The sequence below is a fragment of the Urtica dioica genome, chromosome 2 (assembly GCF_054948205.1).
Source record: "Urtica dioica subsp. dioica isolate 48M chromosome 2, U.dioica_male_clone48M_v1_H2, whole genome shotgun sequence".
Taxonomy (NCBI): Eukaryota; Viridiplantae; Streptophyta; class Magnoliopsida; order Rosales; family Urticaceae; genus Urtica; species Urtica dioica.
In genome coordinates this window covers 38151834-38223922 of record NC_142757.1, presented here as the reverse complement: position 1 = coordinate 38223922, position 72089 = coordinate 38151834, and the positions used below count along the sequence as shown (strand labels likewise).

At 37.8% G+C, this 72089-nt stretch overlaps 4 protein-coding genes and 1 long non-coding RNA gene across 5 annotated transcripts; 3 read left to right on the top strand and 2 right to left on the bottom strand.

Annotated features, from left to right (window-relative positions):
• Positions 1-29680: 29680 nt before the first annotated feature.
• On the bottom strand, positions 29681-32679 carry LOC149404630 (uncharacterized). The gene is made up of 4 exons (XR_016295492.1): positions 32417-32679; positions 31684-32239; positions 31183-31299; positions 29681-30248 (listed from the first exon to the last, which is right to left on the bottom strand). It is a non-coding gene; the product is annotated as an uncharacterized LOC149404630 (long non-coding RNA).
• Positions 32680-43867: 11188 nt separating this feature from the next.
• LOC149404629 (uncharacterized) lies at positions 43868-44596 on the top strand. Its single transcript, XM_089607615.1, has one exon. The coding sequence runs from the start codon at positions 43868-43870 to the stop codon at positions 44594-44596; it is 729 nt and encodes a 242-aa protein (XP_089463741.1).
• Positions 44597-52777: 8181 nt separating this feature from the next.
• On the top strand, positions 52778-56191 carry LOC149404628 (increased DNA methylation 1-like). The gene is made up of 9 exons (XM_089607613.1): positions 52778-53072; positions 53514-54034; positions 54644-54752; positions 54842-54885; positions 54986-55230; positions 55319-55405; positions 55492-55591; positions 55694-55892; positions 55982-56191. The coding sequence occupies exons 1-9, from the start codon at positions 52778-52780 to the stop codon at positions 56095-56097; spliced, it is 1716 nt and encodes a 571-aa protein (XP_089463739.1). The 3' UTR covers positions 56098-56191.
• A 2416-nt stretch (positions 56192-58607) lies between these two features.
• Positions 58608-60542, bottom strand: LOC149404627 (uncharacterized). Its single transcript, XM_089607611.1, has 3 exons — positions 59481-60542; positions 59257-59342; positions 58608-58941 (listed from the first exon to the last, which is right to left on the bottom strand). The coding sequence occupies exons 1-3, from the start codon at positions 60540-60542 to the stop codon at positions 58608-58610; spliced, it is 1482 nt and encodes a 493-aa protein (XP_089463737.1).
• A 4152-nt stretch (positions 60543-64694) lies between these two features.
• LOC149404626 (monooxygenase 2-like) lies at positions 64695-67814 on the top strand. Its single transcript, XM_089604493.1, has 6 exons — positions 64695-65012; positions 65095-65241; positions 65747-65812; positions 65881-66046; positions 66131-66359; positions 66920-67814. Exons 1-6 carry the CDS (start codon positions 64798-64800, stop codon positions 67411-67413), a joined length of 1317 nt encoding a protein of 438 aa, XP_089460619.1. The 5' UTR covers positions 64695-64797; the 3' UTR covers positions 67414-67814.
• The last annotated feature ends 4275 nt before the right edge of the window (positions 67815-72089 follow it).

The following is a 72089-nucleotide window of genomic DNA, read 5'->3' as shown; positions in this document are numbered from 1 at the left end:
TATTATAATGAGAGCGGATATGGATATCAGTTATGACAATGAAAAGAGCCTTTCCCACCCGTTTGTCCCAAAAGTTTAAATGCCTCGAATTATTTTATGGTTTCTTGTAAATTTACTAGAACAAATCGTTTTTCTAATCGTATTTTTTGAGGTCTAAAACGGTTTTCATATTTTAACAGGATACTTTGAATTCATGTCAACTCCATGATATGGAAAATATATTAGTGAGATGAGACCCGCCCATGTGTTGTATACAATTAATGAGAAGCAGACAGGGAGGCCAGTCAATTATTTACTTTTTCCTCGAGAAATAAACAAATTGACTTATTTCGTTGTCCCTCGACGAATATTTAATCTTTTCGGATGTGGTTTGATTTATTGGGATGAATCAAGGTTTTGAAATGTCTGGTGACCGTTTTGGTGACGATGGTCTCAAAAATCAGAAATTGCAGTGATCGATAAAAATTACGATAAAAATAATGTGAAAACTTGAAAAAATTGTGTCGACAAAAATTACAGTAACCGACGAAAATTACACTAAAACACGAAAATTGTGACGGATAATGTGCTGCAAAATAATTTCAAACACAAAATATATTTTATACGCATGTAAAAAGTTTTGAAGTTACACAATGAATTTCAATTTCAAACTCACATAATACACAATTATTATATTTATAATTATAATAACGAAAAACATAATTTTTTACATGATTTCTAATCGTTAATTTAAACTAAAGAAACTAAAAATAAATTGAAGACTGATAAACAGCAACGCTTCGCGGACCGCTGATGAGAGAGAGCAATAGGACCCACCTGACATATGGGACCCACATCCTCTCTCACATCAGTGGTTCGATGACCACTGATGTTTATCATTTTTAAAATAAATTATATTGCTTTTTATATGGCTACATTTGAGATCCCTTATTTTTTCACAGTGTGCTTTAGTGGGATAGAATTTTGAATTTTAAATACATTAATAAAAAGGTGTCATGTTTAAAATAAAAATAGTATCTATCAATAAATAAGACCATTCTAGAGATTCTAGACCACTTTTTTATTTATTTATTATTATTATTATTATTGAAAATTAAAGAAATAAAAGTCCCACTGAGACCGAGAGTTGTTAATTTGGTACATGACTCTGTGACTTTTATTAATCATATATGCAAACATTTTTTGGAAAGTGGGCCCATCGACTCTCTCAATCTCCTATCTCCTCCTCCATCTTTCTTTTTCTTCTTTAACACCCTTTTTTTACATACTGTTGAAATCGAGCTCGTCAGCTCGCCCTTCCGCGTCGAGCTCGCCAGCTCGCCCTTCCGCGTCGAGCTTGCCTCGGAAGTCCTCTCCTTGGAACTCATTCCTCATGGGAAATTATCGCATTTATTTCTCATGTTATTTCCGATGTCTTGCTCTCTGTGTATATTTATTATTCTCTTTTTCCTAGAAATAGTTTTTACACATGTATTTATTACACTCTCTCTTGTACCCACCTTATGTATAAATAGGTGATACAAATTAATATTAAATACAAGAAATATTCAAAGTCTCGGAACACTCTCTCTCTTCTCCGATTCTCTCTTTCTTTATATTCTCTCTCTAAACTTCAACATGGTATCAGAGCAGGGAAAATCAACCATCATGAACACCACTCAGACCACGCCCACTCAGTCGCAATCTGAATCATTCTCCCAACATATCACGAGCCACAAACTCAATGGCCAAAACTTCCTACAGTGGTCCCAATCTGTGCTCATGTTCATATCGGGACGAGGTAAAGATGACTACCTCACAGGCGTGGCCACATCTCCTGTGATCGAAGATCCGACGTTCAAGAGTTGGAAGACCGAAAACAGCATGGTGATGTCCTGGCTCATAAACTCTATGCTCCCCGAAATTGGAGAAACCTTCCTCTTTTACCGAACGACAGCAGAAATCTGGCAAGCAGCTAGAGAAATCTTCTCCAACTCAGAAGATATGTCCGAGCTGTTTGAAACTGAGAACACTCTCCACGACCTACGTCAAGGAGAGATGTTTGTTACTCAGTTCTTCAGCTCGCTCACACATCTATGGCAGAAGATCGACCTCTACGAACAGCACCAGTGGACCAGCTCCGAAGACTCAAAAATCTACCGCAGGATAGTGGAGACCAAACATGTGTTTAAACTACTATCCGGCCTCAACCAAGACCTTGATGAGGACAGAGGTCGGATACTTAGTACAAAACCACTACCATCTCTCCGTGAAGCCTTCTCCGCGGTCAGACATGAGGAAAGCGGGAGGAAACTCATGCTGGGAGTTATCAAATCGAGCTCACTTCGGGGGCTCATCCCCAGACTCGTCCGCCCTCACCACACATGGAGACGAAGTTCTTGCAGCCCGCGTCTCAACAGAGAAACCTCGCAAACCTCGCCCCTACTGCGATCATTGCAGACGACCTGGACACCTCCGAGAAACCTGCTGGAAACTGCATGGGAAACCACCGAGCTCGAAGTCTACCCAAGATACTAAGGATCCTAACTCAGTCGGAAACTTAGTATCCACCTCGTCCGCTGCCTCGACCTCGACCTCAGACTCCTCTCCCTTCAGCAACGACCAGCTCGCTATTCTCCAGAAGCTTCTTCAACATGTCCAACTCAGTGGAGAACGCTCGGGCATTGGCCCTCTAGGTAACTCTCCTAGAGCCCTCAATGTAAGCTCAGAGAATCCCACAGCATGGATTGTCGACTCCGGTGCCACTGATCACATGACTGGTAATCGAAATCTATTCACAACTTACTCCGCTTGCAATAAAAGCATATCAGTCACCATCGCCAACGGAGCCAAAACTCAAGTCACTGGTATTGGCACCGTTGTCTTGACGAAGTCCATGAGGCTAGACTCGGTGTTCTTTGTGCCTCAACTACAATGCAATCTCTTATTTGTGCATAAGATCAACCAAGACTCTAAGTGCCGAACTATTTTTTATGGAAGTTCATGTGTGTTTCAGGAACAGGTCACGGGGAGACAGATTGGTAATGCCGAGCTGAGTACCGGACTCTATGTCATCAAGCCAGATCAGCCCGCCATGTGTCAGCTGGCCAACATTCACCCCAGTACAAAGAGATCATGCTCAATCACCTTAGACTAGGGCATCCAAATTTCATGTATCTCAAAAGAATGTTTCCTTCTTTGTTTATCAATAAAAATATCAATTCCATTCAGTGTGACATGTGTGAGTTCGCCAAACATTCTCGAAGCTCGTATCACCTCACCTCGTACAAACCATCTCGTCCTTTTGCCACAATTCACAGTGATATATGGGGGCCCTCAAAAGTTCCCAATATCACTGGAGTTCGATGGTTCATTCTCTTTGTTGACGACCACGCTAGACTCAGTTGGATATACATGATGAAACCAAAATATGAAACATCCAATCTATTCAAAACCTTTCACATAATGATCCAAACACAGTTCGACACATCCATTCAAATTATCCACACTGACAACGCTCGAGATTACTTTAATTCTGAGCTCGGCGATTTCTTCAAAACACATGGCATAATTCACTCCAGCTCGTGCGTTCATACCCCGCAACAAAATGGGGTAGCCGAGCGGAAAAATCGACACATTCTCGAGGTCGCCCGAGCCATCATGTTCTCCTCAAACGTCCCATCTCATTTTTGGGGAGAAGCTGTCCTCACAGCCACCTACCTCATAAACAGAATGCAATCTCGTGTCCTTGGCTATAAAATCCCATCTCAAGTTCTTCTAGAGACATACCCTCACTGTCGACTCATCTCAACCCTACCTGCGAAAGTGTTCGGCTGTTCAGTCTTCACCCATTCTTATGGCCAAGGTAAACTTGAACCAAAATCGCTCAAATGCATTTTCCTTGGCTATTCAGCAACCCAGAAAGGCTACAAATGCTATGAACCCCGATCACAAAAATTCATAGTCTCAATGGATGTATCTTTTCATGAGTTCAGTCCTTACTTCGCCAATTCAGCTCGTCAGGGGGAGAATGACGAAAATGACTTCCCAAATTGGCTCATCATAAACCCAGAATTCAGCTCGCCTCAAAATCCGACCTCACCTGTTCCAGAAATTCCCAGCTCGCCCAGCTCGCCTCAAAATCCGACCTCACATGTTCCAGAAATTCCTAGCTCGCCGACCTCACCTGTTCAAGAAATTCCCAGCTCGCAAGCCTCTGAACCCTCTCCATGCGAACTGAATATCACCCAGAGTCCGGTACAAGCTCGCGACCAAGATGTCTCTCCGAACCCGAACCACGACACTATTGAAAAAGGTAACATCGAATCTTCAGACTTACCCATTGCATTGAGAAAACCTCCTCGGTCGTGTGCTCAATACAGGATGGCAGATTACGTGTACTATGGGAATTTATCTACGAGCTACCAAGCCTATGTGGCGAAATTAGATGAAGGAAAAGTGCCGAACTCCATCGAGGAAGCCCTTCAAAGTTCCGAGTGGCGAGACGCAAGTCATGCTGAGATCCAAGCCCTCGAAAAGAATGATACGTGGGATATCGTCGAGCAACCACCAGGCAAGCGAACTGTTGGATGTAGATGGCTCTTCACCATAAAAAAAAATCCAGATGGGACAGTGGAGAGATACAAAGCCCGACTTGTCGCAAAAGGGTACACGCAGGCGTATGGCATTGACTATCAAGAAACATTCACTCCAGTTGCAAAGTACAATACCATCAGAATCCTCCTTTCACTAGCAGCCAACTTAGATTGGCCTCTCATCCAGCTCGATGTAAAGAATGCTTTTGTAAACGGCGAACTGGAAGAGAAAGTCTACATGCAACTCCCACCAGGATTTGACAAAGACCAAGGAGCCAATAAAGTTTGCAAACTCAAGAAGTCACTATATGGACTAAAACAGTCCCCTCGAGCATGGTTCGGAAAATTCACCAACGTGCTCAAACGTTGTGACTACGAGCAGAGTCAAGCTGATCCAACACTCTTCTCAAAAATCTCCTTACAAGGCAAGCACACCATTCTTAGTGTGTATGTGGACGATATAGTCATCACCGGAGACGACCTGGAAGAGATCATGAGGCTGAAGCAAACTTTGTCATCTGAGTTCGAAGTCAAGGACCTCGGCAGCCTACGATACTTCCTCGGCATGGAGGTAGCTCGATCAGAAAAGGGCATCTTTGTTTCCCAGCGCAAGTACACGTTGGATCTCCTCAAAGAAACTGGCATGCTTGGCTGCAAACCAGTTGACACTCCGATGGATGCCAATGTGAAACTTCTAGCTCGCACCAATGAGGCCGCCACCGACAAAGAAAGATTTCAGCAGCTCGTAGGAAAACTCATCTACCTAACTCACACGAGACCAGATATTGGATTCGCAGTGAGTATGGTAAGTCGATTCATGAGTAATCCCTCAGAAACTCACATGGACGCAGTCATGAGGATTCTCCAATACCTCACATCTGCCCCAGGGACTGGTCTCTCCTTCAAGAAAAGACGAAGTCGAGGTGTCGAAGTATTCACAGATGCGGACTGGGCCGGATATGTTCCAGACAGACGATCAACATCAGGCATGTGCACATACGTCTGGGGAAATCTTGTTACCTGGAGAAGCAAGAAGCAGTCCGTTGTCTCAAGAAGTAGTGCTGAAGCCGAGCTCAGGTCCTTAGCAAGTGGAGTATGTGAAGGCATCTGATTGAAGAGAGTTCTCGACGACCTCAAGATCATCACCGAAGGTCCAATCAAGCTCTTTTGCGATAATCAAGCTTCTCTCAGCATAGCCAAAAATCCAGTCCATCATGACAGAACAAAACATATCGAGATCGACCGATACTTCATCAGTGAAAAGATTAAAGAAAAAATAATCGATATGGAATACATTCCGTCAGGTCATCAACTCGCCGACATTCTCACCAAAGCCCTTCCGCGAGCAACCTTTTCCGAGCTATGTAGCAAGCTTGACCTCCTCAACATATACAGTCAAGCTTGAGGGGGAGTGTTGAAATCGAGCTCGTCAGCTCGCCCTTCCGCGTCGAGCTCGTCAGCTCGCCCTTCCGCGTCGAGCTCGCCTCGGAAGTCCTCTCCTTGGAACTCATTCCTCATGGGAAATTGTCGCATTTATTTCTCATGTTATTTTCGATGTCTTGCTCTCTGTGTATATTTATTATTCTCTTTTTCCTAGAAGTAGTTTTTACACATGTATTTATTACACTCTCTCTTGTACCCACCTTATGTATAAATAGGTGATACAAATTAATATTAAATACAAGAAATATTCAAAGTCTCGGAACACTCTCTCTCTTCTCCGATTCTCTCTTTCTTTATCTTCTCTCTCTAAACTTCAACACATACCTTCCCAAAAAATCTGGAGGACAAGAACACGAAAAAGAATATTAGGCTCGACCGTGAAATGGCGCCGAAATCACCGAAAAATGCTGAATCTGCACTACAGGCGTCGGCTTCTGGACATCGTGATGGAAATGGTGACGATTTCGCCCGAGCCTCTGCAACCTAGACCGAGATTTCTTGGGTTTTTATCGAAGAATAATGGGTAAAATGGCGAAGTTTCTTTTCGTTTTATACCTTAGACAAAACGACATTACTCGGCGCGACGACACAGAGTTTTCCAAGCAAAAACGTCGACATTTTTGCGACACAATACGATGAAATGTGTATATAGTCGTGCCGATCTTTTCCAATTAACGCGATTTCCCAAAATTTAAAACCTTTGGATGAACCACGTTCACTTTAAGGTGGCCAATGCCACCCCATTCTTTTTATTTTAAGACAAGTTGTTATTTAAAATGTATAAATTTGAGTATCGTATTGATAATTTTAGTAATTTAAAATTAAAATCCAATAAATTTATCTTTTAAGTTTTTGTCTTCATTTTTTGGGTTGTTTTTTTTTTTCTTTTAACTTTGTTTCTACTTTCTCCTACGTGCTTCACGTGTCTTTTATCCTGAAATATCATCACTTCAACTTGTAATTAAGCTCATTTTACACACTTACGGGCTTCATTAGGTAAATAGCCACATTTACAGTTTGACATTGCTAAATAGCCAACGTTTCGTAAATCTTAGGTAAATAGTCACTTTCAAATATTTACAAACGTAAATCTTAGGTAAATAGTCGCTTCCATTTATTAGGTCATGCCTTCTCTTATAGCTATATACATAAGATTTACGAAACGTTGGTCATATAGCAATTCCAAATATTTTAGTTGGCTATTTACCTAATATTTTGGTTTTACTAATCATAGGTGATTACAGTACGATCATGATGTATTTCTGCAGGTATTATATATGTTAAGAAACATAATGGCACATTTATTTACATTTATGCTCGATATGATATTTTTTTTGGGAAATTTTAGAATTCGTTTCGATTTGATTGATAAATTAATTTAGTGTTATGAGATTAATTTATATATCTATTTATGAACTTGTTTAGGAGTTAATCTATACGATATGAATTACTTTAGAGATTAACCTAATAATTTAAAGTTTGATTGTGTTTTGAAAACATTGTATAGATTATCAATCAGTTCCCCAGCACCTGAAAATGAATAACGGTTCATCGAAAAATCTCTAAGGCCAGCTTAAAGGGTCTACTTGGCACGAAAGTAGGACTATATAAAATCAAACCAAAAATCGGATAAAACCAATAACCGAATCGATCCAGAACCGAAAATCGGTGTCACATCATATAACCGAAATTCAAATTTGGATAACCGATCCAGTTTCAAAAATTGCAACGGATATCTGTTTCACTCGAATTTTCCCTCTAAACACTATAACCCTCTATATTTTAATCTAAATCCTTTTAATGTTGAGCGTCGGAGATGTTGCCTCTGCTTTCTTTGATAGTTATTCGTTTCTTTTCACTTTCAGGTTACCTTGAAGAACGCGAAGTACACGTTATAATTGAAAATGAACTCAGAATAACGAGTTCAAGGCACCTAAGCTCGAACACAGCCACTTAGTTCGGCCTTGGATCGGACTGTTCGTGTCTCTATATTGTTGTCCGAATATCTATATTGTTGTCCGAATACGAGCAACAACAGTATAAGTATTTCTTTTACTTATTTTTTTTTCTTCTAATACATGAAAATTTCAGGAATTGACTCATTTAAATATATATATATATATATATATATATATATATATATATATATATATATATATACATACGCATTAGAACTTTATCTATCAGTAGTGCCTCTATGAAACTCTAATTTTTTTTTTATCTTGGATTCAATTATGAATAATGTATGTGATATAGAATCAGAAAGCTCTTTATTTAAGTGACATAAATTTTATTATTATTATTATTATTATTGAAAGGCCTTAATATGCAGTGGTAATAGATAGATAATGATTAGCACTAACTAATGAACCAAAATACAAAATACTTACTAAAATTATGTTTAGTCAGAGACAAGATATCGCACACAATGTAGAGTCAATGTATGTGACAATCTGTTACGTGCAATAGATGGATAAATAAAAGAGAGTGTAAAAGTATATGACACAAAGAATGGTAGCCCAGTTTTATGCAACATCACCTGCTCTAGAGGATAGTGTGCCTAGTGGAAAGGAAATTCACTATACGAAAAGTAGTCAACAATACAATAATGGACTTATATAAACCATCCCCCAAATATACGTATACGTCATGCTAATATATTTTCAATTTTATCCTTAGTTTTTCGAGCAAAGAAAATGAACTTTTTATAAGACGTCATTTATCGACACTGAAAATTAACCACCTAACGACAAACATAACACGTGGCAAGAGCCCTGATACAAGGCGGAGGTCGAGACATGTCGACACGATCAAATCTCTTCATCATAGCACGAGGATGACAAAAAGTAAGTTCTACGGTCAACGCACAATCAAATCTCTAGGTCATGGCACGAGGATTATGCGGAGAAAGTTCCACAATCACCACATGGTAAAGAGAGATCATTGCACGGGGATGACACAGAGAAAGTTCCAAGATCTCCACATGGTCACCCGGTCATGGAATTGGGATGGCATTGAGAAAATTCAACGGTCACAACACGGTCAAATCTCTGGGATGGCACAGGGAAAGTTCCATGTTTACCACCAAGTCAAATCTCTCGATCGTGATATGGAGGTGACACAGAGAAAAGCTCCATGAGCCCATGAGCTCACGAAGAAGCTCCTCCAAACCAATGAGCTTACAAAAAATTCTTCTCTTAGCTTGTGAGCTCACGAAGACGCTTCCATGAGCCCATGAGCTCACAAAGACGTTTCTTTGAGCCCAGAGCTTACAAAAGAGCTTATCTGAGCCCAGAGTCTAATGACCATGTCTCCGAGCCCTAGGGCTCGTCTCGACCATTATCCTATCACACGAGCCCAATTAATCGTGTCTTCTAGCTCGGTGATTCATCTTGGCCGTCCTTCTAGCTTATCTCCTTGGAACATCGTGTCTCCGAGCTCGGAAACTCATCATGGCTATCCTCCAAACCCATCTCCTCAAAGAACCTTCTCTCGAGCCCGAGGACTCGTCCCGACCATGCTCTAAGCCAATCTCCTTGGAAAAACGTGTCTCCGAGCTCAGGGGCTCGTCCCGACCATCATCGGCGCTCGTCGTCTTGGAAAAAAATTTCTCTTACCCAATCTCCTCAGAAACCTTACTCCTCGGAAAACCCTCATCTTCGAGCCCTTCTCCTCGAAAACTGTTCTTTCGAAGCCTATCTCCTAGGAAACTCTTCTTTCTGAGACCATCTCCTAGAAAATCCCCCTCTATAAGCCCATCTACTCGGAAAACCTCCACTCCGAGCTCATCTCCACTGAAAATCTTATTTCCAAACTCGGGATCTCGCCAAGCCTCATTTTTTGATAAAAAGGCCCCCCATTACTACCCAAAAACTTGTGTTTTACACCAAAAAATGCGTCCCAAAACCAACTTCAAACACCCTAACACTTCAAAAACTCTTAAAAAATCTATGATTCCCAAAGAAAATCAAGAACATAATCTCTTATTCTCTCAAAATCCATCACCATCCCATCAAGAACACAATCTCACATCACTCATCTCACATCTATTTTCATCTCTCATCTCTCATCTCTCATTACATTAAGATCAACACAAAAAAGAATATTCCTCTTCATTTCTGTCGAGAATTGAAGAAGAAACATTCTTGTTCTCTCACACATTCTCTCATATACAAGCCAAGGCTTAGATGATGCCATATCACATTCCCTCTTTAAGAGAATGATCACGATATTTCCAACGATTATTTTAAATATGTCATTTAAATGATTTATATCTCAAGTTTTCCCAATGCGTCGTAACAATTTGTACGCATTTAAAATACACACATCATCACATGTTCAGACCTTGTACCCCTTCCCAAAATATGCTAGTTCATTGATTAAAAAACTAGGAGTTAGATGTTTAGTATTACTTTGATTGAATGCTTTCTTCATCAACTTTGACTGATACATCGTAACCGTTCATACTCATTCAAGAACGTGCGCAAATACATCGTATCCCTTTTATACTTCATAACCTTTTCAGAACCTTACTACCTCTTCCTGAAATATGTCGGTTCATTTATTATAATAATGGGGTTAGACTTTTAGTATTCCATGCTCATCTTTAAAAAAGGGAAATGCACAACTTTTTTTTTTCTTTTATCACTTTTAATGTTCTTTGTCCCAAGTTTTTTTTTTTACTTACTTGCAGTGGAAAATAATTCAATTTTTTCTTTTCAATGACTCATACTCAAAATTCCCCCTCTAATAGCCCTCAAACTGATTCATATGTTCCATCTTCAAATCACTCCAAATAACCAATGATAATCAATAGTTCTAAAGACGAATAGAAGCAGTATCCGATAAAGAGGGTGAATACGAACTCTGGTGTGCTTTCTGGGGCGAGTGTCTCGGCATCTCATATTTGACCCGATTGCGAGGGTACGCTTATGGCTTCTGTAATTATGCAAATTCCTTACGCCTCCACGATTTCTCATGTTCGCTCCACCACAAGAGTGTCTAAATTTGGCTCCTCCCTTGTCCACGCAATCATTCCAAGTCTTGGCGATTCAATCAGGACAAACTTCTTGATCTTCCTTGTTGCAGCAAAATCGATTCGAGTTTGAAATCAAGTACACATTTCTTCTTTTTCACGTAACCAATTAATGTACGCAAAAATAGAAGCACACATAATTTTTATCCTAGTTCAGCAATATGCCTAATTCAGCCTCTCTATCCGGTGATCCACTATATGAAAAATTCTCAATAACAAATACAAGAAGTTTTACCCGAGATTACTCACTTTCAAAAATCCTTACAAGATTCTCCCAAAAGTGTTTTCCAATGTCTCTTCTCTCTCTAGTTAATTTGTTTCCCAATTGTTCAGTATGTAGTCACCTACATTGACTAGCTATTTATAAAGCATAGCAGCCAATTTACAAGAAACTAACTCTACGCGCAGATTACTTCCTGCTCAAGTAATCTAATCCTAACAAATTAACTAACTCGGCTGTTGTGTCTGCACTGTGAAGATGAGACCAACTTCAACGATTCTCCACTTGAGCTCGTCTTCACTTCCTTGTAGATCAACGGGACTATTCTTAGGCCTGAGCCTTTTCGTGTGTGACTTGAACCAACTCTAAGCAATATGTGAACTTATTGCTCGTAACTGGTTTAGTCAGCATGTCAGCATGGTTGTGCTTTATACAGATATTTTGAATCTTCAAGTCTCCGTTGTTCACAATGTCTCTCATAAAATGCATTTTAACAACAATATGTTTAGACCTTTCATGAAATACCTAGTACTTTGACAAGTGAATATAACTTTGACTGTCACAATGCACCACCACTTGATCTTGGGAAAACCCCAACTCTGTAATAAAACCCTATATCCATATAGCTTATTTCATGGCCTCAGTTATGGTCATGTACCCGGCTTTCGTGGTGGACAAGGCAACCAAAGACTTGAGAACTGGCTTCCAGCTTACAGCTCCGCCACAAACTATGAAGATGTATCATGTCAGTGACTTCCTTGAGCCAAGATTCCTAACATAGTTTGAGTCAACATATCCCTTAACCTTGACTTATGTTTTATCCTTTCTTTCAAACATTAGATCAGTTTCAAGAGATCCTCTCAAGTATCTGAGAATCTATTTAACTGCATTCCAATGTTGCTTCCCTGGTTTTGACATGTATCTGCTAACCACGCTCACAGCATGAGCAAGGTCTGGTCTTGAACAGATCATAGAGTACATTAAACAGCCAACATCACTATCTATGGTACTCATTCCATCTTGGCTCTCTCTTCTTCTATTTCAGGCTTCTGAGCAATACTCAATTTGAAATGCTTTGCCAAAGGTGTGGAGACAGCCTTTGCTGAGTCCATATCAAACTTATTCACTACCTTGGACAAGTACTGACTTTGTAGAAGCTTGAGTTTGCCCTTTTACCTATCTCGAGAAATTTCCATGCCTATCTTCTTTTGAGTTGCACAAAGATCTTTCATCTGAAAAACTAAACTCAGTTGACTTTTCAGTTTCTCAATTTCTCTTATGTTAGTACTGATTAGAAGCATGTCATCTACATATAGGGGTAGATATAGATGTCTTCACCAAGGTTTTTCGAAGACACGCACCAGTCATAATCAATCATGGAAAAAAAACACTTATGATCATGAACTGATCAAACTTTAAGTACCATTGCCTTGGTGATTGTTTCAAATCGTATTGAGACTTTTCAGCAAGCAAGCCTTGCCTTCACCCTATTCATATCCTTCAAGTAGCTTCATGTAAATCATATCATCAAGCTCTCCATAGAGAAAACCTGTTTTTACATCAAGTTGTTCCAATTTCCAATTGAATTGAGTAGTGAGTGCAAGAAGTTCTCTGATTGACATGTGCTTTACGACCAGTGAGCAGATCTCATTGTAATCAAGGTCATCACTCTGTGTGAACCCCTTTTCCCACAAGACTTGCCTTGTACTTCAGCTTTTCCACTCCATGAATTACACCTTTCACCTTGAAGATCCATCTAGAGCCTACAAGCTTCTGATAATTTGGTTCTTGTATAATCTCCCATGTCTTGTTCTCTGCAAGGGAATCCATTTCATCTTGCATGGCCTTTTTCCACTTATCACTGTCTCTACATCTCAGGGCTTCCTTTATAGTGCTTGGATCTTATGCGTCAACCTCACAACCAACCATTAGAGCAAAAGAGATTAAATCAGCATTAGCATACCTTGGTGGAAGTCTGATATTAAATCTTCTGCTCCTTTCTCTAGCCAAGAGATAGTCATTATGATCTTCATGAGGTTGATGTTTAGGCGCTTGTTCTTGTACTTAAACATTATGAGGTTATGTCTGATTCTCTATAGTCTGGACTGTTGCACCAAGCTCCACCTCAATGTTAGCAGCTGTTACGTCTTCTGACTCAAGCAAAGACCCATAATCAGATTGAATAGTTCTTCCAAGAAAATCTACTTCTTTAAACACCACATATCTGCTTATCATCAATTTCTTGTGACCAGTCTCTATGCACCAAAGTGTGACTTTATCCCTTCATTCCTTCTAGATAGCCAATAAAATGCACTTGAGTGCTCTTGGCGCAAGTTTACCTTGTTTAATATGAGCATAAGATGTGCAGCTAAATACCCTGAGCCATTTTTAATTGACCCTGCGATCAGACCACATCTCCATGTGGGTTTTCAGATTGAGTGTTGTAGATGGACACCGGTTGATCAGATAGCAGGAAGTAGAAGTAGATTCACCCCATAAATTCTTTGAGAGCTTAGCATGCATCAAAATACAACTAACTCTTTCCATAATGTATCTGTTGAATCTTTCAGCAAGACCATTTTGTTAGGGAGTTCCAACAACAGTTAGGTGTCTAGTTATACCATGATCCCTGCAAAGCTGATTAAACTCCTCAGAACAAAACTCTAAGCCATTATCAGTTCTATCATAATGAATGTACTCCAAAACACTATCAGTTCTATGGACACCTCTATTGAAACTAGCTATGATTGACTTTCCTAGGATGCATTCTTCGCAAAAGTTCAATTTCCTTAGCTTTTCTTAACCGAAGTACCTCTCTTAGTCAACTCTGAGATGCCCTTCTCATTGACATGTCCTAATCTTAGATGCCAAATTCTAGCACAATCATTACTTAATCCTTCTGGAGTAGAGGTTGATCCTATGATTGTGCTGCCTAGAAGAAAATAAAGACCATTGTTCCTGATCCCTTCTAAGTAGGTAACGTAATCCATTGACACTACTAGTTTTCCATTTTTCAGATTTGAAACTATAGCCTTTTTTTTCTAGTGTGCCTAAAGAGATGAGATTTCTCTTTTGTTCTTGCACATATCTAACATCTTCAATGATTATTTCATCTCCATTTTGTAGCTAAATTCTGATCTTGCCGGTTCCAATGACTTTACAGACTTTGTTGTTCCCAAGAAGCACTTTCCCTCCATCTGTTTATGAAAAATCCTCAAACCAATTCATGTTTGGTAACGTATGGAAAGTACACCCACTATCCAAAACCCGGATCTTGGAAGAGTCTTCATTAGAGACATTCAGAGCCTCATAGCCCTGCTTTTCTGCTATGGTTGCATTCCCATTCTTGCCATCTTTTTTGTAGGTCTTGTGTTTGTTGGGGCAGTCCTTCTTCATGTGACCTATTTCATGGCAATAATAGCATTTGTAGGGAAATTATTTATCTTCTTGTACCTCTCTATTCTTTTCTTGAAGAGATGGCTTTGACTTTGGCTTGAATTTGCTCTTGTCATTCCTTCCACGCACGTTCAAGCTTTCTGCTATTGGCTTCTTCTCAGATCTTGATTCTCTTTCTTTTGCCTTCAAAGAAACTTGAACATCTTCTAGTGAAAGAGACTCCTTAGCGTATTTCATAGCTTCAAAAAACGTGGAGTATGACTTAGGAAGCGCATTCAAAATCATGATGGCCTGATATCATCATCGATTTTGATTTCGATTTTTGCTAGGTCGATGATCAGACGATTGAATTTGTTGAGACTATCTGATATCGACTTATCCTTAGACATTTTGAAACCAAACAACTTTCCCTTCAAAAAAGACTCGATTTGACAGCGAGTTCCTCATGTAGAGGGATTTAAGCTTCAACCAGATTCCGGCGGCGGTGGTCTCTTTGGTGACTTCTCTCAAAACTCGGTCGCCTAGGTGAAGTATCAACGTGTTGTATGCCAATTCTAGGACTTTGTTCTTCTCGTCGGGTGACATTGTTGCTGGAAACCCATTTTCGCCTTCAAGCGCCTTTGCAATCTTCAATTGGAAGAGGATAGCTTTCATTCTCTGTCGCCATAAACTAAAGTCACCTTTGTCGTCGAATCACTCTACCTCAATCTTCGGGTATCCCATTGTTGATCAGTATAGGCTATGATACCAATTGTTGCAGCAAAACTCACTTCGAGTTTGAAATCAAGAGAAAATTTCTTCTTTTGCACGTAACCAATCAATGAACGCAAAAATAAAAGAACACACAACTTTTTTATCCGGGTTCAGCAATATGCCTAATCCAGTCTCTCTGTCTCCGGTGATCCACTATATAAAAAAGGCTCAATAACAAATACAAGATCTTTTTCCCGAGATTACTCATTTTCCCAAAACCCTTACAAGATTCTCTCAAAGGTGTTTCCCAATCTCTCTTCTCTCTCTAGTTAATTTGTTTCTTAAATGTTCATTATGGTGTTACCTACATTGACTAGATATTTATAAACCATAGCAGCCATTTTACAAGAAACTAACTCTACTCGCAGATTACTTCCTACTCCAGTAATCTAATCCTAACAAACTAACTCGACTAACATGTCTTCACTATGAAGATGAGACCTACTTCAACATTCCTTACCCTCATCGTTCTTCTGATGCCTCGATTGAGGATTTGAGGTAGTTTAAACATAAGTTCACTTCTCGTATGATGATGATTGGGGATAAGTTCAAGCCATATGGCCACTTGTCGGAGTACCCCTTTGGCTTTGGGCGTAACCCTTCTCCATTTGAAAATGCTTTATTAATATATCCTGCAATTTGGAAGACTAGCATTGATTTTGAAAAGTCCCTGCTTTTACAGATTGATGTTATCACCAACCTTTCGAAGCAAATGCAGTTATGGATTGCTAAGTGCACTATGGCAGATCAGCATGCCATGAGGCAGGTTCAGGCCGATCCTTCCGACTATATTTTCAAGTATAGTATCTGGCTCTCCCAGGCTCACTACCTTGTTCATGGCTCGACGATGACCATTAGCAAGTTCACAAAGGAATAACAGTTTTGATCATTAGCTCTTCAGCTTTGTCAGGATGAACTGCTCCCAGTTTATGACTCATCATTCGAAAAGGATGCAATACTAATTGACTTTAGGAGTAAACTAAATATCTGTGACAAGCGCTTGGGTGATCAAGAAAATCAACTTGCTGATCTAAATCAGAAAAATGATGCATCCTTCATTGAAATTTAGAGGATGAAGAAAGAGAGATCTGATAATTGAGTTCAGGCTCGAACTGCATAAATAAATGAAACAAGCATTTGGGCTCAAAACAAAGTTCTGTTTGATGCACTACATGAATTGGGAATTCATCGGTTTGCTGAACTCGCTTCCAAGATTCTGCAGATGAGACCAAACATTGGGCTGACTAAAGTCGTCGGTGATGATAATCATGGAAATGGAGGGAATGAGGCAAATGCTGACCATTTTTTTTATGGAGTTTTGTCTTGATTCTACCCAAAACCCTAATCACGTAAAGTCGTTGGGTATTCTAGTTGGGATCCTTGAATTGTTGTGTTGTTTCTTATTTTATAGTTTGAATTATTTTTTTTTTAATGTTTTTGTTTTCAAGTATATTACTACTCACTTTTAACATTTAATAACAGTCTTTATTATTCTCAACTATCACTCTCTCGATTTTGTCAAGTCCGGCATTGCTAAAGTTTTGTTATCCTCGTCCACTACACCACTAAAGCGAAAGATAAATGTTGATGAATATCACAAAAAGAGCCTCCAAACATAAAATAAATAAGAATTGCTAATGTAATCTATGTTCATCATATAGTAGCCTAGGAAAAGTATATTTCATATGTGGTCATGTATAGTCCAGCAACAAAGAAATCCCCACATACACATAGAAAGGGGAAAAATGCTTAAGAAACACATATTTATGTAATTATATGTTAAGACCATCTTCTCTGAGGAAGATACGTCCCTTGTAGATATATTCCTCAATCATATGTCCGCATGGAGACATTAATGCGGGGATTAAGTCGGACGAGAGTTAGAAAAAGAACGATGAAAAAATACTCACGATAATGTAATGATGGATAATAATTAACATTGCCTCACTACGATCAAGTTGGCTTGGTCTATCTACAGCGTGGCAATATCAGACTACTCTCTGAAATAGTTTCAAACTATCTAGAACTTGCAAACAGAATAAATAAATTTAAAGAAGAAAATAAATGACAAACTACTAACCATAACTTGGTATTAACTCATTTTTAACTTTTTTACATGTACAGACCGACATTGGTTTAACGTACATCAATACGTAATATTGTGCGATAACAAGTGGTCCATAGTATGAAAAACAGCGGCGTGTTTTAGTTTAACTCGTGCATATGATATGACAAATAAGAGGGGTAAATTTCAAGTTGTTGTTCAATATCTCCATTACAATATCCACGGTCTGTAATTAATGGAATACGGTAACGAGCCCATTGAATTTGAGAGAGATAATTGTTGGAATAAAGTGGAGATTATGGATAATAAATAGTATTTTTTTTATTTTGTGAGCAGCTGATTTTTGGAAAAGATTTGAGTGGGAACCACTTAACGAAATTGGGTAATTCCAGCGTATTATTATTCCTTGCGGAAATGGGTATAATATCGACTATAAGTTTGCCAAAATCGGATCTATATGAATGAGAAATTGATGCTCAAAGTGTGCTTAAAGAAATACATTGACTGTGTAAACACATTAGTTGTTTGTAGGAAGTGAAATGCAAGAGTCCCACGTGGAGTGAGAATGGACAAATGAGTAAGCTTATATATGCAATTTGTGTCAAAGAATTTGGCTTTTCAAGAGTGACCCAGTTTTGTAGAAGGGCAAGGACTTAGGGAAGCCCAAGTCCACCGCGCGCCGCCGCCTTCCGTCCAGTCGGTCGGTCGTGTCGAGCCGCGCCGGGCTTGGACTTGTTTGTGGTAATCCTTATCTTTTTATTGCAAAATTAACTTCAAAATCTTTTAATTCCTCAAATAACTCTTTTGTTATGTTCGGAATTAATTCATAGAGTTGTATAACCGTGCATTTATGGCAGCGGTTTTGTGCATTGTATAGTAACACGTTCATGAACGGTTTTGCATGGTTAATAGTCCTGAACGATTTTGCATGGTTAATATTAGCCATTTAATGAGCATTAATGTGATTAAAGGCCATACAGGCTGACGTTATTGAGGTTCAAGTTCTTGTAACCTATTAGACGTGGTGGACTATAAATAGATGCCTTCACCTCTCATTCGAACACATCCAGAATTTTTTCTCTCTACTTTCCTCTCCGAAATTGTTTTGTGTTTTTTTCTTGTAGTTGGTGGTTGGTTGTGCTATTGTCTTGGTTCGCTGGAAAAGTTATGTTGGTACATAGCTCTTCTCTTTCCGCCATTATATCCTGGGAGAAAAATTGCTCGTTGATTTCCAGCACCCGTGAGAAAGCAATATTACTGTAAGGAAACCGTCGAACGGTCCTCGGCATTCCTTTATTTTTTTCCTTTCTTTACGTACTTATTATTTTGTTGTTGTTATTGTTCATATTTTTCTAGCATTCATGATATTTTATTTATTTATTTCTTCTACTAAGCTTGTCTTATTTTCCCGTTAAATAAAAATTATTTCTGTAATATTGCTAACAATAATAAGCGTGTTGTGTTTTTGTTTATCTCGTGTGAACGATACGACGTACAAAACCGGTGAATTTCAAGTTCTCATAGAATACCACATTACAATACCAATGACGTGTAAGTATTGGAAGGCGGTAAGGACTACATTGGATTGGAGGGAGATAACAAGGTTGGCGTGCTTTGGTTTATCTCGTGCAAACAATACCCACAACTTTTACTTATTTGAATGCGGTAACAACTCCACTAAGTTGGAGGGAGATAATAATGGTGACGTGCTTTGGTTACACTCGTGCGAACGATATGACGAATGAAACGGGTGGATTTAAATTTCTCGAAGAATACAGAAATGCAATAACCACAAAATTTAATTATTGGAATACGATAACGAATGCATTGAATAGAGGGATAGATAAATCTGTAAGTCAACTCATAAGATTAATATTGTACTCGAAAACTAGACTATGCTACACATTTTAATATTGAAATGTATTAAATAGATAAATTGAATCAATTTAATTGGGGGTGATAATATTGGCGTCTTGTACCCGGCCCAGAGCTCATGGATATATGTGTATTGCACCTAAGGCGGCCCAGTGCAAGCTGAGTAATGGTGCATGGAACTCGCGCCATGTGAATGAATTATATGTATATCACATAAAAAAAAAACAAATTGATATGAAATGTGATGCATACAACATTTGCGCATGTATTTTTCATATTGAAATGGAAAACGGTTTCACTTGCTTATTTTGAATCAGATCTTCCGAGAGCACAATGTCATCATAAGTTCGCAAGGACGTGTTAAGACATCGATGTGAGGAACAAGTCAGGAGAGAGGTAGGAAAAAATCATGAAAAATTACTCACAATGTTGTAATGAAATGTCGTGAATGTTAACATATTTGGACAATAAGAGGTGAATGTTAAACATCACGACATGTAGTTATTGGAATGCGGTAACGGCTCTATTGAAATTGAGTAACATAATAAAGGTGGTGTGTTTTAGTTTAGCTCGTGCGAACAATATGACGTACGTGAGAGGTGAATTTCAATTTTTCAAAAAATATCGCATTACAATATCGACAAGGGTGACATGTTTGAATCCGATAATGACTCCATTAACTTGGAGAGAGATAAAAAAAAAGGGTGACATGTTTTGGTTTAACTTGTGAAAACGATAGAATAAAAGATGGATTAATTTAAAGTTCTCGTTGAATATCACATTATAGGATTTTGCAAAGGAAGCGGAACGGTTGCAAATCACATTCCCCTTTTTAAAGACCATACATCCTACTATCAAATTGACTCAAAACACAATCGGGAACCCATTACTCGAACCAAAAAAAGTAGCAAGTGGAAAAGATCATAAATCCACGATGTTACTCCCCTCAATTCCACGTCAACAAAAAAATAGTCAAATGTAAACATTGTTGACAGACATGCTACATGAGAAAATTAATTCTCAACAACACAAAGACACAATGAGGATCTAAGTGTTTCAAAATGAGCACAATCAAGGGGTTTGGTGAAAATATCTGCTAGTTGATCGTTAGTAGACAGATGCTTCAACTCAATGACCTTCTTTTCAACTAGCTCTTTGATGAAATGAGCCTGAAATCGATATCCTTCGTTCTCAAATGTTGTACTAGGTTCTTCAAGATGGCAGTGGCAGTCATGTTCTCACAGTAGATGGGTATAACATCTTGTTGAACACCATACTCACACAAAATTTGTTTCATCCGTAACATCTGAGCACAACTACTTCCTGCAGCAATGTATTCTGCCTTAGCTGTAGATAGAGATATGTTGTTCTGTTTCTTGCTGAACCAAAACACGAGATTGTTACCCAAAAAGAAGCAAGCACTAAATGTACTCTTCCTGTCTTCAACACTCCCAGCTCAATCCGCATCACAGTACCCCACAATGCATGCACTGGTGTCATTGGTATATCAAATACCATAATCAATTGTGCCGCACACATACTTGATTATTCTCTTGATAGAAGAGAGATGACTTTCTTTAGGATTTGAATGATATCTAGCACACACTCCAACAACATAGGAGATGTCAGGTTTGTTTGCAGTCAAGTACTAATAACTCCTAATAATGTCTATAGAGATTTTGATTAATAGAGACTTCATTTTCATCTTTTAGAACCTGGATGTGTGTAGCAGCCGGAAATCCTCTTGTGAGCAGTTTTATCTAGCTCGAATTTCTTCACCAGATTACATGTGTATTTACTCTGGGAGATGAAGATTCCCTCATCTTTCTACATGACTTGAAGCCCGAGAAAATAAGATAGTTCACCAACCATACTCATCTTAAATTCTCTTTGCATTTGTTCAACAAACTGTTAAACCAACTTGTGAGAACTGGGAACTAAACACAATATCATCAATGTAAATCTGAGCACTAATAAAATCTGACCTTTTGTGTTTGACAAACAGAGTTTTGTCTACTCCCTCAAACATAGCCATGATTGACTAAAAACATGGTCAGCCTCTTGTACCAAGCATGTTGAGCTTGCTTCAACCCATACAAGGCCTTCTTTAGTTTATACACGTGATCTAGATTATGAGGATCTTCAAAGCCCTTTGGTTGAGCAACATACACGTCCTCATTGAGAAAAAATTCAGAAGGCACTCTTGACATCCATTTTATGAAGTTTGAACTTCAGATGAGATGCAAGGGCAAGAAGGAGACTGATTGCTTCTAATCTTGCAACAAGGGCGAAGGTTTCTTCAAAGCCTACACCTTCAATCCGAGAGTATCCACTCAAATTCACCAAGCTCTTCTTGCATAGAAACTATCCAGTATTCATCAACTATTGCTTCTTTTATATTTTGGCCTCAATACACGAAATAAAAAGCAAGAATGACTAATCATATCTCGATAGTTGATAGTAGGTTTATCTCTGATTTTCCATCCGACACTTGGATCACCAATAATGGAGGATATAGGATAATGTTTATGAATCCTCGAAGATGGTTGTAGAGCCTTGCTGGGATTACTTTTGGAGGCTTGCTTCTCATTCAAGTCCTGAACAGATTCATCTTTAGATGAACCAGGAAATTTATCATGAATAGGTGCTGAAGTCTTTGTCTGACCAACTTCTTGAACATCTGGAAATGTATCAATATCTTCATCATCATGAGCTTTAGATTCATTTTTATCCTTTATAGTCACGTTGACTGACTCCATTACAGAGTGAGTACGCTTATTAAAGACTCCGTAGGCCCGGCTGGTGGTCGAATAGCCTAGGAAAATGCCTTCATCACTCTTGGGGTCGAATTTCGTCCTATACTCCCTATCATTAAGAATGTAGCATACACTTTCAAAGATGTGAAAATATATGATGGAGGGATTTTTCTCTTTCCACGACTCATAACATGTCTTTTCAATACCGGTGCAGTTGATGATGTAACATGAGGTATTAATAGCTTCAGCCCAAAATTTAAGACGAATTCCCTTAGCATGAATCATAACTCTCGCCATCTCTACTAAGGACCGATTTTTGCGCTCAACAACTCTATTCGGCTGTTCGGCTAAGGAGTGACAGTAGAAGAAAATAGATGATAGATACCCTGAGTATCTTAGTAATAAGAAAATTGTATGTTCTTGAATTCCCTTACATGGTCGCTTCTGACAGAGGATATACCAACACCTTTCTCCCTCTGAAGCCTGGTGCACACACGATAAAGGCTTTGACAACATCTTATTTATTTCAAAGAAAATTAACCCATAAATAGCAAGAGTAATCATCAACACACAAAAAAAGGTTAATTTTTACCACTTAGGCTCTCAACTTGAAAGGGACCCATCAAGTCCATATGGAGCAGCTCGAGAGGTCTAGTAGTGTTGATCTGAGTGGTACTCTTGTGAGAAGTCTTAAGCTCGGGGATTCCTCTGACTAGTCCACCGGCTGTAATCTTCTTCATAGACTTAACATTTAGATGCCCCATCCTCTTATGCCACAATTTCATCTCATCAGATTTATTGACCATACACCTTGATCGAGATGTTGATCATTCATCTCCTAGAAGGTAAAAATTGTTAGAAGACCTCCTTCATGTCATAACACATAAGTCACCCTTGTCAAGGACCCTACATCCCATACTGGTGATAACAACAATGTGGTATTTGCCAAACACTTGACTTATTCTCAATAAATTAGCTTTTAGTCCATTAACATGGAGGATATCTTCAAGTTGGGGAACACATTTCATATTATGAATTCATTTGCCAACAACTTCAACCTTTCCACCATCACCAAACGTCATAGTCTGAGTCTTGTTTTTCTTCATCTGTAAGAGTGACTTTTTATCACCAGTCATATGACCTGAGCAACCACTGTCAAAGTACCAGCATGTTTCCTCTGTTGGCATTGGTGCCCACAAGAAGAGTAATAGTTGATGCTTATATGCATTTGATGTAATAAAGTCTCACGAAGGCCCTTGCTTGTAACTGTTGGATAATTAATAAAGAGTTGAAACTTTCATTCATTCTTGTTGGAATAGATCTAGGGTTTAAGAAAAAGTTTAACGCTTCGGTAAGCGGCGGAATTTTAAAAATTTTCTTTTTAAAGTAAAACAGTTTTTACTAACCTAGACAAAGAGCAAGCACATGTAAATAAAAACTAATATGAGCATTAAAGATTACTAACCTTCTTAGAAGCTTGAACGTTGAGAAGCTTTGGGAAAAGGTTGCAACGTTCGTCTCCCTCGCAGCACGTCTCTCTTCTTTCCTCGCCAACTCGAGCAACCACGAAAGTTTCTATCACATGAATCACTCGAGAAATAAGGAATTAGTGAGTGAGCACTTTTAAACACGACGACTCGAGAACAAGTCTCAAAGTCGAAGAGCTAAAACCACTAGGTCAAATGAGGACCTAGGTGCCAAGACAAAACGAAAAATAACTAGAGAGAGAGAGAGAGAGAGGAGTTCGGCCACAAGGTCTAGAGAGATAGTCTCTCAATCTCTAACTTATGTGGAATAAATGAATTGAGAGGAATGAGGTGGGGTATTTATAGGAGGAGGATTACCTTCAAAAGGTAGTTTCCTCATACCCCTTGCACGTCCAAATGAGCTTCTAGAAGCCTTTGGATTTGTTTCCTCATTTGCTTTCTCTCTTAGTTGGCCGAAATTGCATTTTCCTTCTAGAGGAAATTTGTTTCCTCTTTTTTCTTTTGGAAAGTATCTTCATACATTAATGCACAAAATAAACTCTCTTTCCCACTATGGCATGAACGAAATTCAGCCTTATTTTCCTTGGGTTGGACAAAATTTGAGCTTCTAGAAGAAGCTTCTAGATGTTTCTTCATTTGTTCATGACAACATAAGAAAAACTCATTAAGAATTTTCATGTAAAATTCTATGAAATGAAATTAATCCTCAAGGCCTAATAAACTATTAATGGCTGAGTGTTTTAAGTTTCATTTGTCATCATATGACCTTGTCAAAAAATCTATTGACATTCATTTCGTCATATGTCCAAAAGGACAGAAATACCCTTTTGACAATTTTCGTAAAACTTGTCTCGTTCTTGTTTTGACTTAGCTTCTAGTTTAACTATTCCTACTTGATGTGATTTGTGACAGAGACCTCATGGATCCAAATGACCAAAGCTTGAGCTAAACACTTGGACTCAAAAGTTCACAAACCTTTTCCAAGTTTAGCTTAATGTCAACTCACTCCACTAAAGAGTTGACACTGAAAATCTCTCGGTTCAAATGAATTTATTTTCTACTCAAGAATTCAACAAAATTATGATGAGCGGATCCACTGAATATTATCTATGTTTACCCTTCATGAATACCATCAGCTAGTCGGGATTTACAAAATTACCATTTTACCCTTCTAGCTGTTATTTCCTCAACTCCTTTGTCGCTTGTGAATAAGTTAGAAACAATGTATTGACGAGGAGCTAACAAGTCACATTGTTTCATCCAAAAGAGTCAAGACTCAATTTGGACACTGGCCAGTTCATTTATTCACACTCCAAGGAACAAAGCATGAGGTGATATACATTGCATTTCAGCAATCTTGTACATGAATTCCATATCTATGAGAACTTCACAAAGTTACTCATGACATTCTCACAACTTAGTACTTCACCAATAGGCCCTGTTCGAAATCACATAGTGAGTCCGAACTCTGACTTTCTCAAATGAGAATACGTAAGTTGTGAAATGGCATGTCTCATTTTAGGATTAAGGTAAGCATGATGCAATTCATACGTAGTGACTTCGAGACATAAGAGGTTAAATGGTTTGTTCTTATCTTGTCTCTAGAAGTGCACTGGTCAATCCAGTACCTTCGGAAGATATCCAGAAGAACTATAGAGTCTCCAACTCTCAACGCCCCATAACCAGACATCATAGATTCTCCTAACAATCATACTGAGGTCAATAGTCCTTTGACCCTTAGATTGCAAATATATCGTTTTAAGCAAACTACGAAGAGTTTGTTCATGCAAATCTACATTTGTCTCTTCGTAAGTTGTTTAGTTTGTTTATGGACTAAAGACTAATGTTTTATCATAAAGCTTCAACCAGACAAGGAAGAATGAATGAACGTTTCAACTTTTTATTAATGAATAAGCAATTACAAGCAAGAGTCTTCAAGAGACTTTATTACATCAAATGTACAATATAAAGACTACAACTCTTCTTGTGGGCACCATTGACAACAATTCTTCCTTGTTTGTTTGAAGCTTTATGATAAACCTTAGTCTTTAGTCGAACCTATGATGTCTGGTTATGAGACTGAATTGACCAGTGCACTTCTAGAAACAGCATAAAAAAAACCATTTAACTTCTTCTGTCTCAAAGTCACTATGCATGAATTGCACCATGCTTACCTCAATCCTGAAATGAGCATTTCATAGCTTACATACTCTCATTTGAGAAAGTCAGAGTTCTAGATTCACTATGTGATATAGAAAAGACCTATTGATGAAGTACTAAGTTATGAAGATATCATGAACAACTTTGTGAAGATCTCATACATATGGAATTCATGTACAAGATTGCCGAAATGCAACGTATATCACATCGTGCTTTGTTTCTTGGAATGTGAATAAATGAGCTGACCAGTGTCCAAATTGAGTCATGACTCTTTTGGATGAATCAATGTGACTTGTTAGCTCTTCGTCAATATATTGTTTCTACCTTATTCATAAGTGACAAAGGAGTTGAGGAAATAACAACTAGAAGGGTAAAATGGTAATTTTATAAATCCCATCTAGTTGATGATATTCATGAAGGGTAAACATATATAATATTCAATGGATCCACTTATCACAATTAAGTAGAATTTTGAGTAGAAAATATATTCATTTGAACCGAGAGATGTCAGTTGACATTAAGCTAGAACTTGGAAAAGGTTTGCGAACTTTTTTGTCCAAGCATGCTAGCTCAAGCTTTATTCAAGTATTGAACTAGACGAATTTTACGAGAATTGTCTAAAGGGTAATTTTGTCCATAAGGACATAAGATGGTATAAATGTCAAAATAAGATTTTGGACATTGTCATATGATGACAATGTAATTGATCCACATGGCCAACATTGAGAATTGGGACTTGAGGATTGAATTTCATTTTATGGAATTTTATGTGAAAATTCTACATGGGCTTTTCTTGTATTGTCATGAAAAAATAAAGAAACATCTAGAAGATTGTTCTAGAAGACAAAACCGTGGCCATCATCAAGAGAAAGGGAAATTATTTTGTGCATGGATGTATGAAGATACCTGCCAAAAGGAAAAGAGGAAACAAATTTATAGCACATGTGCTATGTGATGGACGGCCAACATAGAGAAAAGGGAAACAAATTTCCAACCTTGGTATTATTATGATAGGAATGGGAAATAAAGATTGTGTTCATGAATATGCGATATTCAATAGAAAAGATGAAACTACCTCTTCAAGGCAATCCCTTCTCCTATAAATACTAGACCTCATTCACAATGTTGAAATAAGTTTTTGAGATTGAGAGCTTCTCTCTCTCTCTCTCTCTCTCTCTCTCTCTCTCTCTCTCTCTCTCTCTCTCTCTCTCTCTCTTCTTCTTCTTCTTCTTCTTCTTCTTCTTCTTCTTCTTCTTCTTGCTCTTTTGTTTTGGCACCTAGGTGCTCATTAGACCTAGCGTTTTGTATTAGCTATTTGACTCTAAGCTAGTTCTTGAGTCATTGTGTTTAATAGTGCCCACACACTAAATCCTTTCTAAACTCGAAGACTCTAGTGGTAGAAACTATCGTGGTTACTCGGATTCAAGAAGACACGAAGGAGACAAGCTAAGTGGGGAGACGAGCTATTCAACATTTCCAAAGGCTTCTCAACGCTCAAGCTTCAAGCGAGGTTGGTACCGAATGAAAACTCTTTATAGTTTTTAATTTTAAACTATATGTTCATGCACTTTGTCTAGGTAGTAAAATCGTTTTACATGTTTTAAAGAATATTTTTTATATTCCGCCGCTTGCTAGAAGCGATAAATTATTCTTAATCCTAGATCTATTCCAACATCCTTTACATGGCAAGTAGAGCTATATGCCACAAAACACATCACCTGCTTCTTGACTCTCCATTATCAATGATAGGAGTAAGCGGTTTGGAAAACACAGGCTTCTCTATCTTGTTCAATCTGAGATCTGCAAGATACCTGAAAAAAAATAGGGTTTGATGTGACCAGCGCAATTGCACTAGTGACAAATCCAATTATCTTTCCTCTAGAGTTGGGTAGAATGCTTGAGACTGGAGCCTCGAAAGTCTTCTTTACATCGTTGCATGTAACATTTCCACTACCCTTGATAAACTTGATGGAACCACAAGAAGTCTCTCCATGGAAACCAATACCTCTTTTGTTCCTACTTCTCCTCTGAGTAGCTAGAATAGACTCCAGGTCACTGGTACCATAATTAAGCATCTTCACATTTTTCTTGAGATGGCTCAATTCTGAGAAAGCCTTATGTTTACTCTTCACTTGTTCTTTTAAGTTCTCGATTGTCGCTAAAAGTTGTTCATTCTTGGTGGAGAGCTTAAGAATTTTCTTTTCTAGTTCGTTATTCTCAAGCTTTAACCCAATAATGTTCTGATTAAGCATCTTGTTATGCTCGAGTATGACAAGTTACTTTTCGTTCAGCGGGTGCTAGTTCTTGACTATCTCTTCATCAGTCACTTCAATATCATCGTCACTGCTCCATAAGTCAACATCTTGTTCAACCATCTTCTTGTCAGTGTTGTCGTCAGGTTTTTTACTTGTCACCACATTAAGAGCTATGAAGCTCACATCTTCATCACCCTTACTGGAATCCAAATCACTATTATTGTTGTCGATCATTTTCGAAAAACCCGAAACGTCGAGAAGGCACGCCGTTCAAGGGGCCGATGGTCAGGCCAGAATTCCTGAAGAGCGACAAGCCTTCTGCCATGAGTCGACTGACAAGTCCTCGTGTCAAACTTTCAGCTCCTTGAGTCGAGCCTTGCTCCACGAGTCAAGTCGTACTCCTCGAGTCGAGATAACTCCTCGAGTAGAATTATGTGTCCACAAGTCGATTGACGAGTCCTCGTGTCGACCTTAACTCCTCGAGTAGAGACTTCTACATTTCACGTAACTTGCATGAAATCCCGAGTCCCGAAGGCAAAACGGGCCGGGTCATCGAAGATCTCTAAGGCCAACAAACGACGATGAGATGGGTCGCACGCCCCTCAAGGAAGGCACGCGTGCGCTCCTCGGAAAAGGACGTGCGCACAGTGAACCACACGCCACGCCAGAAAGGCGCGCGCGCCAGGAGCGCTGTGCGCCGCGCACCCCTTGGGGCAAGCACGCGCGCGTGCGTTACCCGAGAAGAGCGCCCCGCGCGCGCAGGGGCTTTTGCGCGCTGCGCACCCACGCTGCTCCTTTTTTTAGGAGAGCACGCTCCCCAGTCCGTCATGGACGAACTAGGAGCCTTTTAGGCCCCTCCAACTATTATAAATACCCCCCAGTGAGGGGTAATCAATCCTTTTCGATCTCGGAAAATACTAATCTTCTCTCTGCTTCTCTGGATGCCATCTTTGGTCTGAAGCACCTTCTGCAAGATTTCTCGTTCTTAAAGATTCTGAAACGCTCCCGGACACTCCCAAGCATCGCTTCTTCTGATCGAACGCTTAGTCTAGAGTCCAAGCGCACTCCCAAGATTTTCCACTGAAATTCCCCTACAAGTCTAGCACACTAGATGCGTCCACGATTTTCGACAGAAAATCGCCTACGCGTCCTGCATGCCCGCCACGACAAGGAACTCTCGACTGAGAGTCTCTCACGCCTCCAAAAGAGTGAAAACACACATTCTCTCCCGGGTAACTCGATCCTAGAGTCGAGACATCGCTCGGGGAAAACTCGGTGCTACGTTTCCTATGACGAGCACACTCCCCAGGCTCCGCGCCTCATACACCGTTATATACGCTTTAAACTAGTTCTGGCTTGATCCCACACACGGGTACGTAGAAAGCTTATACAAAAAGCACGGTCACTCCCCCTATTCACCCTTTCTCTCCTCTGAGAAGCCCTCCGACTGGAGGAAACCCAACTTGAGACTTTCGAGTTCACAACTTTGGCTCGGGTGCGGCCACTTGGTCCGGCCTTGGGTCGAACCGCCCGAAGCTTTAAATCGTTGTTCATTTTCGTGCGACGATAGTTACTCTAGCATGCAACAAATGATTTGTTGTTCTTCTTTATAGTGTTAGCACACTCAACATTTATATGCCCAAAACCTTCAAATTCATGGCACTGAATCCTCCTGGACTTGTCTCCTTGGTTGCTCCTGCTTCCTTCACGACCACAAATCTTATTTTGGAGGTTTCCTTCTCTTTTGTTCTAAGAGCTAGACATATACTGCTGCTCTTGACCACCGTTTGTCTGCCTCATCTTCCTCATGAATTTCCCAAAGTTTCTTGCAAGAAATGCCATGTGATCTGTGAATTCATTTTCTTCTTCTGGAACAGCTTCAATCTTCAACGTTATTCCTTTAGTCTTATTGTCACGACCCGCGAGCGACAACTCGCCCACGAACTGCGACTGATCAACTCAAATCTACACATAACTCATAATATAAACACATTAATTAAACATAATATCTCATAAGATTATATAATAAAATAGTTTGCGAAAATTCGGGGAAATTTTTCGCTTTTATAACTTAGAGTCTTATAGTGACTCCTATACAAATATGTTCCGGAATGTTTTATCAGAAGATACTAACCCTCGATTAAGAAACCCCATAGCCCATAGGTCAAGGCAATACGTGCTCGGTCTTGGTCTTCAATCTTGTTTCCCGCTTACAAGCTTTTCCCTTATCTACATTACCAAGGGTCATAAAACTATGAGTCGATTGACTCAGTAAGTGGGAGTCTAACTATAAAGTAAAACGACTAATGTCATGTGACGTGCAAACAAATACATAAGAATACAGAATGCGGATGCATATGATCAAGAGCATGCCTAACGCGGGGCCTCACTCTACGCTATCACTTGCCATTCCACAAGGTTATACAACATCCCCTACTACAACCCTTGGAATGACAAGAAGCCAACCTTAGACTTCGAGCAGTAGTCATCAGTGGCTTTAGTGATTTAAAACTGTCTGGGATCCACTAGTGGTACCATCTTCGTTTGGGCGCCGGCGCTACGTGCCGTCATGACACAACAAATGGGCTCGCCGGGGCGACCTTTCCCATTGCCAGAACGGGGTGCTCTCAGCAACTCCCGTGGAGTACTCAGCGCCATCAGGACCGTCTTAGTCCTCAACACGAGTCGGAACTCGTGGGTACCACCGACAACATTATTTATTATTTGGATACTCTAGCTTATAGAGTACACAACTAATTACAAACAGGAGAGCGTCTCGGGATAAATCTCGAAAGAATTATGGTTTCCCTTTCATGCTCGTTAAGTGTTTTAGATTGAAGACTCAGGACGTGACTCCCGGTACTTCTACCCTCGGCTCGAATCCGAGAGTCTAACATGCTCTCATGTCACCTCAGATCTAGCCAAACTCTATGGTTAGTAGAGGGATCTAATTACAACAAAGCAGCAACGTGGCTGGTTCAAGTTAGCATTTAAACCTAACGGGCGTACCCGAACTAAGTTTTCAAGCAAGAGTGGCCGAAGCCTTAACTTTTAAGTTTATTCATTTTAGGGCTTTCACCTACTCTTGTTTACTAGAAAACAAATGCACAAACAAACAGGGTTATTCCCTTGGTAAGTAGTTGACTTAGGTCTCCTCACTTACCTGGAAAAGATCGTCTGAAAACTTGTTGACTTCCGAAGTTTCTTTGCTTTTCACGCTTCCCGAGACTCTATACATCCTGAAGCGTTAACACGTCCTGAAGCGTCGAGAAACTAAAACCTGAAGTTGAAATCTCATTAGTCAATGATTCGGAAAAAGCTGACGAGCTTAAGGTTTGTTATCGGGATTTACTGCGAGTCGATTCAGGGGTTCGAGAATTTAAATCACTTATTTCTCGGCTTTTCGGAATTTAAACTTATTCAAGACTCGTGCGAGTTCGTACCAGAGAACGAGTACGAAATAAAATCCAAATCATTAGTTAACGAGTCTTAAATAAATTAAATGAATAATCCGAAAAATCATACAAACCGAGAATTCTGAATTAATTAACCAGAATTTAAATTCTCGAACATTCTTAAATAAATTATTAATAATCCCTTAATACAATCTCAAATCCAAAAATTACAACTCGAGTCTAACTGTATAAAGCGATAAACGACTCACGAGTTAATCGAGCTTTATTTCGATAACTCTTTTAACTTGATGTCTTCAGGAACCGGTCTTGTCGCTCTTGACTCGTCTGAATCCCGTCCGTCCGTCAAGATCTGTAATTCAAACCTGGAATCCGATAATGACTCAATTCACGATTCCCAAAACATGACAAAATCTTGAAATCCCGATATCACGATTCAAAACCCGAACCCATAACCAATTCACCAATTCAATCGACTCAACACGAATCCAACCAACCGGAAACGTCCTAACACGAAAACAATCACAAAAACTCCCAAGGCTCAGAAATCAAGACAACATAGTCAGACCGGAAACACACAGCCAAAACCAAGCCCACGGCCACAACAAACACACGGCGAAGATAACATATTACTAAAAAAATTCGTCCAAAATCATAACAATTCAAAACGAGGCTTGTCAATCAAAACCCAAACACTAAAAGAGTCATAACACGTTTCAGAATCACTAATCATTCCTCAGAAAATCCAAAAGCCCCCAAAATTCGGGTTCCCAAACCCTAGATATCCAAATTCGGCCAAAATTCAACCTGTAACAAGAAATCCGTGCTCAAACCTCAAAATCAAGCTATAATCATCAATATCCGAGCTCAATAAACATATAAAACCAACCAATTTTACTGATTTCAACTCGGATAAAAAAAACCCCCAAAATCGAATCTTAGAACCCTAATCATAAATCAATAAGAGGAAGAGAAATTCCTTACTTCTTTTCGTGAAATCCAACTCCTCGGCGCTCTCTCTCTGATTCTCCGGCGTCCTCTCTTGGTCGGCGCTCGCCTCTAGCTCGCGGCGGCGTCTCGTTCTCCTCAGCTCAGAGCGCGCGGTGATAGAGGCTCACGGCGGAGATGGCGCACGTACGAGAGGGATGGAAGAAGAGAGGGAATGGAGATTGTGGTGATGATGAAGCTCGGTGAGGCTTGAAGAAGATGGCCGAAATGTTTTTTTCTTTGTTTGTCTGCAGAAGGATTTCTCGCGCGGGACAAGAAGAGAAGAAGAAAGAGAGAAGGAGAAAGAAAAGAAAGAGAGAGAAATGATGAGGTGGCCGAGAAAGAGAGGATAAGAGGGGAAAAATTGCCACATGGCATCCTCACTTACGCCACATGTGCACAAGTGGCCCAATAAAAATTTGACACGCCTCTCCTAAAACAACCCCTCTTTACTCTTTTGTTTCAATCTCGTCCTTCAAAACGTTGCACTTAAGTCCTTCCAAAATAAAATCTCACAATCCTATCCTTAATTAATTAAAAATAATCTTGAAAAAATAATCGAGAAAATTGTTATTATTTCCCGTTATCTTAAATATATTTAAGGGATCTCGGAATTTATTTTGACTCTTGAGATTTTTAAATCTCCGAGTATGTTCCGAATAATTATATTCGAAAATAATACGAGTTCACTCGAATATCCTTATTCCGAAATTTCGTCGACCTTAAATATTTTCTTTTTTCAAGATTTTTAAAATTTAAGGACGTCTCATATGCAACAAGAATTTGAGATAAAACCCGTTCATTTTATTCAAATTCACAAGTCGAGCGTTTACAAAAGTTTATACATTACACTTATTATCTGACTTTTGTTCTTTATCCTTGAGGTTCATCTCATATGTTCCGACAGATCCTAACAGCTCATCAAGCTTCATAGTAGTCAGATCATGAGTTTCTTCTATAGCAAGAGCCTTCATGGCATTGTCAATTGTCTAAGCACTTTGCTTACCAACCTGGCATTGTCAATTGTCTCTCCAAGAGAATAAGATTCATTGGAGATATCATAAATTCTAGCACTGTATTCTGCTATAGTCTCTTCATCTTTAATAGAGATAGGTGAGCAACAGTGAGGATGTCCCATGCTTCCTCAGCAATCTCATAGTTAGAGATCAGTTTGAAGACGTTATCATCAACTGCAGAGAAAATAGCATTCATTGCCTTAGAGTTCCCATTGGCGTCCCTGCGATGCACATCTGTCCACTTTTCAGGAGGTAGAGCAATAATTTCATTACCGGTAATGGTGGTAGGAGGCTTTCATCCATGTTTAACTCAAAAGGGCTACTCAACAACTCAGAAGGGCTACAAATGCTATGAACCCACCTCCAGAAAATTTATAGTATCTATGGACGTTACTTTTCAAGAACTGAGTCCATACTTCACCAATTCTTCTCATCAGGGGGAGAACAACGATGTTGACTCCCCAAATTGGCTCATCATCAATCCAAACATCAGTTCAGCTCCGAATCCTTTGCCACCTAGCCTGATGACTCATCTCAAACTCGTCCGAATATTACAAACAATCTCGTGTCTAGTTTGTTAAATCATGGACCATTAGAATCCAGTTCGGAAGTTCCTTGCGACCTAAACTTTACCCAGAGTTCGACACAAGCTCGCACACATGATGTCTCTCTAATCCTGAACACCAAAATTAATGAACAAGGTAACATCTAATCTCCGGACTTACCTATCGCCTTGACAAAACCTGCTTGTTCATGTGGTCCATATAGGATGGAAGAATATGTGTACTATGGGAATCTCTCAGCGAGCTATCAAGCCTATGAGACAAAATTAGATCTGGAAAAGGTACCACAATCAATCAAAGAAGCCATCCATATCCCAGCTTGGAGAGATGTTAGTCATGCAGAAATTCAAGCCCTCGAGCAAAATAACACATGCGAAATCACCGAGCTGCCACCTAACAAACAAACTGTAGGATGCAGAAGGTTATTCCTCATCAAACACAACCCAGATGGCTCTGTGGAGAGATTCAAAGCTTGTCTTGTTGCTAAGGATACACTCAAGCAAATGGCATTGATTATCAAGAAATCTTCGCACCAGTCGCTAAGTTCAACACCATCAGAATTCTTCTCTCTCTAGCAGCCAACTTAGATTGGCCACTTATCCAACTCAATGTAAAGAATGCCTTCCTAAATGGCGAACTGGAATAAGAAGTCTACATGCAAATCCACCAAACTTCAAAAACCGTCAAGATACCAACAAAGTCAGCAAACTCAAAAAGTCACCATACGGACTCAAGCAGTCTCCTCGAGCCTTGTTCGAAAAGTTCACTCATGTGCTCAAACAGTGCGACAACTCACAAAGCCAAGTAGATCCTACGTTATTCTCAAAGATCTCAACTCAAGGCAAGCAGACCATCCCCATTGTGTATGTGGATGACATAATCATTATTGGAGATGATCTTGAAGAATAAAGAGATTGAAGCAAACTTTCATCCGAGTTCGAAGTCAAAGATCTTGGAAGCTTGCGATACTTCCTAGGCATGGAGGTCGCACGATCTGAGAAAGGTATCTCTCTATCTCAACGTAAATACACAATGGATCTTCTCAAGGAAACTGGCATGCTCGATTGCAAACCAACTAATACTCTAATGGATCCAAATGTGAAGCTAGTAGCTCGCTCAACCAAGGTCGCCACCGATAAATAAATATTCTAGCAGCTAATAGGAAAACTCATCTACCTCATTCACACTAGACCAGACATCGGATTCGCAGTAAGCCTGATCAGTAGATTCATGAGTAATCCCTCGAAAACTCACATGGAAGCAGTCATGCGAATACTCCAATACTTCAAATCTGCTCTAGGAACAGGTCTCTCCTTCAAGAAATGAAGAAGTCGAGGTATCGAAGTTTTCACTGATGCAGATTGGGCAGGGTATGTCTCGGATCAAAGATCGACATCATACATGTGCACCTATGTATGGGGGAATCTCGTCATGTGGCGTAGCAAGAAACAATTTGTAGTCTCGTGAAGTAGTGCTGAAGTCGAACGAAGATCATTAGAGAATGGAATGTGTGAACGCATATGGTTGAAAATGAATCTTGACGACCTCAAGATCAATTTCAAAGGACCTATCAGGCTTCTATGCGAGAATCAAGCTGCCCTCAGCATTGCTAAAAATCCATTTCATCACGACAGAACCAAGCATATCGAGATTGATCGTCACTTCATCAGTGAGAAGATAGAGTCAAAGATCATCTAAATGGAGTAAATTCCAATGTGTCATCAACTCACAAACATCCTCACCAAACCTCTTCCTCGAGCTATTTTTTCAAGCTGTGTAGCAAGCTTGATCTTCTCAACATCAATATCAAGCTTGAGGGCGCGTGTTGAAAACACAAGCCATTGGAAGTTGCACTATCTCTCTGACATTTCGAATTTTCCTTATTACGTTTCCAGCTTTATTCATATGTTCTATTTGAAATAGTCCAATATCAATGACAAATTTTGTGGAACATCATGCTCAAAAATCATTTTAGACACTCTCGGAAATTATTTCTAATTTAGGAAGTTCTCGTTTCGAGTCAAACTTTCTATTTTAAGAAAGTTGACTCAAGATCAAAAAGTCAACATTTAATTTTTATAACACCTCATGTCATGAGATATTTAATTTCATGTTTAATGAATCAATTTCATTAAATCACTTTTAGTGATTTTAATCAAGAATGTGACACATTTTTATATTGTGACACATTTACAACTTCTAGCAATGTGACACTTTTCTTTGTGGCATGAAAAACCTAACTTTAACTTGTTTTCTCTTGGTCTATCCATGTAAGGTTGTTCTAGTAAGACAAAAAATTGTTGTCTTGAAAGTTGCTTTGTGTATGGTAGTATTTTTGGGTGTGTCATAATTTTGTCATCTCCAATGACTTGATAAGAGCAACCTTATCAATAGAACATCATTTTGAGTGTATGACTGTATGGATGTGTAAGGTTGTGGGTGTGTTTCAATAAGGAAAAAAAATTAAAAAAAAATAGAAGAGTGAGAGAGGTAGACTTGCACGGTTTCTCCAAGCCATCTAGCTTCATCACAAAATTTCTAAAGTCTATAGAGAAGAGAGTGAATTAGAGTGGAGAGAAACAATTCAAAAAAATATGGAGTCCATTAGAATTCCTTCTAGAGATCAAAGAGAAGTATAATTCTTGCATTTTCTTCAAGTCCAAGAGGTTAGCAATTTCCCCTTTTAATTATTTATGATTATAGTTCCTTAGTATGTTCTTGTTTTAGTTTTATTTCCATGTTCATATCCAACTCTAGAAACTAGAACCTTACAATGCATGCATGAAATGTTTATTTTTCTTCAAATCTGCCTTTTGTTTTATGTAATTTTGGTAATTAGTTTTTATCACTTCTAAATACTCAAATTGTTAATGGAGTCTAACAAAACGAAGCTACATATGCCTTCTTTAAAAATATGTTTTTATAAGTATTTTATGTGTTTTATTTTGTTCAAAGAAATCCTCTAAATGCACACTGCTTGGGAGATATCCTTAAGACCCGAGAAGTGATGTCATGCTATGGAGTATATTTTTAAACAGGTTGTTGTAATAGTTTTAATTTAAAAATATTTTTTCAAATATATCTATTATGTCTTTTAAATGTTCCAAAAAAAAATTCAGAAAAGAAGTTTTAAAGAGTTTTAACGAGTACTTTCAAGGTTGTGTGCCGAAACTGTTTTCTCATCTGGACAGATTTGTTCAATGAACTTCAAAATAATTTTGGGAACGTTTTACAGATTATAAAATTAAGTTTAATTTTTGTTTTGCAAAAAGAATCACCAAATTCCGAGTCACGAGCTATCTTTAATTAACAAAAGTGTAACTATAGGTCATTCTGAAAGTAATTTTTCGAGCAACGTTTTTACAAACTTTCAAATTATAATTTCGATATGCATCATGTTTTCCCGAGCCTTAGATCGTTCATAGAGCTTTAATATTCTTATAGTTCTTTTATCACTTAAGCTCGGTTTTGTAAGAGTAGATTATAGAAGCTCATAAGTTAATTTCATATAGGTTCGAGAAAGAGTCGGAATCCTAGCTCGAGTGCTAAGTATCTTGAGATCGAGAGGTGAGTTAATCTCACTACAATGCGAATTAGTTCAAAATAATATCATGTGTAATATTATTTAATTTTATTGATGTGTATGATTTTATTACTATATGCATGTTAGATTACATTATTATGTTTCCAAGTTTATCTTACCATATTTGTGAACTATATTCAATATGTAGAAAAGTATCTTTATCCAAGAATTTTCAAGTATGCTTTAGACTTATTTTATTTCATGAACTTTACCATGAAAATGATTTAATAAGTATGCAAGTGAGAATATTAAGTAGGTTCTTGCGACCCACCTCATAGACGTTTATGTCTCGATAAGGTGAGTCGTACATGTTCAGGGAGGGCGGAATCAATGTTTGGCCGCATTGTTTCCATAAGCCTCATGCGCACGATACGATACGATCACTATGGGTCCCCGAAAATCATGAATCAAGTAACAAGATATGTATCACGTTGATAATAAGACTTAATAAACCTTCATAATGTTCATTTATTATTATGTAGAAAAAATGTTTTGTGAGTTTTACATGAATTTCACTGAGCTTTAGCTCACATGTTTGTATATGTTTTTCTTCGTTCGCATCGTAGGAAATGTGCAATGTAAATGACTTTGAATTTGGATCGTGGTGGCGACAAGAGTACAGCGTAGGGATGGATACTGATACGCTAAATAAAACGTTTTCCGCTGCCATGTTATTATTTTAAATGTGTTAAACATGTTTTTTTTATATTTATAACCTCTCTAAGACAAAATAATTATCTTAGTTATGAAGAAATAATTTTTGTATTTATTTATATTATTATACTCTAGAGTTAAAGTATTTAGTTGAGAATAAACAATTGTTTCAGTTCTAGTTTTTTTTTAAAAAAAATTATTGGCAAGTATGAAATTAAATTTGAAGCTTTTATGATTGGATAACAACTTAAAAAAATCGGGTCGTTACAGTTGGTATCAGAGCGGTTTCCTGCCATCCACCTTTACTCTTTGTTACACGACCACGCATCTACAACTCAAGTAAGTACATATTTTTCGTTTACTTATTCTCTTAAATAATAGGAAAGGATGAATAACGCAACTCTCACGGCCGAAGCCGATAGACGAGCCATAATCGCTTTCCAATATTCTAGACCACCGAAGTTTAACGGCGTAGGTGAGCCTCGTGCTTGGGAGTGATCTGATCATATTGGGCGCCTATTCTAAATGCTTCAAATTCCAAAACGCCTATGGAAGGACTTAGCCGTACTTCAACTCACGGGAAATGCTCATAAATGGTGGGAAAGCATTCGAAGAGTTCGTCCTTTTCTTACGTGGAGAGGTTTTTAGATAAGCAATCACAAACCAATTTGACCGCGAATGTCTCATGGGAGCACAATGGATCGAACGATACTATGATGAACTCGTAGCATAGGGTTGGGCAGAAGGAGAAAGCCTCAGGAGCTACACCTTACGATTCTATACCAAGTTTAATGTTAGACTACCAGACGAAGTCGGGGACTTACCACTCATAAATCATTACTGGGATAGCCTACCCCACCATATGAGGCCAGCCGTAATGTTCCCTCCAAGACAGATTGATGTTAATATTTTTCTTCATGATATTCTCAATGTCATTGCCTTAGAAGCACAAGCAAACATCGCCTTAGAAGAAGCTTGGGAAGAGGATGAGGAGGAAGATCCGGAAGAAGACCCGAAAGAACCCGTTGACGATCTAGGAAACGTTACCGACTAGTTCTTCCCTTTTTCATTTATTTCGTTTCTTTCTTTGTGCAAAGATAGCGTTGTAACCTTTGTAATGAAAAGAATTTTTTTTAAATAAAAATAAAGTTCTCCTCAAACATGTCTATACACTCTTACCTTAAGGTTCGTACACCAAAACTCCCTCTAACTCATTGTTTATTTAACATGTCAGAATGTCACGTCCGATAAGAAACACAGCTAGAGTCCTCGCGAGTGATGTACCTCCACCCCCTGCAACGAGAGGAAGAGCTCGAACCACGAGGGGTAGAAGGCCGGCGAGGCCAAACCCCCAAATCCCAAATCCAGCAGCACAACCACAAGCTTAAGATCATCTTGCAGTAATAGTTGCTGCGCTTCAACAACGACTACAAGCTCAAGAAGCAGAAATTCAAGGGCTAAGAAATGAGCTACATCCTGGAGAGAGGGTAGCAAACCAAGCCCCACCCGCAAACATACACCCCCAGTAGCTCCTCAAGCAGCCAACAGAGAGGTTGGGGCCATGATGCGATTGGAGTTGTTTTATCGATTCCTAAGAATGGGAGCTCCAGAGTTTGATGGCTCATAAGATCCCCTGATTGCTGAGGAATGGTTTTCTGATGTTCAGATGATCCTCAACTTCATGGATATGAACGAGCGTGAGAAGGTCCGGTGTGTAACCTTTGTGCTCAAGAAAGGCGCTCGATATTTATGGGAGACAGTGGCACTGCGATGGGATGTCAACATCATGAATTGGGAAGACTTCATACAGGAGTTCAACATGAAATACGTCAACATGAGAGCCATGAACCTTCAACAAAAAGAGTTCAATGAGCTCAAGCAAGGTACCTTGACAATAACTGAAGCAGTTCGAAAATTTACGCAACTATCAAGATTATGCCCGCACCTAGTCCCCATTGAAATAGAGCGTGTGCGACGTCTAATGGAAGTCTTCCGACCAGAGCTAGCCCTTGCAATTGAAAGTGGTAACCAACCGCCTCAAACTGTAGGGGAATGCTTTGAGAGAGCCTTGCGAGCGGAATATCAACAAGCTCAAGTCAAGGAGGAACGAGCTCAGTTCTTCAAAGCCCGCAAAGAAGAAAAAGCTCTACAGAAGAACGAGAGCACCAGCGACAGAAATCGACGTCCACCACTGAACCCTAATGGACAACTCAATAAGATTATTAGTCAAGGCGGGAACAATGGAAATGGAAAGCGAGTCAATCCGCAAGGAAACAATCGTAGTGGGAAGAATAAGCAGTTCAAGCATAGCAACAACACAGCCAGCAACCGCACATATCCAAAGTGTCCGAAATGCAAAAAATTCCACCCAGGAAAATGTCGACAAGGCACCCTGTCTTGTTACAATTGTGGACAACCAGGACATTTCTCGAGGGACTGCACCATCCCAAAGGGAAGTCTTAACGAGAAATACCAACAACGAAACAATATGGTTCAGCTTCATCAAATGCATCAACAACATCCCCAAGCAACAGGCTACGTCGAAGCACCAACTCCCCAGGCACAAATCTTTGCATACATCAACGCAGATGCAATCGCTAGTACCTCAAACGTTGTAGCAGGTCAGCTCCTGTTTGCCAACTCTAACGCATTGGTTTTATTTGATTCAGGAGCCACACACTCATTCATATTGTTAAAGATGGCTAAGAAACTAGATGGAAGTGTAGAAAAAGTTCGTAGCACGGTTCGGACAGCCCTTCCTTCTGGGTCATTCTTAATGTCTGAATACGGTCTAAAACAAGTAATGCTCATGATCAATAGACGTGAACTCCGGGTAGATCTCATCGTCTTCGAAATAAAAGATTTTGATGTTATCTTAGGAATGGATTTCCTATGTAACAACAATGCGATCATCGATTGTCGATGACGTCGAGTGATCTTCAGATCACCCACTCATGGTAAATTTTCATTCGAAGGAAGATCACTGAGGAAGCCAACAAGCTTGATCTCCGCTATGGAAGCCAAGAAGTTACTGACAAAAAGGTGTCGGGGATTCCTTGCATCAGCCACGATACCGTCGAGTGATCGAAAGAAGAAGCCAGAAGATGTACAAATTGTCAAAGACTTTGTAGATGTATTTCCGGAGGATTTTCCGGGATTAGCACCAGAAAGAGAGATCTCGTTTGAGATTGAATTAATGTCTGGTACCGGACCAATCTCCAAAGCACCTTACCGTATGGAACACGCCGAGCTAAAGGAACTTCAGACTCAGTTACAGGAGTTGTTGGATAATGGATTTATTCGACCAAGCCATCCACCGTGGGGAGCACCAGTTTATTTCGTTAAAAAGAAAGATGGTACCTTCAGGATGTGCATCGACTACCGCGAACTTAACAAGGTGACTGTCAAGAATAAGTATCATCTTCCAAGGATTGACGACTTGTTCGATCAACTGAAGGATGCCAAGGTCTTGTCCAAGATCGATTTGTGCTCAGGCTACCATCAACTTAGAATGAAAGAGAGTGACATACCTAAGACAGCCTTCCGCACTAGGTATGGTCACTATGAGTTCACAGTCATGCCTTTTGGACTCACAAATGCACCTTGAGCTTTTATGGACTTGATGAATAGAATCTTCAATGAGCATCTGGATAAATTCATTATAGTCTTCATTAACGATATTATGATTTATTCTAGAGACCAAAAGGATCATGAAGATCACCTCAGGATTGCTTTGCAAACTTTGCGACGACACCAATTATATGCCAAGTTCTCGAAGTGCGAGTTTTGGCTGGAATCAGTGCATTTTCTAGGACATGTGGTGTCGAAAGACGGACCCGCCACCATGGAGGGGTGGTTCTTCGGCCGTGGAGGCTATCCTTCGGTCCTTCACTTATTTTCGTTGTGGGTCCGTCTCTCGTCGATCGTTTTGATCAAGAATGTCGCTCGTCGGATTACAAAAAAAAATAATAATAAATTTTACAAAAAAGCCTATACCCTTTGAATTTCGGGTTTAACATAAAATCTAGAAAAAGTTAGAATCAAATATTCTACGAGCAATCCCGAATCACAATTGACATAATCATATATTGAATTGCATGAAAAGCATAATCTAAATATTTTTTCATTCAAACCATTTAAATTAATCACATGAACGAATCAATTAATAACGTAAATCAACTAGCTCTGATACCACTTGTTGGTTGATCCTCCTAAGATCGAGGAAGTGAAAAACTAGAAAGCTCCAACAAGTGTCACGGAGGTTAGAAGTTTCCTCGGTTCGACTGGATATTATCGGAGATTCGTCGAGGGATTTTCCAAAATAGCTGCCCCACTCACCACATTAACCAAGAAAGAGAAGAAGTATGAGTGGACCGAAAAGTGTGAGCAAAATTTTCAAGAGTTAAAACAAAGACTAACATCAGCACCCATTCTTGTTAGTTCGACAAGTGATGAACCCTTGACTATTTTCAGTGATGTATCCAAGATTGGTTTAGGTGCCGTCTTAATGCAAAATGGAAAAGTAATAGCCTATGCATCCCGACAACTCAAGAACCATGAGAAGAACTACCCCACGCATGATCTGAAATTAGCCGCAGTAGTTTTTGCCCTTAAGATTTGGCGACACCATCTTTACGGAGTGATGTGTGAAGTCTACACTGACCATAAAAGCCTAAAGTACATCTTCACTCAAAAGGAGCTTAACATGAGACAACGTCGCTGGCTAGAACTAGTTAAGGATTATGATTGTGAGATTCATTATCTTCCGGGAAAAGCCAACGTTGTCGCAGACGCCTTAAGCAGGAAAGAAGATGCTAGTGCCTCATCACTTCGATCCTTGTCTCTACCACTTCAAGAAGAGATCAACAAGTTAGAGCTTGAAATGGTCATCGGTAGTCTTGCAAATATGACCATCCAGTCAACTCTCTTCGAAGGAATGAAAGAAGCACAAGAACTTGACCCAAACCTTCAGAAGTTCAAGGAAGGAGTTCGACAAAAGAAGTTTCCAGAGTTTTCCCTCCACAACAAAGACATTCTCTACTTCAAGAGTAGGTTGTGCATACTTAATGATGTCGAAGTAAAGAAGAAGATCCTTATGGAAGCGTAGAATACACCTTATTCGGTTCATCCAGGATCTGAAAAGATGTATCAAGGATTATGAGAACACTTTTGGTGGGACGGAATGAAGAGGGAAGTGGCTGACTTTGTAAGCAGATGCTTGACTTGCCAACAGATAAAAGCCGAACAGAAGAGACCAACAGGGGAGTTGCAAACAATTGAAGTTCCTGAATGGAAATGGGAACAAATCACAATGGACTTTGTCGTAGGTCTACCAAAAATTCCAGAGGGATATGATACAGTTTAGGTAGTTGTTGACCGATTAACCAAGTCTGCAAGGTTCATCCCCATGAAAATCACATATTCGATAGAGAAATTGGCAGACCTCTACATTAGGAATGTAGTCAGGCTTCATGGAATTCCCTTATCCATTATCTCTGACAGAGATGCACGCTTTACTTCAAAATTTTGGAGATCTATTCAGAAAGCCTTGGGTACTCAACTGAAGTTTAGCACAACATTCCATCCACAAACTGATGGACAGTCAGAGAGAACAATACAAACCTTAGAAGACATGCTAAGGGCTTGTGTGATGGATTTTGGAGGAAATTGGAACAAACAGTTGGCTTTGATTGAGTTTTCATACAGCAACAGTTTCCAAGCTTCTATTGGGGTGGCACCATACGAAGCTCTCTACGGAAGAAGATGTCGATCTCCTGTACATTGGTTTGAAACAAGCGAAACAAGTCTTGAAACGACAGATTTAATCAGAGAAACTACAGAAGCTGTGAAAAACATTCGCGAAAAGATCGCAATTGCTCATAGTCGCCAGAAAAGCTACGCCGACAACAGAAGAAGACCCATCGAATTCCAAGTAGGAGACTCAATGTTCTTTAAAGTAGCACCACTCAAAGGAGTAAAGAGATTCAGGAAGAAAGGAAAACTGAGCCCAAGATTTATCGGACCCTTTGAAATCTTTGAGAGGATTGGAAAAGTGGCATATAGACTTGCAATTACACCAGAGTTAGCATTAGTGCACAATGTTTTTCATGTGTCGATGCTCAAGAAATACATTTCTGATCCCTCACATGTATTAAGATACGAACCAATTGAGCTTCATGAAGATCTTTCGTACGCAGAAAAGTCAGTTCAAATTCTTGCTCAAGAAGAAAAGACTTTAAGAAATAAAGTTATACCTTTGGCAAAGGTACTTTGGAGGAATCACAATATTGAAGAAGCAACATGGGAACGTGAAGACGACATGAGTAAGAATTACCCTGAATTATTTGAGATTGAGAATTAATTTTCGGGACGAAAATTCTTTAAGGGGGAAAGATTGTGACATTTCGAATTTTCCTTATTACGCTTCCAGCTTTATTCATATGTTGTATTTAAAATATTCCAATATCAATGAGAAATTTTGTGACATTTTAGACACTCTCGGAAATTGTTTCTAATTTAGGAAGTTCTCGTTTCGAGTCAAACTTTCTATTTAAAGAAAGTTGACTCGAGATAAAAAAGTCACCATTTAATTTTTTATAACACCTCATGTCATAAGATATTTAATTTCATGTTTAATGAATCAATTTCATTGAATCACTTTTAGATGATTTATTATTGATTTTAATCAAGAATATGACACATTTTTATATTGTGACACATTTACAACTTCTAGCAACGGGACACTTTTCAAATAACCTTGTGGCATGAAAAGCCAAACTTTGACTTGTTTTCTCTTGGTCTATCCGTGTAAGGTTGTTCTAGTAAGACAAAAAATTGTTGTCTTGAAAGTTGCTTTGTGTATGATAGCTTTTTGGGTGTGTCATAATTTTGTCATCTCCAATGACTTGATAAGAGCAACCTTATCACATGCACTACCATACATAGTCCTAGAATAGAACATCATTTTAGTGTATGGATGTGTAAGGTTGTGGGTGTGTTTCAATAAGGAAAAAAAATTAAAAAAATAGAAGAGTGAGAGAGGTAGACTTGCACGGTTTCTCCAAGCCATCTAGCTTCATCACAAAATTTCTAAAGTCTTTAGAGAAGAGAGTGAATTAGAGTGGAGAGAAACAATTCAAAAAAATATAGAGTCCATTAGAATTCCTTCTAGAGATCAAAGAGAAGTATAATTATTGCATTTTCTTCAAGTCCAAGAGGTTAGCAATTTCCCCTTTTAATTATTTATGATTATAGTTCCTTAGTATGTTCTTGTTTTAGTTTTATTTCCATGTTCATATCCAACTCTAGAAACTAGAACCTTACAATGCATGCATGAAATGTTTATTTTTCTTCAAATCTGCCTTTTGTTTTATGTAATTTTGGTAATTAGTGTTTATCACTTCTAAATACTCAAATTGTTAATGGACTATAACAAAACGAAGCTACATATGCATTCTTTAAAAATATGTTTTTATAAGTATTTTATGTGTTTTATTTTGTTCAAAGAAATCCTCTAAATGCACACTGCTCGGGAGATATCCTTAGGACCCGAGAAGTGACGTCATGCTATGGAGTATATTTTTAAACAGGTTGTTGTAATAGTTTTAATTTAAAACTATTTTTTTTAAATATATCTATTATGTCTTTTAAATGTTCCAAATAAAAAAATTCAGAAAAGAAGTTTTAAAGAGTTTTAACGAGTACTTTCAAGGTAGTGTGCCGAAACTGTTTTCTCATCCAGACAGATTTGTTCAATGAACTTCAAAATAACTCTGGGAACGTTTTACATATTATAAAATTAAGTTTAACATGTCATTTTAAAGGTACAGATGTTATTGTTGTTTTGCAAAAAGAATCACCGAATTCCGAGTCACGAGCTATCTGTAATTAACAAAAGTGTAACTATAGGTCATTCTGAAAGTAATTTTTCGAGCAACGTTTTTACAAACTTTCAAATTATATTTTCGATATGCATCATATTTTCCCGAGCCTTAGATCGTTCGTAGAGCTTTAATATTCTTATAGGTCTTTTATCACTTAAGCTTGGTTTTGTAAGAGTAGATTATAGAAGCTCATAAGTTAATTTCATATAGGTTCGAGAAAGAGTCGGATTCCTAGCTCGAGTGCTAAGTATCTTTAGATCGAGAGATGAGTTCATCTCACTACAATGCGAATTAGTTCAAAATAATATCATGTTCAATATTATTTAATTTTATGGATATGTATGATTTTATTACTATATGCATGTTAGATTACATGATTATGTTTCCAAGTTTATATTACCATATTTGTGAACTATGTTTAATATGTAGAAAAGTATCTTTATCCAAGAATTTTCAAGTATGCTTTAGACTTATTTTATTTTATGAACTTTACCATGCAAATGATTTAATAAGTATGCAAGTGAGAACACTAAGTAGGTGGCGTATCGACCTACGCCAGAGTAGGTTCTTGCGACCCACCTCGTAGACGTTTATGTCTCGATAAGGTGAGTCGTACATGTTCAGGGAGGGCGGAATCAATGTTTGGCCGCATTGTTTCCATAATCCTCAGTGCGCACGATACGATACGATCGCTAGGGGTCCCCAAAAATCATGAATCAAGTAACAAGATATGTATCACGTTGATAATAAGACTTAATAAACCTTCATAATGTTCATTTATTATTATGTAGAAAAAATGTTTTGTGAGTTTTACATGAATTTCACTGAGCTTTAGCTCACATGTTTGTATATGTTTTTCTTCGTTCGCATTGTAGGACATGTGCAAGGTAAATGACTTTGAGTTGAGATCATGGTGACGACAAGAGTAAAGGGTGGGGATGGATACCGCTACGCTAAATAAAATGTTTTCCGCTGCCATGTTATTATTATAAATGTGTTAAGCATGTTTTTTATATTTATAACCTCTCGAAGACAAACTAATTATCTTAGTTATGAAGAAATAATTTTTGTATTTATTTATATTATTATACTCTAGAGTTAAAGTATTTAGTTGAGAATAAATAATTGTTTCAGTTCTAGTTTTTCCAAAAAAAAAAAAAAAAAAAAAAAAATTATTGGCAAGTATGAAATGAAATTTCAAGCTTATATGATTGGATAACAACTTTAAAAAAAATCGGGTCGTTACAATCTCATTGGAAGTTGCATCATCTCTTGGAAGTTGCACTATTTCATTGGAAGTTGCATTTCCTTTTTCCCCTGTTTGTATGTTTCCTAGATTGTCTTTATTATTCTAATGTACAAACGTAATTGTTTATTCTTTTCCTCCTTGTATAAATAGGGGTTCTCCTCTCATATAAACGAGAAGTAGAAAATATTTCTCCATCTTTTCCTCTCTAAATTTCTAAAATAACTCTGTAAAGCAAGTCGTAAATTCAAAACTCACCGAACCGCGACAAAATACACAAAGGTGACCGTATCCGTGTAACAAGCTAAAGGATAAAAAAAAAAAAAAAAAAAGTTTACCCTGTGTTAAAGATGTAAATTCGGTTAAACTAATCTTTTTTATTTATTTTTTAACCTAAATTAACCGGTTAAAATTAACCGAACGGTTAATTTTAACCGCGATTTCGGTTAAAATTAACCGTTTTAACCGGTTAATTTTCGGTTAACCTAGGTTAACCTAGATTATAAGACTTATTAAATAAAAAAAATAAAATATATTATTTTTCAAATTAAATTAATTAATTTAACTTTAATTATAATTAATAATATCTATTAACAAAATTTAATTTAGTTAAACTGAAATTTATTAAAATTTATATACGAATTTATAATAATTTTTTAAAAATTAATTATATCAATTTACTAATTAATTTAATTATAATGAAATTAAAGGCATTAATTTCTTAAATAAATTTAAATATTAAATAAAATATATTAAAATAATTCGGTTAATTCGGTTAATTTCGGTTAACCTAATTAAAAAAAATCGGTTAAACGGTTAACCTTTAACCTAAATTTTCGGTTAAAGGTTAACCTAAGTTAATTGAATCTCTTCTTTTACCCTGTGTGCAGGGCCTTCAAGTGCTTAAATCCAATCACATCACCGCTTCAATCTTTATCGAAATGTCCCATGTAATTAAATATTTTTCGTCACAATTCTTAAATGAACACGGAAAGATCTTTTATCCATACCATACTGAATTCTAACGTTAATTCCTGATAAAATCAAAAACACCTTTAACTTTATTTTTATTTAAAGTTTTCATTCTTTCTTTTCGTGGATTTGGCCAATTTTTTAAAATAAAGAAGCAATACTTACTGTTTTTTCTATGGGTTGGTAAATTCATCACAAATCATAGCAGCATATGTGAAATTTGACACTTTAATTCCATTGGTTGATTTTTTTTCGTTTTTATTTTAACTATTATATAACATATTTATTGAAGTGGGATAGTCCCACATTGGTTGTGTGTGTGAATGAATATGTGTTTATATATCGGTTGGACCTTTTCATTTGACACCAATTGGTTTTGAGATAGAATTCAACATGGTATCAGATCACGCTATGCGAAGCGTGAGGGAATTGTTACTCGGTCAGATCACGCTATGCGTGAGGGGGAGTATTGAAGTGGGATAGTCCGAGATTGGTTGTGTGTGTGTGAATGAATATGTATTTATATATCGGTTTGAGCTCTCCACTTGACACCAGTTGATTTTAAGATGGAATTCAACAATATTTACATTCTTAGCTTTTAATGTTTATTTTGGATGATACTACAAATCAACATTAGAGGTAAAATACTCATCTTTTTTTACAAATTGCCTAGCTTTTAAGATATGTATGATTTTCAAATTTAATGTAAGGTGATTCGTGTATAAAGATAAGGTACAGCTAGATTGCATAATAATAATTAATTTCTTTTTATATAGGATGCATTAGCAGATAACAATCCTAATTATAATTTGAGATTTTGGTCCGTTATTGTAATGACAATTATCTCCCCTCAAGTGAAAAGAAGGCCCATTCTTATCCGAAAAAAAAAAAAAATTACCCTAAATGTTATGCCTATAAAAAGAACATAACTCTGTGCGCCGTCTGTAATATCTCAAGTTAATTGTAATCTTGCATACAATCCGCTTGTAAGTATATTTTTTTCCGGCGATTTTTATGTTATGTGTATTTTAATTTAATCCTTTCATGATATGATGTGATTAGTGTTCATTTTTTTAGGCGAACTTGTTCCCTTTAATTTCTTAATAACTATGATTCTAATATTATTTTTTGTATGGATTTCAAAGATATTAAGGTGTAATCACTCCGGCGATTTACTCGAGAGTTGAAAATTCAACTTTAAAAAAAGCTTTAAGGATTCTCAAGCCAATTCTTCGAGCTCTCAGGTAAGCGATCTTCAACTATAATAGAGAAGGTAACATCGATTTAATGACTACGATTCGTTCTTTATAAATCATTTGCTTAGAAAAAGAGAAGGCATTTTGCTTTTATAATATGTATTTTCACGGGAAAAAAATAATTAGAATAAAAAAACAAAAATTAGGTAAATAGCCAACTAAAATGTTTGGAATTGCTATAAAATCAACGTTTCGTAAATCTTATGTAAATAGCCATAAAAATAACATGACATTCCTGATTTACCCTTTCATTTATATTAAATATGAGGTATTTACGTCAATTTACATGTGTAAATGCATGACTGTGACTATTTGCCTATAATTTACGAAATTTGGCTATATAGCAATGTGAAACTGTAAATATGACTATATAGCTAATGGACCCATAAAAAAACGCTAGCTTTTGTTTATCATTTCATATAAACTCATGTTGATAGATTTGGCGGAGATTATGAATGTAAATTTCATCCTTCTATAATAAAATTCTGTTTGCGAGCCGTTTTTTATGTTTTTACTTGTGCATGGATTTTGTGGCTATTATGAATCATAATTTAATTTTCCTAAGAAAAAAATATATTTTGATACACTGTTCTCTATCTCATATTTTTTTTAGATTTGAATATTTTGTCGACTACCGACTATTTTTTACGGTGATTTACACTGGATCATCTATCAATGGAAAATTAGGGGATGGCTCATGAATGTAATAACAAGGACATTCTTGTCAAAATAATTTCATAGTAGCACTATACATGCACAAAACATCAATAAAATCGAGAAATTGTGCTGAAATCGCTATCAGTTCAATTGAACCGTTTAATACCAAATCAAACAAATACGATTTAATTTGGTTCGATTTTATATCCCTCGTAGTTTGAAATGGATTTAACGGAACCAGTTTAAACCTAGTAGCAACATTAATCTGGAAATAAACCGCAAAATATACTTGTATGTAGACCAAAAACAAGTGATTATATCTAATAATTTTTTTATATATGCATATAAATTTTTATGTTTAGTCTAATTTTGAGAATATAGAGAAATCAATTGATTTATATTATGTCGATAGATGAACTGATTTGTGCAATATATATTATGTTAAGTTATTTACTTTAATAGATTATGCTATGGATTGGTAGTTGGTGAAGAAGTTATCAACTATTTTGCTTACAGAAATATAGTAAACCTGTTGCATTGAACAATTTTTATTTTATTTTATAATGACATAGCAACAAAAATTCATTCTATAATGAATTATTCACTTGTGCGTGTTGTATTTCAGTTGAGTACTTTTTAAATATGATTAGTTCTCTAACATTGAAACTTCTACTAGTTTATGATCAATTGTTTCAAACGACAGGATTACAATTAAAACATTAAAAAAAAAATTAGTTATTAATTTTTGTTTTATCTTTTTTGTTGGTCCAGAAAACGGAGCTTATACCGAAATGTAAACCCAACTAGTCAAATTGATAACTAACCACTCATATTTAATAATAAAATAATAACACAAACCTTTGAGTTAAACTTGACCATACTGTCATTGGCATGCAAACTGTTCGAATCATTTTCCATTACGCTATAAAATAATAGAAGTAATTAGAGGTCTTTTTGTAACCCCTGATGACCTAAATCGTAATAGATTCTTAAATAATTTAACAACAAATAAATTATATATAAAAATATTAATACAATACTAATTTACCCTTTCACGTATAAGACGTCCTACGTGACTAGTATTGTTAATGTTATCGTTTTTGCAAGACCACTTTAACAATATTTTTCATCTCTATTTTGCATTTTTTTCAAAGAACATTTTAATATTCTCTCCCAATATAATTTTTTATATTTTAGTTTTAACCCATTATTATTTATATATATTACAAATTTTTCCAACAAAATTAATTTTGCTCATATTAATCCATATACTTATATATTATTAATAATATGTTTGAAAATTCAAAAAATGATAATTGATTCCTCTATTCTATAAAATGTGATAATTTATTGATTGAAAACAAAGTTCATAAATTAAAGCATTACATTTCATAATAAAAATATAAATAAAAACACACCACAACATATTAATTAATTATACAAATAAATAACTCTAGACTTAATAATTTGAATATTTCTCCCATAATTTTTTTTTCTTCAAATATGAGTTGTATTTGAATTAATTTTTTTTAGAATACATTAATTTATAAATACATACATAGTACATATTAAAGTATCAAATTATAATTATAAATTAAATTTTAGACTATTTTTAGAATTTTTAAAAATTTTGGGTTTTAAAAAAGAATTATAAAGATGGAATAGTTGGTCATCTTCATACATCTCCATACTGAAATCAAATCATTATGTAATAAAAATACAAAAAAATTAGGTAACTAACCAACTAAAACGTTTGGGATTGCTATACAGCCAATGTTTCGTAAATCTTAGATAAATAGTCATAAAGATGGCGTGGCATTCCTGATTTGCCTTTTCATAGATGTGAATATTTACGCATGTAAATACATTGATGTGATTATTTATCTAAAATTTATGAAACGTTGGCTATATAGCAATGTGAAATCGTAAACATAACTATATGTCTAATAAACCCATAAAAATATAACTATTGTACCTAATATCAGGGAGCGGATGCAATGAAAGCCCAACAGGGGGCTTAAACCCTCTCAAAAAAATTGTTTTACACTTTTTATCCGAATTTAACTATTTTCTCCTATTTTTATTGAAATTCCCCTCCCCCTCCCCAAAAAAAAAAAAAGAATTTCACTTTAACCGTCTCTAAGTTTAGACTCTAGCTCTGTCCAAAACATACACTTTTCTTTTATTTTCTTTGTATTTCTTTTATCTAACTGTAACTATCATACACTTGAAACAGTCGAATTATAATCTTGACATGAAAATATTACTATTCACCACTTAAAATCTAGCCGTTTCCTTTCCCTATTGCCTCACCATGCACAACAAACAGGCATTAATACCTTAAATGCCAATTAAACAGAAAACACAAACAGAGAAACAATAGGATATACAGAATCAAAACCGATTATTCTCATACATTTCCTTTCTCTATTCTCTTAAACAAAAATACTTATATGCAGTAAATGTCAAAATTCTCAATCATAACGCAGGCCATATTGAACTAGTACTCTTAGCTACCAACTTTTGACATGGCGTACCAGTTGAGAGACAGAAAGCAGAGGAACAGGATGTACATGATTGACTCATCACCATCAACGTCTTCATCTTCTTCGTCATCATCGTCCGACTCTGACATTCATGCTGACCCAGACTTTTATTCGGCCAGCGCTGTTAGAAACAGCGTGAATAGTAGACCTTCTAATAGAGCATTTAGAGAACGAAAGAGAGCGAGGACGGGACTAGATCCTCATGTGGGCCCCGCTTCTGATGACGACACAGCAAGGAGGCACCCCTGTCGCCCTCGCAAATGCACCCCCTCGTCAGGTAACATTTTAGAAATTGATCGGTGACTTGTGCCTTAAGTTTTATAAGATTCAGATGAAAAAAGTTTAAAGTGAACGTAGCTCTCGTATTGAAATCAAATTGTTTTGATTTGGGAGTGATTTTATCTGTTTGTTCTAGGCACTTTTTTCTTGTGATCAATTTACACTTGTGTTAAAGGTTTGTGTTGAAATTATTCAAAATGCATTATGCATATTTATTATTTTTTAGTAGAGGAATAATATTTTGTATCCCAATTTTTGTACTGATTAATAAGTTAGACTGTTCACATCTTTTGGGAATTACCATTATAATCATAGAGCCAAGTATGAAACTTAATCACCATGATTATCTGGAAGCTAATTACAATTTAAGAACAGTGTTTTAGTCATAGTAAATTTTCATGGCCATTATGTTTATTTTTTTTTTCTTGCTTTTGGAAAGATGAAAATGCAGAGTGTTCCCAACGGGAAAGAAGAAGAAGAAGAGCCCGAGAGGTGGAAGTGGAGAGAACTGAGTTTGGAGATAGCCTGACAGTGTTGGCATTGCTGATTCACTTGAAGGTAGTGAGAGAGAATGAAAGAGTCCATTTCTGGGACAGTGCCGCCAAAAAAGAAGGGCTCGAGGGACGAGTGACCCGGCGAGGGATTCTCTGCAAATGCTGCGACCAAGTCAGAACGGTGCGCGAGTTCGTCCGCCACGCTGGCGGCGGGACCCACGACAACGACGACGATGTGTACGCGAGCGTCGTTGTGGGGGAGAAACGGTACCCTTTGACGGTGTGCCAGCTGTTGGCGTGGATGGAGATATTCTTGGCGAATAAGTGGAAGTTGTCGAACGAATACGACGCCAATTCCGCCAGCGACACGAGCGACGACGCTTGCTTGGTGTGCGCCGACGGTGGAGACTTGTTGTGCTGCGACCACTGTCCTCTCACTTATCACCCCAAATGCGTCGGCCTCGAGGTACGTGCATGCATATTATATTCTACTACCGGGATAATATGACATTAAAGAATAAATAAATAAAAAAAACGCGGAGCTAAGTGGGGGAAAAACCTTTGAAAATTGATTTATTTTATGACAAATATTAATATTTGTTTTTTTGCCTAAAATTATATGATTTTTGACATGAACATCACTAAATTCATGTCACTTTATCAAAATCAATCAAAACTCAAAATTTGACAAATCAGGAGAGATACTTAATTTATTTTTTATTTTAATTTTTTTTATTTATAAAATACCATTTCTTAAAATTAATCACGAAATACATAATTTTGTAATCGACTTGTCACAAAATTTATTCTTTCTTGATTGATCGGTCACAAAATTATGAAATATATTTACAGTATTTGTACAACTTGTTTCGTAATATAATTTTGAATTTTACTTTACTTTGGTAAAGTGATGCAGATTTAGTAATATTTAAAATCCATTTTTTATATGCCTCCTTACTTAATTTTTTTTCTCGGAGCACACTCACAAATTTTACATTAACGTGGCCTAATTTGGTAAGACCGCTAATTTTTATTTATTTATATTTGTTTGATTTGTTTTTATATTTTGTTGCAGGATGTTCCTCAGGGTGTTTGGGTGTGCCCTGGCTGTCTGTGTACAGTCTGTGGGCGACCGGGTTCCGAGAGAAAGAAGATCTCTCAGTGCGGGCTCTGTGAAAAATCTTGTGAGTCTTCTCTCCTTTTTTACTAAGCCGCTGGATGAATTTTCTTGTCTTGCCATGACTGATTTGTTTATGTGCTGTGTAATTTATAGACTGCTGTGGCCCACCTGGCTTTTGCGGTGACTCTTGCGTCCAGGTATAAAAAAGAAAGTATCAGTGTTGTTTTTCTTGGAGTTCATTTCTCATTCATTGTTAATTACAAAGATTTGTTACTAAAATGAATGCTTTTTTGAAAGCTGGACATGAGACTGAAGAGCTTGGTGGGAAAGAAGTCGGAGTTAGGGGACGGGCTATCGTGGACGCTCATTCGTCACACTCCTAACATCTCAGAGAAAGACAAAGGATGTAGCAAGCTCAAAGAGAAGGTCTTAGGGAATTCCAAGATCGCTTTGGCTTGGATACTTATGAACGAGAGCTTCATGAGCATCATCGATCGCCTCACCGGGGCCGATTTGCTAAGAACTGTTGTGTACAATAACAGGTACATAGGCACTATTGGAAGGAAACACAGAAAACAAAAAAATTAAAAAATGATTTTCCCTTGACATTTATGTTTTGTTATATGACAGTTCGAAATTTAGGCGGATCGATTTCAAGGGTTTTCATACCGTCATTTTGGAGAAGGGCGATGAAATGGTCGCCGCTGCATCTCTCAGGCAATAAATACTACTTTTTTTTACCCTCTTTGTAGCCAAATCCTTCTCTTTTTGTAAAAAAAAAAAATAAAATTTCCTGTCAAAAGGCTGCGAGGGAAGGAATTGGCAGAGATGCCATTTATAGCGACGAGCTGGAGCTACAGGAACCAAGGGATGTCAAAGAAGCTAATGGCTGGCATTGAGTCTGTAAGAGAGCTCGATGTGAAATTTAAACGTCCTGATGATCACTACGAAACTAATAGTGTGTGTGTGTGTGTGTGTTATGCGTAATGTTGCAATATATTTCAGGCTCTAAATTATCTCGAGGTCGAAAATTTGGTTCTTCCATCGGCTGAAGATGTTGAAGATATGTGGATAAGTAAATTTGGATTCGAGCTCGTAGAAGGCGGTCCCATGGAAAAATACATTTCCTTCTCTCAAATGCTGATGTTCCCAAAGTCAATCAAGCTTGTCAAGTCGTTTATTTCAAAAAATAAGAAAGCTCAAGGTAAATAGTCCCTCTATAATTCTCCATGGTTTCTTTTAATTATATTTCTTGGTTCAAGTCTTTGTTTTTACTTTATTTTTTATGATCAGATGAGAATGTGGGACAAGGAGGGTCTGTGGAATCCAAATCAAAGACTGTGCTTCCGTTTGATCTGAACTTTGAACCCCCATCAGAAGATGAAGACGAAGCGATGGGGTGTGGCTGAGACCGATATTTTAATTTTTCATTAATTGTACTTGCTTACAATTAGCAACTAACTATATACATCTAAAAAAATGCACATATTAATTACATTTGTGAAGAAATCTTATGATGAGAATTGATTTTCTTCTTATTCAATAATCGATCAAAAAGCTATAGATATAGCAGATCAAAACATCAGTACAACTTCCTCCTCTAAACTAGGAAATAGCTAAAAATAAGGAAATAAAATCTAACTACTAACAATTGATTAGCTAACAACAGGAAAACAATAATAGACTAATAACAAGAATAAATACACGTTAATAGTAATAAACTCCACACTCCCCCTCAAGCTGGGTTGTACATGTTGTACATGCCTAGCTTGCAACTCAGTTCTTCAAAGTTTATTCTTGGAAGCGCTTTGGTGAGAATGTCTGCCGTCTGGGACCGAGTAGGTGTGTAGACTATCTGAACCACAGAGTTCTCAATCTTCTCAGCAATGAAGTGTCTGTCGATTTCTATGTGTTTTGTTCTATCATGATGAACCGGATTCTTGGTAATGCTAATAGCAGCTTGGTTATCGCAGTATAATCTGATGGGCTTAGAGTTTCCCATACCTAGTTCGGCAAGGACTCGTTGAATCCACATTCCTTCACAGATACCTTGGGATAATGACTGGTACTCCGCCTCAGCACTACTTCTTGCTACAACGGATTGTTTCTTGCTCTTCCATGTCACCAAATTTCCCCAGACATATGAGCAATACCCTGAAGTCGATCTTCTGCCCGAGACATCTCCTCCCCAATATGCATCTGTGTACACCTCAAGGTCTCTACTATCACTCTTTTTGAATAAGAGTCCATTCCCAGGCTTCATTTTCAAGTACCTGAGTATTCGTGTCACGACATTCATGTGTTCTTCAGTTGGGCTGTTCATGTGCTGACTAACAACGCTTACTGAGAAACCAATATCTGGATGTGTATGTGCGAGGTAGATGAGACGACCTACGAGCTATTGATATCTCCCCTTGTCCACTGGTGCACTGTTTATAACGGTGCCGATCTTGTTGTAGGCGTCCATCGGAGTGTCAGCTGGCTTACTTCCCGTCATTTCGATTTCAGATAACAGATCCATGACATATTTTCTTTGTGATATCACTAATCCCTTCCTTGATTGTGCCACTTCCATGCCTAGAAAATATCTGAGAAGTCCTAGGTCTTTGATCTTGAATTCCTTGGCCATGTGTCTCTTCAATTCAACTAGCTCTTCTTTGTCATTTCCTGTTAGAATTATGTCATCAACATAAACTATCAAGATAGCAATATTTTCTTCGGTTCTGCACTTTACAAATATGATGTGATCTGATTGACATTGTTTGTAGCCGAGTCTCACGATGAACTTGTTGAATCTTCCAAACCACGCACGCGGAGATTGCTTCAATCCATACAGAGCTTTTTGTAGTCGGCAAACCTTGTTGGAGTTTTGAGCTGTTTCAAAACCGGGTGGTATTTCCATATACACTTCTTCTTCGACATCACCATTTAGGAAAGCATTCTTTACGTCTAGCTGGTGTAAATCCCAATCACTGTTTACAGCAAGTGAGAGAAGAATTCTTAATGTGTTGAGTTTAGCCACAGGAGCAAATGTCTCTTGATAATCGATCCCGTACGATTGAGTGTATCCTTTCACCACAAGTCTCGCCTTCAGCCTTTCTATGCTCCCATCCGCTTTGTGTTTCACTGTGAATATCCATCTACAACCTACAACCTTCTTCATTGGTGGTAGTTCAGTGATTTTCCACGTACGGTTCTTCTCAAGGGCCGATATTTCTTCATTCACGGCCTTTGACCACCATGTGTGTTTGAGCGCCTCGGTGACATTGGCTGGGATCTGTATGTTGTCAAGTGAGGTGATGAGCGCTCGATAAGATTGTGAGAGTCTGATGTATGACATGTGCTTGGACCAGGGGTGATTTGTGCATGATCTGATCCCCTTCCTTTGAGCTATAGGAATGTCAATGTCATTAGGAACAACAACAATCTCTTGTTCAATATTATTCATACCTGTGCTTTCAATGGTGGGAACTGAATTCGAGTCTTCTGATTGGAAAAGTGCAGGTGATGTTGGCTCTGGTTGGTCAATGATTTCCAGTTCATTGGGTTCCTGAGTGATATGGGATATGTCTAAATCGGTCGAGATGGTGTTTTGCCACTGAGATTCTTGTCTTATCTCCCCCTGAATCTCAGAGTGGTAAAATGGCTGAGATTCAAAAAAGGTGACGTCCATTGAGTTATAGATTCTCTTAGTGGCTGGAGAGTAGCATTTGTATCCCTTTTTGTTTGGAGAATAACCAAGGAATATGCATTTGATGGATTGGGGGCTTAATTTGCACCTGAATTGCTTTGGAATGTGGACAAAACTAGTGCAGCCGAAGGATTTTAGAGGAATAGGAGAGGACAAAAAGGTGTTGTGAGGGTAATGTTGCAAAAGGACTTGGTGTGGGCTTTGGAACTTCAGGACCCTAGATGGCATTCAATTGATGAGGTAAGCCGATGTGAGGATGGCATCTCCCCAAAATTGTTCAGGAAGATTTGATGAGAACATTAAGGAACGGGCTACTTCTAATAGGTGTCTGTTTTTCCTTTCTGCCACTCCGTTTTGTTGAGGAGTGTGAGCACATGAACTAATGTGGATAATGCCTTGATCAAGAAGGAATGACCCTAAGGTTGACTTGAAGTATTCTAATGCACTCTCAGTTTTCAGTATTTGAACTTTGGTTTGGAATTGTGCTTGGATCATAGAATTGAATCGTCTAAAGATATCTTCCACTTCTGATTTTTCTTTCATAAGAAATAGCCAATTTAACCTAGTGTGGTCATCAATAAATGATAAAAACTATATTGAACCAGATATATTTTTTATTCGAGAAGGTCCCCATACATCACTATGAATGAATGTGAATGGTTTAGATGGTTTGTAATTTAATTGAGTGTAGGTGTTGCGTGTATGTTTGGCTAATTGACATATTTCATAGCTGAAAGAATTGGGATTTTTATTGATAAAAATAGATGGAAACATCTTTTGGAGATACATGAAGTTCAAATGACCTAATCTAAAATGCCATAGCATGATATCATCATCTTCATTGGAATTTAAAGACTGAGAATTGGAAACTAAACACCGTGGGTTTGTCTGAGGTTCTTGATTGAGGATGTAAAGTCCTAGGCATTCCCTAGCACTACCAATCATCTTCTTCGAATTCATTCCCTGAAAAACACATAAATCTAGTAAGAATTTTGCTTCACAATGAAGATCACGATTTATTTTGCTGATTGAAAGAAGATTGCATTTGAGAGTAGGAACATGAAGGACTGATTGTAGAGTAATGTCTTTCGTGAGAATTACGGAACATTTTCCCTTGACTTTGGATAAAGATCCGTCGGCAACTCTAACCAAGGCATTACTGTTTGGCTCGTAGGTGCTGAACTGAGCTGCATCCGTTGTCATGTGATTTTTCGCTCCAGAGTCAACGATCCATGGCCCTGACATGGGCCTTCCAGCAGTGCAGGCTGTGGCAGAAGTCTGATTTTGTTGATTGAAGAGTTGTTGTAGCATCTCGATCTGCTCTTTGGTGAATGGAGCAAAATTGGCTTTGTGAACCTGGGAGGTATTGCCTTGATCTTCTGAGTTTCGAGGCTTCCAGTCGGCTGGCTTTCCATGGATTTTCCAGCACGCTTCTTTGAGATGACCTGGCTTTTTGCAGTGATCACACCGAGGTCTTCCCTTGCGCTGTTTGTTGTCGTAGTTCTGCTGGTAGCCACGGGCAGCAAGTGCTGAGCCTTCTTCAAGGGGTTCAGTTTTTGGTCCCATCATGACTTGTCTCCTGCTTTCTTCATGTCTCACGGCTGAGAAATCTTCTCTGGTGCTTGGGAATGGCTTTATCCCCATTAGTCTTCCTCTGACTCCATCTAAATCCTTGTTAAGACCCAACAGAAACTTGAAGGTGCGTTTCTGCTCAATCACCTTTTTGAAAATAGCTCCATCTTCTTTGCATTTCCATGAAAATACTTCGAACATGTCAAGTTGCTGCCAGCATCGAGAAAGAGAATTGAAATATTGAGTTACCGATAAATTTCCTTGTCTCGGGTCATGAAGTTGATCCTCAACTTGGAAAAGTTCGAAGGTGTTCTCTGAGCTTGAATACGTCTCCCTCGTTGCATCCCATATCTCATTTGCCGTTCCATAGAGGAGGAAATTCTCACCAATGTCATTGTTCATGGTGTTTATCAGCCATGACATGACAAGATGATTTTCAATTTTCCATTTGCGGTAGGTGGGATCAGTTTTTTCTGGAGTTGTGATATCGCCGGTGAGATAGTCTTCTTTCCCTTTTCCGCAGATAAACATCAAGACGGATTGAGACCATTGAAGGAAGTTATGGCCATTGAGTCGATGGCCAGTGATCATTGTATGGGATCCATCGTTTCCCTGAGAGTTTGAAATATGGGATTCTGTGTTTGTGGAAGGTGATGAGGATTTCACTGGCTGAGGATTGAGAGGCCATGCCATATTTGGTGCCGTATTTGGTCATGGTGATGAGATTTAGGGTAGAAGAGATTTTTGAGAAGAGGCAGACTCTGATACCATGAAGAAATCTTATGATGAGAATTGATTTTCTTCTTATTCAATTAATCGATCAAAAAGCTATAGATATAGCAGATCAAAACATCAGTTACAACTTCCTCCTCTAAACTAGGTAATAGCTAAAATAAGGAAATAAAATCTAACTACTGACAACTGATTAGCTAACAACAGGAAAACAATAATCGACTAATAACAAGAATAAATACACGTTAATAGTAATAAATTCCACAATTTGTATTTAAATCATTGCTATTTCACCCTTACAAACTTGAGTTGATATGATATTATCACAATATTGTGTGCAATATCAGAGTATAACAAACAGAAAAACTCATATCAAACATTTCATCTTCTCTTTTCAAACGTACTTCCATTGAGTTTAGGATATCATAATTTCTAATTGATTTTGAGATAAGATGTTATGATGCTTAATATGTTATCAGAGCAAACAAAACTAAAACAAGCACCGATCAAAACTAACGAGGTATGTTTTAATATGAGTACTTATGAAGAGTCTTTGCACCACCTGGGTGTTGAGGAGTGCACTTCCCAACCGCGCCAGTTGTCGTCCTTTTTAATCGTTGATATGATTCAAAGCATATTGAATCATTGGACTCAAAATTTCACATTTTTTTTATTCTTCCTTCTTAATGTTAGTTGAGTCCACTAAACAATTGATGTTGAAAATCTTTCGATTCATAAGGTTTATATTGTATACTTTATGTGCATTACGTATTTAATACATTAGATTCATCGAATATCTTTCAATGTTCATCATTCATGAATATTATTAACTAGATGAGAATTACAAACTATCACTTTACCCTTCTAGTTATTATGTCCTTTAACTCATTTGTTCTTTGTGAATAAGTACAAGAATTCTTAGTGAGATGAAGCAAATATGTCACACGGCTCGATTTAGTGAATATTAGGCATAGCCTATCTATTCACACGATGCATTCAGCAATCTTGCTCATGATTTCATATTTGTTAGAGCATGACAAATTAAATAAAGATGATTGTATTTATCTCAAGATTGAGCTTAATATGATTGTTTTCATATATAGACTTTTTTTACTACGAGTGATAAATGGCTTTATCTCTAAGTCTTGAGAACTGCACTAGCTAGTCTTACTCAATATATCTTTAAGACATCTAAGAATAACTATAAACTCTCAAGTCTCTATGTTTTATAACAAAACGTCATGAGCTCTCCTAATAGTTATCAAAAGGAAACAATTGTTCATTTTATCCTATTATTGTGCACATGGTTTTAAACAAGTTTAGAATATATTTTATGTAAGTATATACCTGACTCTTCATATGTTATGAGTTATTTCAAGACAAATACTAATAATCATAAATACATACTTCCTGATAAGAACGAATGTTTCAACTTTATTGATTTCTAAATTCAGCATTATAAAAAGATGCATTTGATAAAACTTGTTATACGTTCAATGAGAAATCTTCATCATGAATAAAATTTCATCTTCTATTTTCAAAGACTTTCTAAGGAGATGAATATCGTTCGGTCAGATAATGCAGACATATCATGATCAAGTTTAATAAATAGTGATTGCTTGAGAGAAGGTAATTGAAAGTGTTGATAAGTTTGTGCCTTTGAAGTGTAGTAAAATGAGGAAGAACAAGTTTTTACAAGTTTTGTGTTTGCAGTGGAAGTTGAGTTTGTGGCCATTGTAGGTCCTTGAGCTTTGATACCATCTAGTGAAAAGTGACAAAGAGAAAGATGCATTCAATGAGATATTTGTTTTGTTTTTTGTATTCGATGACACTCAAGTGCAATATATCGTGATTTTAAATCCTTTTTTCATGGACATCGAAAATATGATTTTCGTTTTTCTGCCGTCTTTTAATGCATTTCTTCATTTTTCAATTTTTTTGCTGCTTTATATAATGTTCACCGGTTTTTTTTTTCTGTGGCTCTACTCAAACTTGTGTTTGAAAAATCCCTAACCCCGGTAACTTAAATGAGACCACCAAACTCAAAGCAAAAATTTAACTAAAGGTGAATTTAAACTTGGGAAGCCAATCTCAATTATCCACTTGCTTACCATTGAACCATGTTATAAACTTCATACATTTTTATAGTTCTTTTTAATAACAAGTGCGTTGTCAAAATTAGAAAAATATCACAAATATAAAATAAAACTAATTGAAATTCTATTTAGTCTGAGACAAGATATCACACACAATGTAGAATCAATGTATGCGCTAATATGTTCCGATGCAATAAATGAACAAATATAAAACAGTGCGTAAAAGTAAATGACACAAAAAATGACAACGCAATTCAGTGCAACATCACATACTCTGGAGGGCAGTGTGCCCAGTGGAAAAGAAATTCACTATACGAAAAGTAGTCAATGGTACAACAATGGACTTATATGAACGACCCCCGCTTCAAGGCCATTTTCTAATTACTACCCGTGAATTCCAACTCATGCTCCCCCTGAATCTGAGATCCCCTCAATTCCACTCCCAAACATTCTCCCAGTGTTTGGTCTTCTTTGATGTCAACGCTCGTGAAAACTTCAATCACGAAATCACAGAACTCACACAACTCTTTAACGCTCAATATTTCTTTAATAATGTCTAGAGAGTGAAACCACACGCATCATACCAATAGCTTCTTAGTCCGTCGATCGTGCACGTCTAAAAACCCTAAAAATGTGAATGAATGTGTCAAGACTACTAAAGGTAAAGCCCTTGGCTTTTATAGTAGTCAACACATCTGGAAGACGAAGTATGGTTTCCTTACCCATACACGAGAACAGAACCAATGTAGAAAGTCTTCCGCGAATCATTCTGGCCTAAAAATTTGCTAGAAATACAGTTCTGCACGAAATTGCCAAGATGTTTCAGCATATCCTATAGCATGTTGCAAGACATCTTGCTCAACGAACTTGCAGTAAAAAATAAGCCAACTTCACATATAACAAAACTAATTAAAAATTAACGAAAATATGTATATTAAATTATAATTTATATTATAAAAAATATGCTAGATGTAAATTCAAAAATATTATTATAACATAAACCTCATATATATATATATATATATATATATATATATATATATATATATATATTAAAATAATTCATCTAGCGTTTTTTTTTTCGTTCTATTTTCTACCGCCGTAAAAATAGCATTCGAAACCTTGCAATATTAGTTTGTTGCACGTGAGTTAGTTGACTCTAAGGCTCCGTTTGGAACCCGAAAAATAAGAGAGAAAGTGAAAATAATAGAGAAAATGAAAATATGAGAGAAAATAATAGAAAAAGTCAAAATTCTAATTGTGTTTGGAAGTCATGGAAAATATGAGAGAAAATTGACGAGAAAGTAACGATGAGACCAGGGACGGAGCTAACTCAGGTCCAGGGTGAGCTCCACCCCCCCTAAATTTTTTTATTTACATTTTTGCCCATTTTTAAAAAGTTTTACATTGTTTACCCTAAAAAATTTACACTTTTGACCAATGTTTTTTAAAAAAATTTCATTTTTACCGTAATTTTTTTTAATTAGTCCCCCTAAATTTTTTTTATTTACATTTTTGGCCCATTTTTAAAAAGTTTTACATTTTTACCCTAAACATTTACACTTTTGATTAGCCTTCTAAATTATTTTTTTTCAAATAAGCCCCCTATTGAGCTTTTTTTGCTCGGTCCCTGGACGAGACATACAAATGTGATCTCCTCATAGACAAATTTGGAGAGATTCTCATTTTCCATTTGATTTTCGAAGGAAAATGAAATCCTCATTTTAATTATACACTTTCTCTCGCATTTTCTATCATATTTTTTTTTCCACCATATTTTTCCTAATCCAAACAACCTAAAGTAAAATAGGAGAGATTTTCATTTTCCTTTCTCTCCTATTTTCCGGGTTTCAAACGGAGCTAACTCTTCGCTAACTCTAGTTTACATAAGTAACTGAAGTTAGGTTATACTGTCACTAGCGGGAATGGTGAAGCGGTAATCTTATCAGGCAGCGATACGTACATTCTATAGACCACACATAAATCTGTGATTAAATCATCAAATTCCGAGAGCGTTGATGGGTGGAGTTTCTTTGTGGTCGGCGTTTGTGAACCCAACTCCCTCACTTTACCAATTCTCCAAACTCACTGCCATTGTTCCTCACCATCGAAATGGATTCAGAACCAAATCAACTTCTCGTTCACTCAGTGACACAATCAGAGCTGAGAGACATGATATCGTCATCGTCGGAGGCGGGATCGCCGGCCTCGCCACCGCCGTGTCGCTCCACAGGTTAGTTCGGTCGATCAATCAGCGATCACTCTGTTGCAATAATAATAATAATACTGAATATGTTTGTGTGGAATTGGACAAGGCTTGGGGTTGGATCGTTAGTGCTTGAGCAAGGAGAGTCACTTCGGACTGGTGGAACTTCACTCACCCTCTTCAAGAATGGTTGGAAGGTTTTGGACGCTCTTGGAGTTGGGAATGACCTCAGGACCCAATTCATTGAAATACAAGGGTTCGTAATTAACTTCTTTTGTTACAAGTTTCTCACAGACAAGACGCGATGTTAATCTCCAATGCTTATAGCTCTTTCTGATTTTCCTTTTTAATTGCATGGTAAAGATTTCTTGACTATTGAGGCACTTGCATTAGAAGGACCTGGAATAAAACAAACAAAAATTAGTGATGCATATGTCTTATACAAGGTTTAAATTGTTGTTCACCGTGATTTTACAATCTTGAAAAAAAAAATCTCAATAGTTTACAAAAGTTGGCCGGTTTTTCAATGGGAATTTCATTATCAAAACAAAAGCATGCTGGTTTCTGTCAGAATGTAGTTGGGATTTCGGCTATTTTTTGGTGTTTTAAATGCGAAACGAAATAACCGACGTTTGTCCCTAAGTAATTTCTCCAGGGAACGAAAAATCGGTCAGATTTTTTTGAACCTTGGTCTTCTGCCATAATGGTTGGTTTTGCATGAAGGAAAGTATCTGAAATGGTTCCGGGTATCAGCCGTGCAGGATGGAAATAAAATCAGAAGACGGAAAGAAGTTACGGTCCTTCACTTTTAAAGATGAAGATGAAAGGTTAGCAGCGCTAATACACATTTTTCTCGCTAAATCTTTTGAAAAACTCAATTTCCGCTTTTGTATAGCCAAGAAGTCCGCGCAGTTGAGAGGAAAGTGCTCTTGGAGACGCTCGCTGCTCAGCTGCCACCGGGTTCTGTTCGCTTCAATTCAAAGCTCGACAAAATCAGAGGCGATAATGAAAACGGAGACACTTTGTTGGATTTGAAAGACGGAACTCAGTTATCATCGAAGGTTCAGAGCTTTCAAAACAATTACAAATCAAATTTAAAATGGCAAAAAAAAAAAAACAATATAAATGGGTTCATGTTTCAACAGATTGTGATAGGGTGTGATGGGATCAGATCCCCGATAGCGAAATGGATGGGATTTCCCGATCCAAAGTACTCCGGGCATTGTGCTTTCCGTGGGCTTGCATTTTACCCGAACGGACAGCCGTTTGAGCCAAAAGTGAGTTATATATACGGAAGAGGGCTAAGAGCGGGCTGCGTTCCCGTTTCTCCTACAAAAGTCTACTGGTTCATCTGCTTCAACTCTTCATCTCCAGGTCTGATCTCACACTTTTTTCCTTGTTTGCTACCGATACTTGCTTCTCTTTTTTTTCTCGGGAATTATGTTAAACGGAGAAACATCATAAACATCCCTTGGGTTAATCCTTCTACTTTCAAGCCCATCAAACATCCTCAGTATAATCACAAAATATCAACATCATCGCTTCTGATAATGTTTGTTAACTTTCCGGAAAATTAGCTATTAAAAAAGCATCACAGGAAGTCCAAAAACTTCCAGATTTATGAATTAAATTGTAAACATAAGGGATGATCATGACGATTTATGGACAACGCCGATATTGATAGTAGTATTTTTCCTCTCCTAAATGACCTCAAATGCCTTTTCCAACCTTCATTTGAGTTCCAAAAAAAAAAAAAAAAATCATCAAGCAGAGCCCAAGCTTTCCTTTTTTTTTTTTTTTTTTTTTTCTTTTTAAATGAGCACAAATGCTCTTCCACCCTTCAAACTGGTTCCAAAAGATAAGGGGGGGGGGGGGGGGGGGGGGGAAATTATCTAACAGGGGCCTTTTTTTCTTTTGTGTGTATATAATTACAGGCCCGAAGATCACGGACCCTGCAGAACTAAAGAAACAAGCGAAAGAGCTAGTCAAAACCTGGCCGGCCAGTCTTCTGGAGGCGATAGACCGAACCCCGGACGAGACGATTATCAGAACCGCGCTTGTGGACAGGTGGCTGTGGCCGGCGGCGACTCCAGCGGCCTATTCCGGCAGAGTGGTGGTCGCCGGAGACGCCTGGCACCCCATGACTCCCAACCTCGGCCAAGGAGCTTGCTGCGCCCTCGAAGACGCCGTCGTCCTCGCCAAAAAGCTCGCGGCGGGGCCCGCGGAAGACGCCCTCAGGTCCTACGGGGCCGAGCGGTGGGCCCGCGTGTTTCCCCTCACAGTCCGCGCCAACCTCGTGGGCTCCGCTCTCCAGTGGGAGAATCCGCTCGTGTGTGCTGTTCGCAACAATCTCGTCATCCCCAAGCTCGTTAGGCTCGGACCGTTGTTGGAGCACACGAATTTCGAGTGCCCGGCTTTACAGATATGACACATGATTCACACACCATCGATTTAATCGAAGAAATAAAAAAATAAAAAATAAAAGTTTGATCTTCAATACTCATAGACTATTTGGATGATTTTGGGACCAAACAGATTTATACTGTATTTACAAATTACAATCCATATTTAGGGTCATGCACCAATGGAAAAAAAATAATATCATGGGATGACAAATAATTATGTGTGTTGTGTAGAAAAAAAAAATTAATCTTGAAAGCTTGGTATTACAAACTCAAACCAGCAAAGATCTCGTTGTGTGAGTGGTTCTTCTGAAGTAATTCAGTGGCAAGTCCTCGAGCTCAATTTGTTCCCACGAGTAAAACTGGTATGTATGTGTGTGTATTGCCAATAACCAACTTTGATAGCAATCACAGCGTAGTCGATTCTGGGAAAATAAATAAAATTCAAACATAAGTGTCTAAGGCACAACGGCAACAATGTAGAAAGCTTGGCTTTCATATTTTTTTTTTAGCTCTAAAATAAATACAGCAACCGTGTCATCAAGCTTGGCTTTCAAGCGAATTCGATACCAAAAATCTAAACTAAAAGCGGCTTCAACCGCAATACCAACCAATCAACAGGCTTGAATCTCACATTCTTAATCGAATCAAGTCAATACCATAATTATAAAATCGGATTTTGTGCGAAGAACAACGTACTGCGAATAAAAACAGAGGCTAAAAAATAAAAAAGACAAACCAGGGTATGAGAAGAACCAAAGAAGAAAAGCGCAGAGAAGAAGAAGGAAAGGGATGACGTGGACGGCGTTCTGGGCGGATCTAAGACGGCGCTTTTCTCTCCTCGCCACGTCGGAAAGAGGATTGTTTATCGGCAAAGTCACATCGGAGTCGGACTCCGATAAAATCCTAGACGAAGATCTCTGCATTTGGACTATGTTGATTGCTATGAGAGAGAGAGAGAGAGGTGGTGATGAATCTGCTTGGAAGTTGGAGGGTGTTTTCTTTGCCGATCACGTGTTTTCTTCTTATTCGTCACGTGGTAAAAATAATTTTGGACATTCTCTACGAGAAATTTCATATAGACATAATAATTTAAGAAATATTAATAATAGACTTTACTTGTTAAATATCTCATGTACTTTTAATCCAAAATCAGACAAAAATATTCTTTCAATATATTTAAATTTAATTTTTAAAAAAAAATATTTTAAACTTTTTCATCGGAAGACACCATGAGGTCGCATGGGACCTCACATGCCTCGCCGTGTGCGGGAGGACGCGTTAGGGTGCCGCACGGCAGCCTGAGGTTGCACCGTGGGCGGGCGGACTCCAGAAGTACCGCACGGGAGCCCGGAGACTTCGCCGCGAGCGGGTGACCATCAAAGGCGCCGCACGGGAGCCCGGAGGTTGCGCCGTGGGCGGACGACCCCTAGAGGTGCCGCAGGGAGGCCCGGGGGCTGAATTGAGGGAGCGGAGACGTCCTGAGGTCTTGCGATGGGTGACCTTCGCCCCTTTAGGGTCTCAAAAAGGACTTTATGTTTGAGAGCTGGTGGGAGCACGTGGATATTCTCGTGATCCCCTCCTTCTAGTGCCAAAATGTTAATGTTCAATTTCGAACTAACATCGAAGAGCTATTCGCGGTTCGACCCAGTGCCGGTCCCTGAGGTCGCACGTAGGCTGGGTGTCATTCTCCTTTGCACCACCGACGTTTGGAGAGTCGAGAGTGTTGTAAATACATGGGTGGTATCAGACACGAACAGTCGCTCTGATACCACTTGTAAGGAAACGAGGGGGGGTATCGGACACAAACGATTGCTCCGACACAACTCATCGGTGAAACACGTAGGATATCAAACATGAACAATCGCTCTAATACCACTTGTTGGGAAAAGTAATTAGGTATCAGACACGAACAATCGCTCTGATACAACTTGTTGAAGAAACACGAGCGGTATTGGATATGAACAATCGCTCCAATACCACTTGCTGGTTAAGAACGAGTGGTATCAGACACGAACAATCGCTCTGATACCATTTGTTGTAATTATGTGCTCACCTTGATAACCATATAAGTTGCGGAATAAATTAATTATACTAACAAGAGCTAATTAAAAATATGGTTATCTAACAAGATCTAGATTTACTTTATTAATTAAATAATGAAAGCACTCAAACATGCCAAGCAACCAATAAGATCAAAGAACAAGGTTCATATAGAACTTACGGATTGGGCTCACGAACAGAAACTTCTAGCTTTCACAATCCGTCTTCAAACGCCTTGATTTCATTCTTCAAGCTTTTAGATACTCTTACTTGAACGCCTTGATCTCCTTCTTCAAGCTTTCAGATCCTCGTACTTGAATGCCTTGATCTCCTTCTTCAAGCTTTCAAATCCTCGTACTCCTCTTGATGATACCGTAGTCTTTCGAAACGTAATCTTCGGACGAATAAAGAAATACGGCATGGAACAACACTCTTAATCTCACACGATCAAGAAATAAATATTGTTTCAAGATCTCATTCTTATTTTCTAAGAACGGAATAGAGCAATTCCAAGGAGAGAGAGAGAGAGAGAGAGAGAGAGAGAGAGAGAGAATTCTGCCAAGAGAGAGAGGGAGAGACTTTTGGTCGAATTTTCTGAATGCACAAGTGTATTTTTTTTCTCTTCTAATGAACACACTATTTATAGTAGTGGAAGTGATATATTCTTGTTAGTTTCCAAAATATATTATTTCCTTTTATTGTGTTCACACTAATGAATCAAAGCTTGGCCATTGGATATCATCTCATGAATCCTACTTTCTCTCTTAGCCATCAAATCAATATCTATGAGATTTTATTTCTTATTTAAATAGAGAATATTTATTAATGAGAGAATAAATAAAATATCTTATTTCCTTTTAAATATTATTCTCTCCTAATATTCATGAGAGAGAATAAAATACAATATCTTATTTCCTTTTAAATATTATTCTCTCAAAATATTCATGAGAGAGAATAAATGACAATATCTTATTTCATTTTAAATATTATTCTCTCAAAATATTCATGAGAGAGAATAAATGACAATATCTTATTTCCTTTTAAATATTATTCTCTCAAAATATTCATGAGAGAGAATAAAATACAATATCTTATTTATTTTTAAATATTTTTCTCTCTCCTTTATTTAAACAACTAAAGAGAAAATATTGGTAAGTACCAATATGGTGAGGAACGAATTTTGACCCATGGCCAAGAGGTGTTTGACGCAAATGTTGTGCCCATAACCTATGAAATTCGTCCACATCCCAATTGCTTAAAACTCAATTAATTATTTATTTACTTGGTCCCACAATAAACAAATGAGTAATTGATTAATTATTTAATTGATCAAACAATAAATAATTAATACTACCCTAAATAATTATTGAATTATGCAAATACCAATATTTAAGAATTGATATTGTCAATCACAATTACAGCTAGTGAGATTATAATTTTGAAAACACATTATTATTAGAGGTTCTTTATTCGTCTTATCGAAGCCGAATCGAGGACTATGGACCGAGTAATAGAAGCTTAACAAAATCCGATGAAAAGACGAAAAAGTCGTTTCTCTTTTCCACATCGATTTGTCCAATCTTGGTCAGACCTCACCGAGGTATGCCAAGACTGAACTCTCATTTATACTAGAATTATATTTACTCATCGTGACGAGTGTCCACTGATCTAGTTAGTACGTGATCAAGATCCTCCAGGTTCAACTCATATCGAGAAAGGTCAATTAATTCGTTATACCTTTCTTCATACATATATACCCTAAGCACTGTTGCTTCACCAGCGAAAGATTCTTCCGAACGTACATACTACGGAAGTGTCGAAAATCTATCAGTTGTGGAATCAACTCTTAGGTGAGTGAACATTGACCTTCTTTCAAGAAGGCTGGATTCCGTATCTGTGAACCACTTCTCACTTGAATCATGCTCCAAAACTCCCAAGACATAAGCTATGATTAGCATGATAGTAGCCTTTTAGCGAATGAGTCAAAAAGTTTGGTATCATGATCCAGTGTCCATGATCACTCAGGATTTAGATCAAGTCTCACTGTGACCATCATAGCGACCCCGGTTAGTGTGTCGTAATGGTGCTTAAACGACACATCTACAACCAGAGTATGTCCGGGTCGTATACGTATCACAAGTGTAGAATGCTTGCACGTTGTGATCAACATTCACTAGTGTTCTGTATATATGACTTTAGATACAGCTGTCCAGGTATGTATCAGTCATCGACCATGTTTTAGCAACACCGCCCGAACTCAGGTGCACAACACGTGTTGTGCACCTGAGTTCAAACCTCAACCCACTGATCATAAGATGCTAATAAAGTAAACCATTATTATATTTAGTAATCATTTATTTATTATCTCTCATGGGCAAGAATTCCTAACTGAAAGTTCATCGATTCGACCCCTGAGAAGGAAGCAAACAATGAATTAGAGAGTGTGAATGGTTTGCCCCCGACGCACACTCAGATGCTCAACATTAGTATTGGTATAATGTCAAGGTGGACGGGTCTCATCTCATCTCTAAACGTTAGTATTTAGAGAGAGGAATAGAGAGTTTGCAAGTTGAAGAGAACTTGCTTCCTCATTGGGGTGGGAAGGTGCAAGACCTTTTTGGGCAAGATCTCACCCTTGGACCATGAGGGGTAGCATTTG

Bases quoted from the DNA above. Each gene is read 5' to 3' on its own strand.
- LOC149404628 (XM_089607613.1), top strand. From the start codon at position 52,778: ATGGCGTACCAGTTGAGAGACAGAAAGCAGAGGAACAGGATGTACATG. The intron at 53,073-53,513 runs GTAACATTTTAG...GCTTTTGGAAAG, and splicing joins CAAATGCACCCCCTCGTCAG to ATGAAAATGCAGAGTGTTCC. The intron at 54,035-54,643 runs GTACGTGCATGC...ATTTTGTTGCAG, and splicing joins CCAAATGCGTCGGCCTCGAG to GATGTTCCTCAGGGTGTTTG.
- LOC149404626 (XM_089604493.1), top strand. From the start codon at position 64,798: ATGGGTGGAGTTTCTTTGTGGTCGGCGTTTGTGAACCCAACTCCCTCA. The intron at 65,242-65,746 runs GTTCGTAATTAA...TCAGCCGTGCAG, and splicing joins CAATTCATTGAAATACAAGG to GATGGAAATAAAATCAGAAG. The intron at 66,360-66,919 runs GTCTGATCTCAC...ATATAATTACAG, and splicing joins CTTCAACTCTTCATCTCCAG to GCCCGAAGATCACGGACCCT.
- LOC149404627 (XM_089607611.1), bottom strand. From the start codon at position 60,542: ATGATCACTGGCCATCGACTCAATGGCCATAACTTCCTTCAATGGTCT. The intron at 59,343-59,480 runs GTAATTCTCACG...TGTGTTTTTCAG, and splicing joins AAGTCAAGGGAAAATGTTCC to GGAATGAATTCGAAGAAGAT. The intron at 58,942-59,256 runs GTGTTTAGTTTC...TGACCACACTAG, and splicing joins GAACCTCAGACAAACCCACG to GTTAAATTGGCTATTTCTTA.
- LOC149404629 (XM_089607615.1), top strand. From the start codon at position 43,868: ATGCTAAGGGCTTGTGTGATGGATTTTGGAGGAAATTGGAACAAACAG.